At 54.7% G+C, this 61,032-nt stretch overlaps 5 protein-coding genes across 5 annotated transcripts in view; 2 read left to right on the top strand and 3 right to left on the bottom strand.

The window, feature by feature from the left end:
• Positions 1–2,563: 2,563 nt before the first annotated feature.
• KCTD17 (potassium channel tetramerization domain containing 17) lies at positions 2,564–19,345 on the bottom strand. Its single transcript, XM_029078677.2, has 7 exons — positions 19,276–19,345; positions 11,505–11,674; positions 9,856–9,964; positions 6,097–6,188; positions 5,457–5,552; positions 4,468–4,593; positions 2,564–2,726 (listed from the first exon to the last, which is right to left on the bottom strand). The coding sequence occupies exons 1-7, from the start codon at positions 19,343–19,345 to the stop codon at positions 2,598–2,600; spliced, it is 792 nt and encodes a 263-aa protein (XP_028934510.2). The 3' UTR covers positions 2,564–2,597.
• Positions 19,346–25,212: 5,867 nt separating this feature from the next.
• Positions 25,213–27,661, bottom strand: MPST (mercaptopyruvate sulfurtransferase). Its single transcript, XM_001516983.4, has 2 exons — positions 26,827–27,661; positions 25,213–25,773 (listed from the first exon to the last, which is right to left on the bottom strand). The coding sequence occupies exons 1-2, from the start codon at positions 27,557–27,559 to the stop codon at positions 25,475–25,477; spliced, it is 1,032 nt and encodes a 343-aa protein (XP_001517033.2). The 5' UTR covers positions 27,560–27,661; the 3' UTR covers positions 25,213–25,474.
• Positions 27,662–27,677: 16 nt separating this feature from the next.
• TST (thiosulfate sulfurtransferase) lies at positions 27,678–39,784 on the top strand. Its single transcript, XM_029079071.2, has 3 exons — positions 27,678–27,789; positions 31,425–32,105; positions 39,391–39,784. The coding sequence occupies exons 2-3, from the start codon at positions 31,511–31,513 to the stop codon at positions 39,687–39,689; spliced, it is 894 nt and encodes a 297-aa protein (XP_028934904.1). The 5' UTR covers positions 27,678–27,789; positions 31,425–31,510; the 3' UTR covers positions 39,690–39,784.
• Positions 39,785–40,848: 1,064 nt separating this feature from the next.
• TEX33 (testis expressed 33) lies at positions 40,849–50,695 on the top strand. The gene is made up of 6 exons (XM_001519771.6): positions 40,849–41,072; positions 46,586–46,661; positions 47,339–47,829; positions 48,693–48,837; positions 50,253–50,363; positions 50,529–50,695. Exons 1-6 carry the CDS (start codon positions 41,052–41,054, stop codon positions 50,621–50,623), a joined length of 939 nt encoding a protein of 312 aa, XP_001519821.4. The 5' UTR covers positions 40,849–41,051; the 3' UTR covers positions 50,624–50,695.
• Positions 50,696–55,413: 4,718 nt separating this feature from the next.
• CSF2RB (colony stimulating factor 2 receptor subunit beta) overlaps positions 55,414–61,032 on the bottom strand; it is a 15,498-nt gene continuing 9,879 nt past the window's right edge. The window contains exons 10-14 of the mRNA XM_029078495.1: positions 60,336–60,507; positions 60,009–60,099; positions 59,572–59,641; positions 58,724–58,827; positions 55,414–57,515 (exon numbers count right to left, since the gene is read on the bottom strand). Of these exons, the coding sequence (XP_028934328.1) occupies positions 56,417–57,515; positions 58,724–58,827; positions 59,572–59,641; positions 60,009–60,099; positions 60,336–60,507 (1,536 nt within the window). The 3' untranslated portion in view covers positions 55,414–56,416. The remainder of the gene's footprint in view (positions 57,516–58,723; positions 58,828–59,571; positions 59,642–60,008; positions 60,100–60,335; positions 60,508–61,032) is intronic.

The following is a 61,032-nucleotide window of genomic DNA, read 5'->3' as shown; positions in this document are numbered from 1 at the left end:
AGCAAAGGAGGAGGGAAGCAAGGTGGGGGCTGAGCTGTGAGGTTCAGACAGGGTTTATTACATGGCAATCTTTTAGACCAGCTATAACACGCACCCCCGGCCACCGCCAAGACCCCTCCCTGCTCCATCAATTCCGCTCTGAAATATGGCAGAAGCCACTGCCGACCCGCTTCCCTGATCTCGGGGCGTGCCTTCCCCGCATGAGGTCCCCGGGTCAGGCCCCAGCCACACCCCTTGGCAACGAGCACCTCTCTGGGTAAGAGCATGGGCGCAGGGCCAGCCTGGCACAGGAGGGAGCAGAGAAAGCCCCCAGCTCAAAATCAGGGTCGCCCGGGAAGCCCGGCGGGAACAGCTGGAGACAAGGTGGGGGTGGAGGGCTGGAGATTTAACACAACCGGGCCGGGCAGTCCTGGAACCAGCGTGGGGGAGGTGGAAGGAAGGGGGTTGAGGCCGTTCTGCTCTCCGCTCCGCCAGGAGGGGGCACTGGAATCGGAAGGGGCGGATTGAATCCAGGACCAGAACTCTGCCCTAGCCAGGAACGGGGCGGCCCTGAAGAAATTAAAAGGCCAGCGGGGCAGGAAGAGCCCACATCCGGCTCCCCTCTTCCCGCCGTGCCAAGGTACAATACCAAATTAAATGTGCCACTGAGGCAGGTGTGCCTCAGCTGTGCCCTGCCTCTGCCCTGTGAGGGGTTGCCCCGGGCCACAGTACAAAAATAAAGATTTTAAAATGAAAAAGAACAAAAACAAAAAAAAGTCCCTGGAGTTGGTCATCAGTCTCACATTCTGGAGCCTCTGGCTTGTAACAGCTAGAAAAGAAAAGAGGGAAGGAGGCCGGGGTGGGGGAGGAGGAGAGGGAGACAAAAGGGTGGCAGGGCGAGGTTGGGGAGAGACAGTGGGGACAGGACCGAGCAGGGGGCCAGGGCAAGGGAGGGCAAGGAAAAATGGAGGGGGGGGGGGGGGGAGGAAGAAAGGGGAGAGAGGGAAGGAGAGAGAGAAGGGAAGGAGAGGGAGAGCAGCAGAGAGAAGGAGAGAGCAGAGAAGAGAGAAAGGAAGGAGAGAGAGAAGGGCAGAAGGAGAGAGCAGAGAGAGAGGGGAAGGAGAGAGAAAGAGAGAAGAAGGAGAGAGAGAGAGAGAGAGGAGAGCAGGTGAGTCATATACACTGTGTGGGAAAAGATTATATTCGGGTCACCCAGCTAAAGCCCGAGGCTTCTGAGCCAAGATAACCGGAGGGAGGGGTCTGACCACCTTCCCCAGTCTGGACTCCAAACACAGCCTCCCCGAAGGGAAGGCACCTCTGCCCCACCCCGCCCCCAGTGCCAGACTCCAGCTCCCTGAGACAGCAGCAACTCCAGGGGAAGGGTCCTGGGGGACCCGGTCCCGGGGGCTGCCCCGGGGATGGGTCTTGGTTGCCTCCCAGGACCCCATCCTCTGGATGGCCACTCTGGGGAACGGGCTCGTCGGCCAATGCGGTCATCGTCTGAGGGGAGAGGGCGGGAGGGTGGCCCCGGGGAAAGATGTCTGACTGGCATCCAGCTCTCCTCTGGCTAAAACAGGAAACCCGATGCCAAGAAGCAGATGAACCAATAGCTTCTGGGAGGAAAGGAATTTGTGTGGGACAAACCGGGTGGCAGCAAGTGCCATCTCCCTTTTCCTCTCCCACTGCCCGCACCCTTCTCCACTCTCCGCCCCCTCAGGGCTTCTCTCTGGCTCTCCTCCCTTCTGAGCCCCCTGCCCCCTTCCCAGCTCCGGCCAGCCGGCGTCCCTGGGGCTCAGGCCTCGGACCGGGGCCGCGGCCGAGACGCCCGAAGAGATCAGACGAAGCTTAGCTTGAGCGAGAGGAACCGTCACGATCTCCTGCCCGCCCCGCCGCCCCCCTTCCCCGCCCCCGGCTACAAACCCAGATTGGCAGTTCCAGGAGAGAGGGGGGGAGAAGAGGAAGCGAGGCCCTTAAACAGAGAGCTCAGCCTCAGGGTCTAAGAGAGTGGGAGCAGACGCCCTGCAAGAAGGAAAAGTGAGGTTGCACAAGGAGTGAGGGGGCGGGGGGAATCCCCAGGCATGAAGCAGCCAGGCATCCCCAGGGAGAAGAAGCCAGACACCCCTCATCTCCCCAATAAGACGGAAAGAAACGGGAGGATGAGCGAAGGGGACGGTTGGCAGGACTCCGGGAGGGCAGGGACAGAAAAAGCGTGGAGAGAGATGGGCGAGGAGGCAGGATTCTAGGGCAGGGGTAGGTGGGAAGAGAAGAAGCAAGGGCAGGAGGAGAGGCGGGGGAAGCGAGGAGCAGATGGAATCTGGGAGGACGAGGAGGAGGAGGCGGGTGAGGATGAGATGGGACCGTTGGAAGGGGGAGGAAGACTGGGTGGGAGGGAGAAAGAATTAGCGGAATCCCGAGATGAGTTTGCTGCAAAGAAAAAGTAAGAGAAGGCATCGTTATGAGGAGGAATGCAGAAGCAGGAGCTGAGATAGATAACAAGGGTTGCCCCCGGCCCACCCCCCCGCAGGCCCCAGGCAAATCTCGAACCCTAGCTCGGACGGGCTCTCACCAGAAGGCAACGGGCAGCTTTTACGCTCGGACTTTTATTATTATCATTTTCCTCAGGGATTTTCTGCACCTTTCTCTTCCGCCTCCACCTGCACTTGCTCCACCTCCACCACCTCCTCCTCCTCCTCCTCCTCCTCCTCCTCCTCCTGCTGCTCTTCCTCCTCCAGCTCCTCCTCCGCACTCTGTGTCCCAGCCGACCGAACCCAGGGAAGAAAGAGGGGAGACACTTTGCAAGTTCTGACTCAGGTCCCCACCAAGCATCCCCGGGGGCTCATGCACGTGACCTCATGCTTAGTGCTCTGCAGACGGTAAGCGCTCAGTAATTTCTTTTTGGTACGTGTTATGCGCTTACTATGCGCCAGGCACTAGACTAAGCGCTGGAGTGGATACGAAAACTAATCAGGTCGTACACAGTCCGTGTCCCCCTTGGGGCTCACAGTCTTGACTGCCATTTTATAGATGAGGTAACTGGGGCCCAGAGAAGTGAAATGACTTGCCCAAGGGCACAAAGCAGACAAAGTGGCGGAGCTGGAATTAGAACTCGGGTCCTCCTGACTTCCAGGCCCGTGCTCCACCCACTAAGCCACGCTGCTTCTCTAAATACCACTGATCGATTATCGACTGGTCATGGTGGGCGGATCAGACTCGATCTTCCCCGGCACGGTTTGGGGCGATCTGTAAGGCGAAGGGGTTTGGCCAATCTCATGGGAGCCGGGAAGCGCCTCCCGGCCCCCTGACAGTCTTGGAAGTCGGGAGAAGACGGGGGAAACTCTAGGGAAGGAAGCGCCAACCTCTTCACTAAACAGTGCCCTCTCTTAGAGAGAAAGCCCAAGTGGAGAGCGTAACAACACATCACATCAGCCAGCCCCTCGTGGACTAGTATTCCCACCCGGCCTCTCCCCGTGGCCCGGCCGGGCTGGGAGAAGAGATGGGAGGGCCGGAAGGGGGGACGGTGGCCTTTTGTGGCTAACACCCGAGAAGCGGCAGGCCCGATCTAGTGATCCCTGGCTTCTTCCAGCCTGCCCCCAGGAGAGGCCAGCCTCGGATCCAGAAAGCGGTAAGCTCACCCTGTACCATTTCCAACGCGACACCAGCCATTTGGGACATTCGGGGAGACAGTAGGCAAAGCAAAGCAGGCAAAGCGGGGAGACTGAGGGCTCTTAGAGGTCTGCACTGCCCAACAAACCAAGCCAAGAACAATTACCAGCATTTCCCTTCATCAGTCCATCACAACTGCTCAGCCAGCCCGATTCTGCCATCTCAGCCAGGGACCCTTCAGGGTCGGAATCCCCTGCCCCTGGGGTCTAGTAGCTCCCGGCCGGAGGTCGGGAAGGGCTCCAGGCATTGCCCGAGACGCACCTGAGGGCCCAGCGCAGGCAGCAAGCGGAACCGGCAGCAAGCGGAACCCTGAATCCAGCGGAAAGCGAGCCGGACGGGGGCAGCCCCCGAGACTGGGCCGACCGTCCTCACCCGCCTCAGTCTCCCCCCTCCGGGGAAGAGCCACCCACCCGGCCCCCGGGGAAGGGAGCGGACTCCTCGGGGAGCAGGCCACCGGCTCCCTCGCCAACAGCTCTTCCTGCCACACGGGGAGATTCTCCCCACATCTAGACTCGGGCCCGGCCCCGACGCTGCTTGAGCCTGAGTGAGCGGACCGGCTCGCGGCGTGGGATGGGATGACCGCGGGCGTGGGACGGGCATGGAGGTGCGTGGAAGTGCGTGGGGGCCCGGGGTGGGAGGCAGCGTGGAAAGAGACGGCAGAGATGAGAGAGGTGAGACGGTGGGTGGGGGAGGGAGAGAGAGAAGAGACATCCCCTGGGGATGGAGAGAAGCCAGGAAGAGCGGGGGCTGGGACTGGGAGGAGGGGATGGGGAAGGGGGTGGGGAGGACAGCCGGGAGGGTGGTAGCCCGGGTGGAGGGTCTCACCTGAGCCTTGCGGCTGGGCTCTGACCCCAGACCGTTGGGGGAGTTGCACAGCTCCTTCGAGACCACGCACAGGAATTCGGCCTGGTCCTCGTTTCCGTAGTTGTAAGAAGACCCGATGTTCACCAGCTGGGAAGGGGAGAGCCAGGAGGGAGCTCGGCTGCTCCTTGTTCCTAGACATCCCTTTCCCACCCAGAAGTCGGGGGCCGGGCCACCCGGTTCTCTGCTCTGCCACAGGAGTCCAGGGGATCTGGGGCCTGAGTGAGGTGTCCCCGGGGAGTGGAAATATGGATCCTGCCCCACCCGTCCCACCGTACCCATCCCACCCTGCATCCCTTTCGCTGCCACCCACCTCTCTGGATCTGACTCTTCACGTTCCGGGGGAATGTACTCCACTTTCCACCTCCCGGTTCCTTTCATCCAACACCAACAGGCCTTCTGGGTCTCCCCCGTTCTCTCTAGAGTTTAACCTCACCTTCGAGACTGTAAGCTCGTTGTAGGCAGGGGATATGTCTACCCACTCTATTGTATTCTTCCAAGGGCTTAGACCAGTGCTCTGCACACAGTAAGCGCTCAATAAATACCACTGATTGATTCCACTCAAACTGCGAGAGTGCTCCTTCTACAACGGGGCTGGTATGATCGGGCCGACTGACTTTATGATCCTTCCAAACCAATTCCCTGACGCCTCTCTCCCAAGAACACCAGAGGCCTGGTCTCAAAGGCTGTGTGTTTCAGAGGTGCCTCTCCGATCTCACAACCCCCGAGGCGGTGTGCTGGGCAGACGTGGATCCTTTCATTGACGGAAGGGAAGGGAAAGACACAAGAGGCCGAGGAGGGTAAGAATGGGCCAGGCTCAGGCAGGCGAAGAACCAGGAAGTCCAGACCCTCCAGTCCCTCCGGCCCCAGCCTTCAGCGGCGTCGATCCAGATAGGTGACTCCCGTCACTCACCCCTCAGAACCCAACCCCGTCTCCTGCCCCTTCTCCGCACCTGCTCGAAGCGCCAGCCGTCGGACATGGTGGACACCATCTGGGTGAGCTCTTCCTCTTGACACTGCAACACCCGGTACACGTGCTTCGGAGGCACCTGAGGGAAAAGGTGAGAGTCCTGATCTATGGGGGTGCCAGGGAGAGACCCCCTCCAATTTCTGGAAACGGGCAAGCAGTTGCTGCCTCGAGTTTGAGGGACACAGATCCGCAGCGCCCACATCTTGGCTGTGTGGGAAAGAGGGCGTCCACGGGCCCTGGGGGGCAAGAAAGACTCTTTCCGTGTCCCCCACCCCCACCCCACATCTTGGCCCCAGCTAGGCCCCTGTGTGCTTCTTCTAAACTCCCCCCGATCCCTGCCTCCACTGGGAATGCCAATATGACAGCCCTCTCCCAAGTGGCTAGTCCGGTACACCCCACCACATGGACGTTCAATAAATGCTACCGCTATCGCCACGTGGCTTCCGGTGGTTCCCCGGCTTGAGATCGTCTCTCCCTTTCCTAAAGGAATTCAGCATTCTTGGTGGGGAGATTGATCGATCGGGATGATCCCGGACCCTATTCCCTTCTCCCTGATCCCACTCGCCCCCCCCCCCCCCCGACGCTCCCCAAAAACGCATCCCCACCCCCCGCACGGCTCTGACCTGGGCCACGGTGTAGTCTTTCTCCTCCAGCCTGTCCTTGATGATCCTGATCAAAGGGCCGATGTTGTAGAACTCAGCTTCCTCCAGGACCCCTGGAATACAGGCAGCGGGAGTGGAGGAGCTGCCAATCAAACCCTTCCCCTCGGGAAGCCGCAGGTGAGCCCGTCTCCCCCATCGAAGTGCCCCCCGCCGATCCCCAGAGCTGGATCCACCCCACGCCACGCTGCCTGACCTCTTCCACCCTCCCGCTCGCCAGCCCCGGGTGGTTGGTGCTGAGGACTCCCTCTAACACTGTGAATCAGAATGGTGCTCACAGAACACTCCCCTCCCTGAGGCTCCATTCCATTAGACGGCGAACCCGAGGCTGGGCATCCTGTCCCGGTGGGGAAGTACCCTGGGCTGTCAAATGCTCGACTTCATCTCTCCTCTCCCTCGGCCCAGAAGCAAGGGGTAGCCAGCACCCCCTCCCCCCGCCACGGCCAGGATAATCGATCCATCCCCAGGCGAGTGAACCTGGGAGCGGGAGGAGGGAAGAAGGGGTGGCAGAGCCTCGAGGCTACCCCGAGCAGGGAAAGCAATATTTGGATCGACTTAGCTACTTTATTTACATTTTTCTCCTCCAGGACTAGCTCCGTCCCCAAGACTCTGCAGCGGGGAGCCTGCTAATAGGCCACGGAGGAGGGCCGGGAGGGAGGAATGTGACAGAGAGCTGCGGGGGAACAACAGATCTAGTTATTACCCTGATTCCCACTAGACAGAAGTTCTTCTGGGACAAGCACTAGAGATTCAAAGACCTTGGCCCCAGCCCCATCCTCAAAGACCCTTCTCCTTTCCCCTACCCATAGTTGCCAGAAATGTCTGTCTTTCTCTCTCTGTTACACAGAGACACACACATCAACCCAAAAACCAGCGGCCTAAGGGCCATCCTAGCTGGGACCACTGGCAGGGATGAAGGGATGGGGGTGTTCTGATTTTTTTTTATGGTACTTGTTAAGCGTTTCCTAAAGGCCAAGCGCTGTATTAAGCACTGGGATAGATACAAGCTAATCAGTTCACGTCCCACACAGGGCTCACAGTCTTAATTCCCATTTATAGATGAAGGAACTGAGGCCTGGAGAAGTTGAATAACTTAGCAAGGCCGCACGGCAGACGAGTGGCAGAGCCGGGATTAGAACCCAGGTTCTCTGACACCTCTGTCCGTGCTTTAAACCACTAGGCCATGCTGCTTCTTGTCAATGAGTGGTATTTATTGAGCACTTACCGTGTGCAGAGCATTGTACTAAGCACTTGGGAGTGTAGTACAACAGAGTTGGTAGCCATGTTCCCTGTCCACAGTGAGTTTACAGTGAGGGGGAGACAGGCATTTATAGGACATGATTTTCTTACCCTAAAGGTTGTTGGGCTACAGGAGAGGTAGGCAAGCAGACTACGCCCTTGGTGGGAGGATCTATGGCTCTCTGGGCGGTCAGGTTTGACTCACCCTGAGAGCCACTTCTATTTTCACACCTTGCCCCCCCCCCCCCCCCCCCCCCCCCCCCCCCCCCCCCCCCCCCCCCCCGCCATTCTGTCAGGATCCAGAAGCTGGGAAAGATATCAGGGGTGGGGACAGCGACAACACATCAGAATCTGTTTTCCCAAGTACCCTGGGCCACTGTCTGCCCACCAAAAAAGCAAATCTTTTGCTTAGAGGAGCGGCATGGCCTAGAGGAAGGAGCGGGGGACTGGGACTCGGAGGACCTTTCATTCATTCATTCAATCATGTTTACTGAACACTTACTGGGTGCAGAGCACTGTACTAAGCGCTCAGAAAGTACGATTCAGCAATAAAGAGAGATAATCCCTGCCTACACCGGACTCAGTCTAGAAGGGGGGAGACAGACAGCAAAACAAGTAAACAGGTATCAATATACATAAATGGAATTATAGGTACGTACATACATACACAAGTGCTGTAGGGAAAAGGGAGCGAGTCGGGGCGATGCAGAGGGAAGGGGGAGCTGAGGAAAAGGGGGGCTTGGTCTGGGAAGACCTCTCGGAGGAGGTGTAGGGCTTTGAAGGGGGGAAGTGTGATTTGTGGATTTGAGGAGGGAGGGCATTCCAGGCCAGAGGTAGGACGTGGCCAGGGGTCGACGGCGGGACAGGCAAGAACGAAGCACAGTGAGAAGGTTAGCACAAGGTTAGGACCTGGGTTCTAATCTCTGTTCTGCCACTTACCCTTCTGTGCGATCTTGGGCAAGTTCCTTAACTTCTTTCTGCCTCAGTTACCTCTACTGTAAAATGGGGATTCAATACCTGATCTCTCTCCTATCTCCGTGAATCCTGTTTGGGATGCAGACCATGTCCCAATTAACGAATGCCACGATTATTAGTAGGATTTTTACATCTATACCATTCATTTCTTCATTCAGTCACATTTATTGAGCGCTTACTGTGTGCAAAGCACTGAAGTAAGCGCTTAGGAGAGTAGCAAAGCAGCATGGTCACTGGAAAGAGCCTGGGCTTGGGAGTCAGAGGTCATGGGTTCTAATCCCCGCTCCGCCTCTTGTCAGTTGTGTGACCTTGGGCAAGTCACTTAACTTCTCTATGCCTCAGTTACCTGATCTGTAAAATGGGGGTGAAGACTGTGAGCCCTACTTGGGACAACCTGATTACTTTGTATCTACCCCAGCATTTAGAACAGTGCTTGGCACATAGTAAGTGCTTAACAAATACCAACATTATTATTATTATAACATAACAGACAGACACATTCCAGCCCACAACGAGCTCACAGTCTAGAGGGGGAGACAGATATTAATATGAATAAATAGATGCATAAATAAATAAATTACAGCTACATCCATATGTGCCATGGGGATGGGAGGGAGGATGAATGAAGGAGCAAGTGAGAGGGGCGCAGAAGGGAATGGGAGAAGAGGAGAAGAAGGTTTAGTCAGGGAAGGCTTCTTGGAGGAGATGGGCCTTCAGAACGGTTTTGAAGGGGGAGAGACTAATTGTCGGTCTGATAGGAGGAGGGAGGGCGTTCCAGGCCAGAGGGAGGATGTGGGCGAGAGGTCGGCGGCGAGATAGAGGAGATCGACGTACAGCGAGAAGGTGAGCATTAGAGGAACCAAGTGTGCGGGCTTGGGTTCCGATTGCTTTCATCCCTGAGATGTAAGATCGGGTAGGCAGTACATTGGAGTGGGAGTGTGGGGGCCTTAGCCTGTCCTTACAGGCAGCTGCTTCTGGGGTGTAGCCCTGACCAACCACCCCCATGTATGTGCCACTAAAAATGGGCAAGGCAGAAAGACCACCCTACTCTGCTCTTCCCCCTTCCCCTCTCAATACTGTGCTCATTTGTATATATTATTTATCAGCCTATTTATTTTGTTAATAAGGTATATATCTCCTCGATTCTATTCATTTTGATGATGCTGTCTTGTTTTTGTTTTGTTCTGTTTTGCTTTGTTGTCTGTCTCCCCCCGTTTAGACTGTGAGCCCGTCACTGGGCAGGGATTTTCTCTATCTGCTGCCCAACTGTACATTCCAAGTGCTTAGTACAGTGCTCTGCACATAGTAAGCGCTCAGTAAATATTATTGAATGAATGAATGGATGGGCTGACAGGTCCTGATGGTTGTCTTGAACCCCTGAGGGTCCCTTCTGGGCCCTCCCCGGAGCCAGCCGAGATGGGGGGGATCGAGGTAGTCACCGATCGCGTTTACTGAGCGCAGAGCATCGTACTAAGCGCTTAAGCACTAAACACCGTACTCAGGACTCACCTTCTTCGGCCATGTCTTTATCCAACACCAGCTTGCCATGACGGAGGAAGTTCAGGATGGGCCCAAAGTAGGCGGGATCCCGGTCGATAAGGTAAGCTCCAGTCTCATCCTAGAAGCCGGAGGATGGGGGGTTGTGAGGAACACTCAGTCGCCCCCATCTCCCCCCACCACCGCTCCGGCAGGGATAACTCCCCTCCCACAGCCCGGGATCCCATAATAATAATCATCATCATAATAATGATGGTACGTGTTAGGCGCTTACTATGTGCCAGGCACTGTAGTAAGCGCTGGGTTGGATACGAGCAAATAAAGTTGGACACGGTCCCCGTCCCACGTGGGGCTCACAGTCTCAATCCCCATTTTGCAGATGAGGTAACAGAGGCCCAGAGAATAATAATAATAATAATAATGTTACTTGTTAAGCATTTACTATGTGCCAGGGACTGTACTAAGCACTAGCGTAGATACAAGGTAATTGAGTTGGACACAGACCCTGTTCCATGTGGGGTTCACAGTCTCAATCCCCATTTTGCAGATGAGGTACCTGAGGCACGGAGAATAATAACGACAGTACTTGTTAAGGTCTACGTGCCAGGCACTGCACTAAGCACTGTGTTGGATATAAGCAAAGCGAGTTGGACACAGTCCCTATCCTGTGTGGGGCTCACAGTCTCAATCCCCATTTTGCAGATGAGGTCACTGAGGCGCAGAGAAGTGAAATGACTTGCCCAAGGTCACACAGCAGACAAGGGGCAGAGTGGGGATGAGAAGCCCTGACCTTTTGACTCCGAGGCCTGGGCTCTAACCACTTGTTCTCATTCCATAGGGAAGCAGTGCGGCTCGGTGGAAAGAGCCGGGGCTTGGGAGTCAGAGGTCATGGGTTCTAATCCCGGCTCCGCCACATCTCAACTGTGTGTGACTTTGGGGAAGTCACTTCACTTCTTGTGCCTCGGTGACCTCATCTGTAAAACGGGGATCGAGTCCCACGTGAGACAACCTTATATCTACCCCAGGGCTTAGAACAATGCTTGGCACATAGCGAGCGCTAAACAAATATCATCATCATAAGCAGGGTGGTTTGGTGGCAGGAGCCCGGGTCGGGAGTCAGAGGTCGTGGGTTCTAATCCCACCTCCGCACTTGTCTGCTGTGTGACCTTGGGCAAGCCACTTCTCTGGGCCTCATTTCCCTCATCTGCAAAATGGGGATGAAGACTGGGAGCCCCAGGTGGGTCAGCCTGATGCCCCTGCACCTCCCCCAACGCCTAGGCCAGTGCTCGGCACCTAGCAAGGGCTTCTTCAACACCCTCATCATTATTATTATCATAGGGAGCGCTTAACAGATGCCAGCATTAGTATTAGGGAAGGGGAGGCTGCCAAGACCCCCAGCTCTACGGCGGATCCCGGAAAAGGTGTCATTTTAAAGCGCTCAGCCCAGTGCCCCGCACCTAGTAGGCGCTCAAGAAAGAGGAGCGAATGAATGAATGAAGGATGGCTCCGGGCCTGTGCGCGGCCCGGGGTTGCCATGGCGACGGGGAGCTCTTCCTCCATCCCGCCCCCCTCCCCGTTTTTTTTTTTTTTTCCCGCGGTGCCGGGCGGGGGGAGGCGTCTCCCCCAGCCCCCCGGGGTGCGCCCCCCGCCCCCCGCCTCACCCGGTCGGACTGCAGCTCCTCGCCCTGGCAGAGGCGGCTGAGAAAAGACTTCTGCTCCCGACAGAGGGTCTGCCGGGTGGTCAGGAAGACGGTGCCGCCCACGTTCAGCCGCACCCACTTGCCCCAGCTGCCCGGAGGCCCCCTGCCCGCACCCCCCGCCGCCGCCGCCGCTGCCGCCGCCGCCGCCGCCGCCGCCGCCGCCGCCTCGCCCGCACGCTCCTCGCCCGCCTCCATCCTCCCCCGCCCCGACCACCCGAACTCCCGACCACCCGAAGCCCCGACCACCCGAACACCCGATCACCCGAAGCCCCGAACTCCCGAGCACCCGAAGCCCCGAGCACCCGAGCACCCGAACTCCCGAGCACCCGAACTCCCGATCACCCAAAGCCCCGAACTCCCGAACGCCCGAAATCCCGAAGCCCCGAACACCCGAACTCTCGAAGTCCCTACCACCCGATTCATTCACTCATTCACTCATTCATCCATTCATTCACTCGTTCGTTCGTTCGTTCGTTCATTCATTCATCCATCCATCCATTCATTCACTCGTTCGTTCGTTCATTCATTCATTCATCCATCCATTCATTCACTCGTTCGGTTATTCATCCATCCATCCATTCATTCATTCATCCATCCATCCATTCATTCACTCGTTCGGTCATTCGTTCATTCATTCATTCATCCATCCATTCATTCACTCGTTCGGTCGTTCATTCATTCATTCATTCAGTAGTATTTATCGAGCGCTTACTATGTGCAGAGCACTGGACTAAGCGCTTGGAATGAACAATTCGGCAACATTCATTCATTCAATAGTATTTATCGAGCGCTTACTATGTGCAGAGCACTGGACTAAGCGCTTGGAATGAACAAGTCGGCAACAGATAGAGACAATCCCTGCCCATTGACGGGTTTAAAGTTTAATCGGGGGAGGCAGACGGACAAAAACAAAACAATTTAATCACGATGAATAGAATCAAGGCGATGGCACCTCATTAACAAAATAAATAGGGTACTAAGATATATACAGATGAACACAGTGGGAGGGAGAGGGGGAGGAGCAGAGGGAAAGGGGGGGAAAAGGGGGCTTAGCCGAGGGGAGGGAAAGGAGGGGGCAGAGAGGCAGCAGAGGGAGCAGAGGGAAAAGGGGGAGCTCAGTCTGGGAAGGCCTCCTGGAGGAGGTGAGCTCTCAGTACGGCTCATTCATTCATTCAATAGTATTTATTGAGCGCTTATTATGTGCAGAGCACTGGACTAAGCGCTTGGAATGGACAATTCGGCAACAGATAGGGACAATCTCTGTCCATTCATTCATTCATTCATTCAATGTGGCTCAGTGGAAAGAGCCTGACCTTGGGATGTCAAGGATGTCAAGGATGCCTGACATTGGATGTCCCCAATGTCTACCCCAGCGCTTAGAACAGTGCTCGGCACATAGTAAGCGCTTAACAAATACCAACATTATTATTATTATTATTATTAAGCGCTTACTATGTGCCGAGCACTGTTCTAAGCGCTGGGGTAGACATAGGGGAATCAGGTTGTCCCACGTGGGGCTCACAGTCTTAATCCCCATTTTACAGATGAGGGAACGGAGGCACGGAGAAGTTAAGTGACTTGCCCACAGTCACACAGCCGACAAGTGGCAGAGCTGGGATTCGAACTCATGAGCCCTGTCTCCAAAGCCCGTGCTCTTTCCACTGAGCCACGCTGCTTCTCCTGCTTAACAAATACCAACATTATTATTATTATTATTATTGGGAGTCAGAGGTCATGGGTTCGAATCCCGGCCCCGCCACTTGTCAGCTGTGTGACCGTGGGCAAGTCCCTTCACTTCTCTGGACCTCAGTTCCCTCATCTGTAAAATGGGGATTAACTGTGAGCCTCTGGTGGGACAACTTGATTACCCTGTATCTACCTCAGTGCTTAGATCAATGCTCCGCACATAGTAAGCGCTTAACAAATACCAGCATTATTATTTATTGAGCGCTTACTATGTGCCGAGCACTGGACTAAGCGCTTGGAATGGACCATTCGGCCACAAATAGAGACCATCCCCGCACAATGACGGGCTGACGATCTAAACAGTCTAAACCCGAACTCCCGAAGGCCCGAAGGCCCGAACACCCGAACACCCGAACACCCGAAGGGCTGCCGCAGGTACGGCCTCGGAGCATTCTGGGAGTTGTAGTTTTCTCCTGCTCACCCGCGCCCCCGGCCTCCACCATTTGCTAAGCGCTTACTATGTGCAGAGCACTGTTCTAAGCGCTGGGGCAGATACAGGGTCATCAGGTTGTCCCACGTGAGGCTCACAGTCTTCATCCCCCTTTTACAGATGAGGGACCTGAGGCCCAGGGAATAATGATAATAATAATGGTGGTATTTGTTAAGCTCTTACTATGTGCCGAGCACTGTGCTAAGCGCTGGGGGAGAGACACTAATAATGTTGGTATTTGTTAAGCCCTTACTATGTGCAGAGCACTGTTCTAAGCGCTGGGGGAGATACAGGGTAATCAGGTTGTCCCACGTGAGGCTCACAGTCTTCATCCCCATTTACAGATGAGGGACCTGAGGCCCAGAGAAGTGAAGTGACTTGCCCACAGTCACACAGCTGACAAGTGGCAGAGCTGGGATTCGAACCCGTGACCTCTGACTCCCAAGCCCGGGCTCTTTCCACTGAGCCACGCTGTCAGGTTGTCCCACGTGGGGCTCACAGTCTTCACCCCCATTTTACAGATGAGGGACCTGAGGCCCAGAGAAGTGAAGTGACTTGCCCAAGGTGATATAGCAGACAAGTGGTGGAGCCGGGATTAGAATTCAGGTCTTGTGTCTTCGAGGACTGTATTATATCCAGTAGGCCAGTCTGCTTCTAGAATGGTATTTTTTAGTGTTGTTATGAAATTCATTAAGCGATTTCTTTGTGTCAAGCCCTGTTCTGAGTGCTGGGGTAGATGCAAGCTAATCAGGTTGGATATAGTCTCTATCTCGCATAAATAGTCTAAATAGGAGCGAGAGCCGGTACTGAATCCCCATTTTACAGTTAAGGAAACTGAGACACAGAGAAATTAAGGGATTTGCCCAAGGTTACACGGATGACAAGCTGGGATTAGAACCCAGGTTCTCTGACTCTCAAGCCTATGCTCTTTCCACAAGATCATGCTAATAATAATAATGTTGGTATTTGTTAAGCGCTTACTATGTGGCAAAGCACCGTTCTAAGCACTGGGATAGATGCAAGGTGATCAGGTTGTCCCTCATGGGGCTCACAGTCTTCATCCCCCTTTTACAGATGAGATAACTGAGGCACAGAAAAGTTAAGTGACTTGCCCTAAGTCACACAGCTGACAAGTGGCGGATCTGGAATTAGAACCCATGACTTCCGACTCCCAAGCCCAGGCTCTTTCCGCTGAGCCATGCTGCTTCTCATGCTCCTCACCTCGGGCCTGGAGAGGTGGAGCCCTTCAATCAATCAATCATTTTACTGAACAGTTACTGTGTGCAAAACACTGTACTAAGCGCTTCGGAGAGTAGAATATAACAGAGTTGGTAGACACAGAGCTGAAGCTCATCCTGGGCCCTCCTGGAGTGGGGTCTGGGAGACAGAGGAGAAAGGGGCTGAGGGTCTGCTTCATAGCTCCAGAAAAATAAGTCCCCCAAATTGCCCCTCCTGACTATTCATTCATTCAGTCAATCGTCTTTATTGAGCACTTACTGTGTGCAAAGCACTCCACTAAGCACTTGGGAGAGTACAGCATAACAACAAACAGACACATTCCCGCCCACAACGAGCTCAGGGTGCAGAGGGGAAACAGACACAGGGAAGCAGCGTGGCTCAGTGGAAAGAACCCAGGCTTGGGAGTCGGCGGTCACGGGTTCGAATCCCAGCTCTGCCATTTGTCAGCTGTGTGACTGTGGGCAAGTCAGTTAACTTCTCTGGGCCTCAGTTACCTCCTCTGTAAAATGGAGATTAAGACTGTGAGCCTCACATGGGACAACCTGATTACCAGTGCTTAGGACAGTGCTCTGCACATAGTAAGCGCTTAACAAATACCAACATTATTATTATTAATATGAATAAATAAGTAAATAAATAAATTACAGATATATACATGTGTGCTGTGGGGATGGGAGGGAGGATGAATGAAAGAGCAAGTAAGAACGGTCCTGCTTTTTACCAGCCCAGACGGGTTTGTTTCACCTGGACTACTCTCCCTGGGACTATAATGCAGTAATATAATATAAAATAGAATTTAAAAAGGGTGTGGGCTCTTCCGCCCTTCCACGCCGGTTGCCGGCAATGACGGGGGCGGTCGGCGAAGGGCGAGCTGGAAACAGAAGCAGCTCAGCCCTCGATGGTCTTCCGCAAATTGCCCCTCGATTTTCCACGGAACAGGTCTGTGCCTTCTTCCTGGAGGGACTCTCCAGGTCGAACCCAGAACCTTCCCTTAAAGCCTTTAGGGATGATAGGATGTTTCACGTGGTCTTGCTCCGTGCTTCAGGAATGGGCCTACTAATTCTACTGAGATGTCCTAAGTGCTCAGTATAGTTCATTTATTCATGCAATCATATTTATTGAGCGCTTACTGTGTGCAGAGCACTGTACTTAGTGCTTGGAATGTACAATTTGACAACAGATAGAGACAATCCCTGCCCACCAACCGTGTGGCCTTGAACAAGTCACTTCACTGGGCCTCAATTAACCTCCTCTGTAAAATGGGGATTGAGTCTATGAATCCCTTTGGGACAGGGACTGTGTCCAACCTGATTTGCTTGTATTCATTCATTCAATAGTATTTATTGAGCGCTTACTATGTGCAGAGCACTGTACTAAGTGCTTGGGATGAACAAGTCGGCAACAGATAGAGACAGTCCCTGCCGTCTGACGGGCTTACAATAATAATAATAATAATGTTGGTATTTGTTAAGCGCTTACTATGTGCCGAGCACTGTTCTAAGCGCTGGGGTAGACACAGGGGAATCAGGTTGTCCCACGTGGGGCTCACAGTCTTAATCCCCATTTTACAGATGAGGGAACTGAGGCACCAAGAAGTTAAGTGACTTGCCCAAAGTCACACAGCTGGCAAGTGGCAGAGCCGGGGTTTGAACCCATGACCTCTGACTCCAAAGCCCATGCTCTTTCCAGTGAGCCACGCTGCTTCTCACAGTCTAATCGGGGGAGACGGACAGACGAGAACAATGGCACTAAACAGCGTCAAGGGGAAGAACATCTCGTAAAAACAATGGCAACTAAATAGAATCAAGGCGATGTACAATTCATTAACAAAATAAATAGGGTAACGAAAATATATACAGTCGAGCGGACGGGTACAGTGCTGTGGGGATGGGAAGGGAGAGGTGGAGGAGCAGAGGGAAAAGGGGAAAATGAGGCTTTAGCTGCGGAGACGTAAAGGGGGGATGGCAGAGGGAGTAGAGGGGGAAGAGGAGCTCAGTCTGGGAACGCCTCTTGGAGGAGGTGATTTTTAAGTAAGGTTTTGAAGAGGGAAAGAGAATCAGTTTGGCGGAGGTGAGGAGGGAGGGCGTTCCGGGACCGCGGGAGGACGCGACCCGGGGGTCGACGGCGGGATGGGCGAGACCGAGGGACGGCGAGGAGGTGGGCGGCAGAGGAGCGGAGCGTGCGGGGTGGGCGGTAGAAAGAGAGAAGGGAGGAGAGGTAGGAAGGGGCAAGGTGATGGAGAGCCTTGAAGCCTAGAGTGAGGAGTTTTTGTTTGGAGCGGAGGTCGATAGGCAACCACTGGAGTTGTTTAAGAAGGGGAGTGACATGCCCAGATCGTTTCTGCAGGAAGATGAGCCGGGCAGCGGAGTGAAGAATAGACCGGAGCGGGGCGAGAGAGGAGGAAGGGAGGTCAGCGAGAAGGCTGACACAGTAGTCTAGCCGGGATATAACGAGAGCCCGTAATAGTAAGGTAGCCGTTTGGGTGGAGAGGAAAGGGCGGATCTTGGCGATATCGTAGAGGTGAAACCGGCAGGTCTTGGTAACGGATAGGATGTGTGGGGTGAACGAGAGGGACGAGTCAAGGATGACACCGAGATCGCGGGCCTGCGGGACGGGAAGGACGGTCGTGCCATCCACGGTGATGGAGAAGTCTGGGAGCGGACCGGGTTTGGGAGGGAAGATGAGGAGCTCAGTCTCGCTCATGTTGAGTTTTAGGTGGCGGGCCGACATCCAGGTGGAGACGTCCCGGAGGCGGGAGGAGATGGGAGCCTGAAGGGAGGGGGAGAGGACAGGGGCGGAGATGTAGATCTGTGTGTCATCTGCGTAGAGATGGTAGTCAAAGCCGTGAGAGCGGATGAGTTCACCGAGGGAGTGAGTGTAAATGGAGAACGGAAGAGGGCCGAGAACTGACCCTTGAGGAACTCCAACAGTTAAAGGATGGGAGGGGGAGGAGGCTCCGGCGTAGGAGACCGAGAATGATCGGCCAGAGAGGTGAGAGGAGAACCAGGAGAGGACAGAGTCCGTGAAGCCAAGGTGAGATAAGGTATGGAGGAGGAGGGGATGGTCGACAGTGTCAAAGGCAGCAGAGAGGTCAAGGAGGATCAGAATGGAGTAGGAGCCATTGGATTTGGCAAGAAGGAGGTCACGGGTGACCTTAGAGAGAGCAGTCTCGGTAGAGCGGAGGGGACGGAAGCCAGATCGGAGGGGGTCTAGGAGAGAATGGGAGTTAAGGAATTCTAGGCATCGATTGTAGACGACTCGTTCTAGGATTTTGGAAAGGAAGGGTAGTAGGGAGATAGGACGATAACTGGAGGGGGAAGTGGGGTCAAGAGCGGGTTTTTTTAGGATGGGGGAGACCCCAGCACTTAGTACAGGCTTGGGAGTCAGAGGTCGTGGGTTCTAATCCCGGCTCTGCCACTTATCAGCTGAGTGACTTTGGGCAAGTCACTTAACTTCTCTGTGCCTCAGTTACCTCATCTGTAAAATGGGGATTAAGACTGTGAGCCCCACGAGGGACAACCTAATTACCTTGGATCTACCCAGTGCTTAGAACAGTGCTTGGCACCTAATAAGCGCTTAACAAATACCAAATTATTATTATAATGATAATGGTATTTGTTTAGCGCTTACTAGGTGCCAAGCACTGGGGAAGATACAAGGTCATCAGGTTGTCTCACATGGAGCTCACCGTCTTCATCCCCATTTTGCAGATGAGGTAACTGAGGCACAGAGCAGCGTGGCTCAGTGGAAAGAGCCTGGGCTTCGGAGTCAGAGGTCATGGGTTCGACTCCTGGCTCTGCCACTTGTCAGCTGTGTGACTGTGGGAGAGTCACTTCACTTCTCTGTGCCTCAGTTACCTCATCTGTAAAATGGGGATCCACTGTGAGCCTCACGTGGGACAACCTGATTCCCCTGTATCTCCCCCAGCGCTTAGAACAGTGCTCGGCACGTAGTAAGCGCTTAACAAATACCAACATTATTATTAAGTGACTGACCAAAGTCACACAGCTGACAAGTGGCAGAGCCAGGATTACAACCCACGACCTCTGACTCCCAAGCCCGGGCTCTACAGTGCTTGGCACATAGTAAGCACTTAAATACCACAGTTATTATTATTATTCCCTCATCTTTGCCCTGATCACCTTTCCGCTCCCACCTTCCCCACCTCCCTGCATCGTTGTGGAAAACTGGGGTCGGTGAGCTTCACGACGATCTGTTTGAGTGCCTTGCTTTAACTGCACAGCCCCAGTGCTGTGAGGCACGGAGGGAAGAGAAGGAAAGATGTTTATTTGTTTAATTGCATCTGTCCTGTCTCGCCCATTAGCTCGTAAAGCTTCATTCTCTTCTTGGCAACACCACCCAGAATCCGTTTGTGCGCCAGGCCCATCGGCTCTTCTTAAATGTCTGCTGATTGATTGACTGGCTAAACCTGCTCAGGGCAAAGCCATGCTCGTTTGGAGGACAAAATACCCTCAAACCACCTTTCTTATTGGCGCCCACGGGTGCGTCCTCAGTCAGAGGATTTGCCAATTGGTTCCTTTTGTTGTCATTTTCGTGGACTTGCAGGATGCAGTTTGCTTGAAGCTATTCTCTAACTGGGGAGACAGACCCAGAAATCTTCACCAACAGTGGAATCGGAATGAATAAAATCGAACGTTCGAATGTTCCAAGGGCCGAGGACGGGCATGAAGACAATGACGTAAGTCAGAGGTGCTAACTTTTCATTTTGAGCTCCCGGGCGGGAAGTGGTGGGTTGGGGGTGTGGGAGGAGGGGGAGATTTTAAAGAGGATTGGAGGGTTCAAGCTTCAGTGAGTGGACGGGCCAGAAAGCCACCATTTTAGATCGTTTCAGCCCTAAGTGGAAACTCGGGCCTGCCCCGACTTAGCCCTCATTTCCCCAACTCATCTTCCCTCCTGTGTCACCTGTGTCCTTGGATCTGTACGCTCATGCACTTGAAATTCACCCTCCTTCAGCCCCACAGCACTTCTCTACATATGCATAAATGTAAAATGGGGATTAAATCCTACTCCCTCTTACTTACTCTGTGAGCCCTTTGTGGGGCAGGGACAGAGTCCAACCTAATTAACTTGTATCTACCCCAGCGCTTAATACAGCTTCCGGCACATAGGAGGCGCTTAACAAATACCCTTTTTTTTTAAAAAAAAAAAGCACTTCATGAACACCATAACGGTTATCAGTAGAGAAAGCCAACGCTTCTGATGTTTTCTTTCCCTCTCCAGTTGAGTCCTCCCTTTCTGTGGAAAGCGCCCTGGCCCTGGGAGTTAGGACCTGGGGTCTTATCCCTGCTCTGCCCCTTGTCTACTGTGTGACCTTGGGCAAGTCACTTCACTGTGCCTCGGTTTCCTCATCTGTAAAGTGGAGAGTCTTCAATGGTAAAATGTTCTCTTTCCTATATAGACGGTGTGTCCCACCTGATTATCTCGTATCTACCTCAGAGTTCAATATAGAGTTTGGAACACAGGTCGATCAATTAATCGTCTTGAGAGCTTACTATGTGCAGAGCACTGTACTAACCGCTTGAGAGAGTACACTATAACAGAGCTAGTAAACCTATTCCCTTGCCCACAACGAGCTTAATAAATACCACAGTTATTAGCTCCCACCTGCTACAGTGAAAGGAAGGGGAGGGCGCCGTTGAATGACGATTAGACTGTGAGCCCGTCATTGGGCAGGGCTTCTCTCTATCTGTTGCCAAATTGTACATTCCAAGCACTTAGTACAGTGCTCTGCACATAGTAAGCGCTCAATACTATTGAATGAATGAATGAACACCTTTTCCCCTTCCCAGGTGGTTATTGGTCAAGACAGATTAAACCAAATTTCAAGATCCCTAAACTCACCAGGGTCTTAACCGCACGACCGCAACCAGCATTATTTGTTCCCAACCCAGGAAGGGATCGGCATCCAAGCCCCATTTCTGAGCAGACTCTCGAGGAGCCAATAATCTGCTGGGGGCCGTTACCTTCTCTGACTGGGGAGAGAGGGAGAGGAAAACTGGGTTGGCGGGGCACGACGTACTCCAGTTCCCCTCCGGGCCGGGGCGGTGGGGAAATGGGCGGACCACGGTGGAGGCCTGAGAAGAGGACTCAATCCATTCTCCTGTGCTTTGTGAAGTTCATTCATTCAATCGTATTTATTGAGCGCTTACTGTGTGCAGAGCACCGGACTAATAATAATGTTGGTATTTGTTAAGCGCTTACTATGTGCAGAGCACTGTTCTAAGCGCCGGGGTAGATACAGGGTAATCAGGTTGTCCCACGTGAGGCTCACAGTCTTCATCCCCATTTTACAGATGAGGGAACACTTGGAGACTAAGCACTTGGAGAGTACAGTTCGGCAACAGATAGAGACAATCCCTACCCAACAACGGGCTCACAGTCTAGAAGGGGGAGACAACAAAACAAAACAAGTAGACAGGCATCAATACCATCAAAATAGATAAGTAGAATTATAGATATATACACATCATTAATAAAATAGAGTAATAAGTACAAATATACACAAATGCTGTGGGGCGGGGAAGGGGGTAGAGCAGAAGGAGGGAGCAGGGGCGATGGGGAGGGGAGGAGCAGAGGAAAAGTGGGGGCTGAGTCTGGGAAGGCCTCCTGGAGGAGGTGAACTCTCAGTAGGGCTTTGAAGAGGGGAAGAGATTGGCACGAGCCCCACTTCCGACAGCCAGGCAGAATCAGGCTCTTGGCGGCCTGCCCAGGGCTCTTCCAGAAATCACCCAGCCTTTCTCCAAACCGGAGCAGGAACGGGCTCTGGGCCTGTGGGGCAGAAATTCCTCATCTCTCTTCCACAGAGCCTTCCTCCTACGATCCAACAAGCATCAATGCCCGCCTTGTGCTCCTTGGGGGCAGAATCCTCATTCGCTGGCAAAAAAGAATCCCAGATCTCTTGCTCCTTTTGGGAGCTTCCGGTTCCCTTTTGCCGCAAAGCCCGAAGAGGTGGGCAAGCTGTGGGTTCCTTCTCAGGACTTGGAGATTGCAGAAAGCAGTTGGCTTTTAGCTCTGCAGGGAGGGGGCTCGGCCTGGCGACTTGGGGAGGCTGTTTGGCCTTGTGGAAAGAGTCAACTGGGTGACTTGGGGGAGAGTCCCGTTCTGACATTGGTCTACTCTGTGACCTTGGGCGAGTCATTTCACCCTTTTAGGCCTCAGTTTCCTCGTTAGTAAAGTTAGGATGAGATAGTGTGCCCCGGGTTGGGCCGGGAGTGAACCCAATCTCAATTTGGATTCCAAATTTTATATCTGCTTCAGCGCATAGCACGTACTAAGCACTTAAAACAATGCCATAATTATTGTTGCCTTCTGAATACTGATTCTCGATTGGTCTTGGAGGACAAGTGATTGATAGCTGTCAGCCAGGACCTTTGGAACCTCCCAACCACCCATTGGCAGCCTGTTTGGGCCCTGGCAACTGCCAGAAGCCTCTCCAGGGTGACAGTGATAAGGAGGTACAAGGCTCTGGGAGCTGAAAAAGTCTAAAAACTGACTGTCAATCAGATGGGCTCTGGGCCAGCTTTAGGTTTCTGTGGCTACAAAGGTGTTAACCTGTCTGCCTGAGGACAAAGGTTGATTTGACACCTCCGATTTAATGCTATAGGGTCAGGTTACATGAAGAATTTTCCACTAGAGAAATCCCTTCAAAAAAACAACTCCATGGCCCCCTTCAAGCTTTCTTTTCTCCAGCCTGAATAATCCTCCTTCCTTTACCTCCCGAGCCCTGGTTTCCTACTTTTTTGTCATATTCCCTGTTCTCAAAGCCCTCTCCACATTGTCCTAAGGGGGAAGAACGGAGAGCACAGCTGTTGTGGGCAGGAATTGTCACTGTTTATTGTTGTATTGTTCTTTCCCAAGCATTTAATGTAGTGCTCTGCACACAGTAAGCGCTTAATAAATACAATTGAATGAATGAATGAATGAATGGAAAGAATAGTTGGCTTCCAACCTCTGCCTAAGGAACTTTCACACCCTTGACTGAATATTCAGTGTTGCAAGGCCATTTTCTCCTGTGAGCAACGCAGAAGAGGGCAATAGGGGTTCTCCTCCTCTCCCGTCTTTGACGGCCACCTGATTCAGCAGCAGAGCCTTGTAGGAAGGGGGCTCCTCCTCTCGGCTCCTCTTTCACACATGGTGGAATCTGTGGATTTCTGTTCAATCTGTAGCCCTGGCCATCGGGGCACGATTGCGTCGAGGCAGGGGGGCGGTGTCTTTAATGGGGTCATGGCAGGGAGAGGGCCCAGGACCAACAAGCAGAGGCCTAGAATGCGTCCCTAGCCCTCCGGCCACCTCCTTCGAGCCCTGGGAAGAGTTGCTTCTCCTCCCGGGACCTCAGTTTCCCCAACTGTGGCCCGAGGCACATACCAGGTGCTCCACCCTGACTGGCCAGGCCCGGGCTCTGCTGAGGCTGAAACAGACTCCCCTGTGGACTGCAAGAGTTGCAAATGATATGGAGTCAATCACACAGTCTCTCCAGCCTCCAGCTGGGGAGGTCACTGGGTGGGAGAAGGTCCAGGGCAAGGCCTTCCAGGATTAGGGACCTGTTGCTGGGGGTGGTTTGGAGAGATTTAATGACACCTGTATCTGAGGGGCTGACATGGGGTGAGGAGGATGCTGTAAACTCCCTCTCTATTCTGTAAGCTCACTGTGGGAAGGTGTATGGACTTTTGTTACACTGGACTCTCCCAAGGCTTAGTACAGTGCTCTGCACGTGGTAGTGCTTCATAAATATGATTGATTGATGTATTGACTCATTTGCCCTCCCTAAGGCCCAGGCAGCGCAGCGGGAGGGAGGTAAACCCAGAGAGCAGAACCACCATTAGTCTCACCGCCCTCAAAAATCCCCCCTGAGCGCAGTCAAGTCTGCATGGTCCAGTCCAAGGTGGACTTATCTCTCCCCTCCTCAAAAATCTCCAGCGGCTGCCTATCAACCTCCGTTATCAAGCAAAAACTCCTCACTACTGGCTTCAAAGCTCTCCACCACCTTGCTCCCTCCTACCTCACATCCCTTCTCTCCTACATCCCAGCCCGCACACTCCGCTCCTCTCAGTGCTAACCTTCTCACTGTGCCTCAATCTTGCCTATCCCGCCGTAGAACCCTGGTCCACGTCCCGCCTCCCTCCTCAAATCCGCCAATCACACTTTCCCCCTTCAAAGCCCTACTGAAGGCTCACCTCCTCCAAGAGGCCTTCCCAGACTAAACTCCCCCTTTTCCTCAGCTCCCCCCATCACCCCAACTTGTTCCCTTTACTCCCCTCCCCACAGCACTTTCGTATATATGTACATATCTATAATTCTATTTATATTAATGCCTGTTTACTTGTTTTGATGTGTAAATATCTACAATTCTATTTATTTATACTGATTTCCGTTGGCTCGTTTTGATATGTCTCCTCCCTTCTAGACTGTAAACCTGTTGTGGGCAGGGATTGTCTCTCTCTATTGCTGAATTGTATTTTCCAAGTGCTTAGTACAGTACTCTGCCCCCAGTAAATGCTCAATAAATACGACTGAATGAATGGGCTGTGCCCTCCCCATTTCCCGGGTTCACTCCTGGTCCCAAGGAGTCCAGATGACAGCACAGGTGCTGGGATCCCCGGAAAGGCTTGGGGGTCACTTTATACATTCAATCGTATTTATTGAGCGCTTACTGTGTGCAAAGCATTGTACTAAACACTTAAGGGGTCTGGTTTCGAAAGGGCACCCAGCATCCCACCAGCCCCCCACTTTCCCTTAGGCCCAGGGAAGGATAGGTTACCTCCCTTCCCACCAACACCCCAACGCATACACACATACACACGGAGTGTGAGAGTCACGCGCAGAACATTTATTGTCCCTGCAGCGTGAAGTATGAAGCATGGCTGGAACAAGCTGTGGTCCATCAAAACCCACCCCGAAAAGCCACCCAAGCTGTTTTGCTGCCCTGCTTCCCCTCCCCCTGCCTCATATGAAGCAGCCTGGCTCCCTCCCCTCCTGCCCCTACACCACTGACCCTGCACTGCCAGGCTCCACGCCGTCTTCTAGATCATCTTCTAGAGAAGCAGCATGGCCTAGTGGATAGAGCACGGACCTGGGAGTCAGAAGGACGTGGGTTCTAATCCCGGCTCTGCCACTTGTCTGCTGTGGGACCTTGTGGAAGTGGCTTCACTTCTCTGGGCCTCGGTGACCTCATCTGCAAAACGGGGATGACGACGGTGAGCCCCACATGGGACAACCTGATTACTTTGTATCTACCCCAGTGCTTAGAACAGTGCTTGGCACAGAGTTAGCACTTTACAAATACCATCATCATCAAGTACCATAATTACTGATATCCCTGTGATCTTCTCCCCTCGGAGGTCGCTTTATCCTGAGGACGGAAGGTACGAAGTGGTCCCAGGGAGAGGGGGAGAATGCCGCAGTCAGAAGCCAAAAGACTGGAATCCAAAGCTTTGGCCTTGCAGAAGAAGAGAATCAGAAAACCCAGCTCTAGCCCCAGCCCAGCTGACCCCCACCCTCAGAGGGTCTTGCCCCTGCCCTCCGAGACGACGTCTTCGGGCTGGGCTCGCATGAACCACTCCACCCAGGAGCCGTCGTAGATGGCCACGTCCGGCTTCCCGCACAGGTAGGCGGCCAGGGCCACGTGGCAGGCGGTCACCCCCGAGCCGCAGGTGGCCACCAGGGGCTGGGAGAGGTCCACCTTCTTCTCCCGGAACAGGCCGCGGAGCTCCTCGGGGCTCTTCTCCAGGCCCTGCTCCGTGAGGAAGTCCGTGAAGGGCATGTTCAGGGTGCCGGGGATGTGGCCCGGTTCGATCCCTGGAGAGGGGCAGGAGGGAAGGGAGACGGCCGGAGGGGGCGAGGGGGACAAGGAAAAGGAGAGATTGAGTTCGATTCCCTCTACACTCTAAATTCTTTGTGGGCAGGGAACCTGTCTACCAACTCCTTTACTGTCCTCTCCCAAGTGCTTACTCCAGTGCTCTGCAAACTATAAGTGCTCAATAAATATTGATTCCCATGTCTCCTGGGTTGCCCCAGCTCATCTTCCTAATAATCATAATGGTATTTAAGTGCTTACTATGTGCCAGGCACTATACTAAGTGCTGGGGTGGATACAAGCAAATCGGGTTGGATAAAGTCCCTCTCCCAGTCTCAATCCCCATTTTACAGATGAGGGAACTGAGCCCAAGAGAAGTGGTTGCCCCAGGTCACACAGCAGACAAGTGGAAGAGCTGGAATTTGAACCCATGACCTTCTGACTCCGAGGCCCGGGCTCTAGCCACTATGCCGTTCTGCTAGGTGGGGCCCCATCCAATGGGCCCAAATTGGCAAGATCAAAAACCTTATCTCCAAGCCCCCTGGCCCGGCCCAGGAGGGCCCCAAAGGCTGATTCACCCAGCGGTGTCACCCCAGATGAGAAGGCGTGATCTAGGCCTCTCCTAAAGGGCTGCAATCAATCGATAGATCATATTTATCGAGCGCTTACTGTGTCCGGAGCACTGTGTTAAGCACTTTTGAGAGTCCAATATAAAAGAGTCGGTAGACACGTTCCCCGTCCACAGTGTAGAGAGAGCGCGGGCCTCAGAGTCAGAAGGACCTGGGTTCTAATCCTGGCTCTGCCACAGGTCTGCTTTGTGACCTTAGACAAGTCACTTAACTTCTCGGGGCCTCAGTTCCATCATCTGTAAAATGGGGATTAAGACTGAGTCCCATGTGGGGCAGAGACCGTGTCCAACCTGATTAGCTTATCTCTACCCCAGCGCTTAGTACAGTGCCTGGCGGATAGTAAGCGCTTAACAAGCACCATCAAAAAAAAAATAAAATGGTACGGACAGCGGGGGTGCCCAGTACTAGCCTCGGGCTGCGGATTACCTTCTCGGGGCTCTGCCTCGGTCCCCCTGAACCGCCCCGAGGCACGGGCATCCACCACCTGGAACCGGCGAGATTCCACGTTCTCCTTGATGTCCTCGTGGCTCTTCACGAACGCGGGGTCCAGGGTGGCGCGGAACTCGGCGGGCACCGGGCGGCCCTTGCCCGAGCCCAGGGGGCGCCCCTCTCTCTGCCAGTTCCGCAGCCCGCCGTCCAACAGGGAGACGGCCCGGTGCCCGAAGGCCCGGAACATCCACCAGACCCTCGGGGCGGAGAAGAGGCCCTGCTCGCTGGCGTCGTACACCACCACGTGAGTGTCTCCGCCCACGCCCAGCTTGCCCGCGTACTCGGCGAAGGACTCGGCGGTGGGCAGCATGTGGTCGTAAGGAGAGGTGCGGTCGCTGCACAGGTCGATGTCGAAGAAGGCCGCGCCGGGGATGTGCCGGTCCTCGAACTCCTTCTGGGGGTCTCGCTTCAGTTTCGGCAGGTACCAGGAGGCGTCCAGGAGCTGCACCCGCTGCCCGGTCCCGGGAGACTTCAAGGCCTCCGCCACCCACTTAGCCGACACCAGGGCCCGGAAGAGGGGCTGGGAGGCCATGGCGCCTGGGTCCCGGCCGGGCTGACTGACAGCAGGGCTGCTGGGCCCCTCCGGGCTGCGTGAGGAATAGCGTGCGTGCGGGGCACCGGGAAGAGGGGGAAGGGTGGCAGTTGCAGGTGGGAGGAGGGAAGGAATCATAGGCGGGGTTATCGGCCCCGGGAGAACAGAGATTCCAAGGGCAGAGGTGGGGGAGGAATGGGAGTGAGAGAGAGAGAGAGAGAGAGAGGTCAGAGTCCACCAAAAATACCACACGGCAAACAACAGTCCTCAGTGGACCAAGTGAACCGAACTCGGGAAAAACAAGCTCTTCTCCGGCTGGGCCTTGGGTACATATACAAGGTTCAGAGATCCTGGACCCACTGAGAGAGGTAAGTGGCTTCTCCCATCAGCTGTGTGGGAGGGGAGGGAAGAGAAAGCCATAGAAACCATGAGGGCCAAGGGGGCAACTCCCCAGGGTTCAGGAGCTCCTGGAGTAGGGAACGGGGGAGTTATTCCCAAGTGGGGTTCCCATTCCCTCTCCTCCCAGACCGGAAGAGCAACTGGTTTGAGCCGCAGAGGCCGAGGCAGCGAGGACCCCTGCCCTCGATCGGGCCTTCCGTGTACGGGTGTCTTTAAAAGAGCGATAGCACAAGGTTGAAAGCCTCTTCCCTTCTTGGATTTAAGAGGGCTGGGTCGGCAAGACAGGGGGGCGGGACGAGAGCCCGCAAATCTGTGAGGAGGGGGTGCCCCGGGGCCGGTGCCTTCTGCCTGGCAGTGGCCCTGGTGCCCCTGTGCCAATAAGACCATCATCACTGCAAACCGTTGACTGTCGGGGCGCCCCGTGCCCCCCGACCCAGCGAGGGAGAGGTGCTGGAGGCCTGTCCCGAAAGGCAGAGGCAGAGTTTGGCTCTTTAGAATAATAACGATGATAATGATGATATCTGTTAAGCTCTTACTATGTGCCCGTCTCTTGCCCTGTCCGGGAGTCACTGACGTGGCCCTGGGGATCGCAGACCGAACTGGACCACCCCGGAGTGGACGCCGGCCTCCGCCCGCAATGATAATAATAATGATGACGTTGGCATTTTATTAAGCGCTTCCTATGTACCAAGTACTATGTGGGGCTAGGTGGGGCTCACGGTCTTCATCCCCATTTTCCAGGTGAGGTCACTGAGGCCCAGAGAATAATAATAACGATGGCATTTGTTGAGCGCCCACTCTGTGCAAAGCACTGTTCTAAACGCCGGGGGGGATACAAGGTGATCGGGTTGTCCCACGTGGGGCTCACACTCTCATTTGACAGATGAGGTAACCGAGGCCCAGAGAAGAGAAGCGACTTGCCCAAGGTCACACAGCTGACCAGTGGCAGCATGGGGATTAGAACCCACGACCTCCGACTCCCAAACCCGGGCTCTTTCCGCTGAGCCACTCCATCCCCCTCCCCTGGACCAACCCCGTGGGGTGGCGGGTCTGGGGACATGGAGGCCTCGTAGGGACAGCTGGGGTCACCCTCCCTGGACCTGCGGGCTCGGCCGTGCCCTCAAACGTCTTTACGGCTGCAGAGCACTGTGCTAGGCGCTCGGGGGAGGGGGGGGAAGTACTACAACAGACACATTCCTGTTCGCCCCGAGCTCTCTGCTGACCTCAAAGGTGTCCCCTGTGCATGCATCCACCCCCGACCCCTCTCCATGAACCTATTGAAGCAGCGTGGCTCGGTGGAAAGAGCCCGGGCTTGAGAGTCAGAGGTCATGGGTTCGACTCCCGGCTCGGCCACTTGTCAGCTGGGGGACTGTGAGCAAGTCACTTCCCTTCTCTGTGCCTCAGTTACCCCATCTGTAAAATTAACTGTGAGCCTCACGTGCGACAACCTGATTCCCCTGTAGCTACCCCAGCGCTCGGAACAGTGCTCTGCACGTAGTAAGCGCTGAACAGATACCAACGTTATTATTATTAAAATGGCGATGAAGGCTGTGAGCCCCATGGGGGACACCACCATCACCTTGTATCCCCCCAGCGCTTAGAACAGTGCTCGGCACATAGTAAGCGCTTAACGAATACCAACATTGTTATTATTACCCCCACCCCTCTGCAGGCACCCCTGACCCCTGTGCAAGAACCTTGCCCGATCCCTCTGCATGCACCCCCCCAGACCTCTCTGCATGCACCCCCACCCCTCTGCATCTACCCCCCGACCCCTGTGCACGCACCCCCCGACCCCTGTGCATGCACCCCACCCCTGTGCATGCTCCCCTCCCCCTCCAGGACCTCGTGCCAACCGGCCCTCCCCCCGCACCGAGCCCCTGGGCCTCTGCACCCCATCGCCTCGCCCGCCATACCGCTCCGGAGCTCCCGAGGCCTCGCCGGGCCCCTCGTCCCGCCCCTTGGCACCCACCCCCCGCCAGCTGCCCCTTGGCACCGGGCTCCCCTCCGCTCCCCGTCCCCTCCCCCCCCGCAGCCACGTGGTGGAAACCCAGCCCGGCCCGTCCACCGCCCCGCAAGCAGGGGCGTCCACCCCGCCCCGGATCTTTCGCGGAGCCGCCTGACGGCCTCCTCCAACTCTCCCCGACTGATAAAAAATATTAGCCAAAATGATCAAGAGGGAGGGAGCGATTGGTCCCGGGGCCTCCCCCCTATCTCGAGGTTTTGGGGTGTCCCTGGTCCGCGTCCCCCCCCGCGGATGCAGTGGGCCGCGCCGGGGGCGGGCTCACTGCTTAGCGGCCGCCCCCGTTGCGACCTCGGGGCAATAAGGAGCTGGTAAAGCTGCACAAGGGGGGGGTGGAGGGGAGTAGGGTCACCCGGTCCCCTCTACACCCAGGGACCCCCCCTCTTCCTCCCCCAGGACCCCTGCTGCCTCTGGGGAGGGCTGGGGGTTTGCAGCATTAAATCAAGAGGGGTCACAGGGGATGAGGCCTCTTGGAGCTGGGCTCAACGGCTCCTCTCCAGCAAGCAGGAGCCCTCCCCAAACCTGCAGCGTTTGCATTCATCCCACAGTGTTTATCGAGCGCTTACTATGTGCAGAGCACTGCACTAAGGGCTTGGAATGCATTCTCCTCCTCCACGCAGCCCTCCCTGAATGAACCTCCTCTATTAGGTGGCACCCGGTCCGCCCCTTCCCCAGGCTTCCCCAGGGCATCGAATGAGTCCAACCGAGGCCCCTGTCCCAGCTGGCCCTGGGCACCCCGGATCGGTTGCCAAAGAGGGAGGGGTGGGGGAGGAACCCCATCCCTCTGCCCCCCAAGTTAGCTGGAAAGCAGATCCTGAGTTTGGGGGAGAGGGGCTGGGAGTTCAGGTTCTGCCCTCCAGCTGGCCCTGGGCACCCCGAATTCATTGCCAAAAAAGGAGGGGTTTGGGGCGGGGGGGAAACCCCATCCCTCTGCTCCCCAACTTAGCTGGAAAGCAGACCCTGAGTTTGGGGGAGAGGGATTGAGAGTTCAGGTCCTGCCCTCCAGCTGGCCCTGGGCACCCCGGATTGGTTGCCAAGGAGGGAGGGGTTTGTGGAGAGGTGGGGGAGAAACCCCATCCCTCTGCTCCCCAAGTTAGCTGGAAAGCAGACCCTGAGGTGGGGGAGAAACCCCATCCCTCTGCTCCCCAGGTTAGCCCGAAAGCAGACCCTGAGGCTGGGGGAGAGGGATTGGGAGTTCAGGTTCTGCCCTCCAGCTGGCCCTGGGCACCCTGGATTGGTTGCCAAAAGGGAGGGGTTTGGGGAGAGGAGGAGTGGGGGGAAAACCCCTTCCCTCTGCTCCTCAAGTCAGCAGGTCTGTTGGAAAGCAGACCCCGGGGCTGGAGGAGAAAGGGCTGGGAGTCCCAGGGTTCGGGTCCTGCCCCGCAGCTGGCCCCGGGCACCCCGGATTGGTTGCCAAAGAGGGAGGGGTTTAGGGAGAGGAGCCAGGGGCGGAGAGGAGGGGAGGGAAAACCCCTTCCCTCTGCTCCCCAAGCCAGCTGGTCTGTTGGAAAGCAGACCCTGGGGCTGGGGGAGAAAGAGCTGGGAGTCCCAGCGTTCAGGTCCTCCTGTCCTCCTCCACAGCGATTCTCCACCTCGCCCTCCTCCCCCTCCCAACTCAAGAGTGCCCACTCTGCGCATCTGCCTCCGCATCCTTCGCCGCCGGGGCCATGGTGCAGCAGGTGCTCTACCGGGCTCTGGTGTCCACCAAGTGGCTGGCCGAATCCGTCCGGGCCAACAAGATCGGGCCCGGCCTACGGGTGCTGGACGCGTCCTGGTACCCGCCCGGAGAGCGCAGCGCCCAGCGGGAGTACCAGGCGCGCCACGTGCCCGGCGCCTCCTTCTTCGACATCGAGGAGTGCAAGGACAAGTCCTCGCCCTACGAGCTCATGCTGCCCAGCGAGGCCCACTTCGCCGACTACGTGGGCCACCTGGGCATCGACAACGACACCCACGTGGTGGTGTACGACAGGGACGAGCTGGGCAGCTTCTACGCTCCAAGGGCCTGGTGGATGTTTCGGGTGTTCGGGCACCGCACCGTGTCCGTGCTGAACGGAGGCTTCCGGAACTGGGTGAAGGAGGGGCACCCGGTGACGGCGGAGCCCTCCCGCCCGCAGCCCGCCGTCTTCAAGGCCACCCTGGACCGATCCCTGCTGAAGACCTACGAGCAGATCATGGAAAACCTGGAGTCCAAGAGGTTCCAGGTGGTGGATTCTAGGGCCCGGGGCAGGTACCTGGGGACCGAGCCCGAGCCCGGAGATGAAGGTAGGGACTCCGGGGTCCCTTTGGTGGGAGGGGAAGGGGCTGGGGGGCCGGGGGTCGTCTGCCTTTCGTGCTCCACTGGTGCGACTGCCCGACACGTGCTTGGCATGTAGTAAGCGCTTAAATACCATCATTATCTCTCCAGCTGCAAATCTGTGTTCACAGGCTCAGTCAGCCAACCGTATTTATTGAGCACTTTCTGTGAGCAGAGCACTGCGCTAAGCCTTTGGGAGAGTACAAAACAACAATCTAATAATCATGACGCTTGTTAAACGCTTACTACGTGCCAGCCACCGTACTGAGCGCTGGGGTGGATACAAGCAAACCGGGTTGGACACGGTCCTTGTCCCAAGTGGGACTCACGGTCTCAATCCCCGTTTTACAGAAGAGGTAACTGAGGCCCAGAGAAGTGAAGCGACTTGCCCAAGCAGACAAGTGGGGAGGTGGGGTTAGAACCCGTAACCTGGTGACTCCCGGGGCCATGCTCTATCCACCACGCCATGCTGTTTCCCACTGTAACAGATACATTGCGTGCCCACAACCAGCTTGCAGTGTAGAGGGGGAGGCAGTCATTATTATAAATAAATGAATTACAGATACTGACATAGGTGCCGTGTGTAGCCGCATTTACGTACCTGGCCGCAGCGTGCTTACACCCCCACACCCCCACCGTGGCTTCAGTGTACGCGCCTCAGGCAGAGCCCACTTCCATGCCAGCGGGCACTCCCTCTCCCCTCCCCACCCCTGTCCCCATCATACCGACCCCTCTCTGGCAGCATTTAGTCATGCACATGCCTAAATTGGCACCTCCCCTTGCAGCCTGCATTGGCAGCTCCCCCAAGGCCTGTTACTCCAGTTAAACTTTCCCCTTGTAACCAGAGAGATTTATTTTTTGCTGAAGAGCAAATCCACTGCCGGGAAGGAACTTGTTTGCCTCCATTTTTGACCTTTCCCCAGGCACATACATCAGAAAGACTCTCAAGCATCCTTCTTCCTCTGTCGGGACACTCTTTCCCCCCTGCCTCCCTCTTCTCCTCTCTCCATTTCCCTTCTCCCTCCACCCCACCTAGCAGGCAGCCGGTTGTCTTACAGCAGACTCCCGCTTCCGAACAAAGAAGCAGTGTGAAGCGACGGTACCGTCAGAGGCGGGGAACTGGGCCGGGTGGATCTTTGGTGTGAGCCGTCAGGACGGTGCTTATCGTTTTTTATTTCATTTATTCAGAAACGTCAGCTTTAGCCAGGAGACAAGGTCCAGGAAACCATATTGTCCAAGTTGACTGTCAGTTATCTAGACTCCGAAGACCAAGAGCTGAGCCCCCAGGCGTCCCCGTCCCACTTTGCCCTTGGGTCTGGACGGGGCGTGCAAAGGACACGCTTCCCTTTTGGAAAGGCAGCGGGTCTTTCTTCGGGTCACGGTCACCGCCCGGAGCAGGCAATCAATCAGTGGTATTTATTGAGAGCTCACTACCTGCAGAACACTGTACTGAGCACTTGGGAGAGTCCAATGCGACAGAATTAACAGACCCGTTCCCTGCCTAAAACGAGTTTACAGGCTAGAGGGGGAGACAGACATTAACATGCCTCAATAAATGCAGTTGCCAGAGGACCAAAATGCCCCTGTGATTAAACAAGTACGGCAAATCGACGGTGCCACGTGTGTTGCGGTTCAGGCCCAAGATCCCCCCGGCTTGGGGTTCTATCTCTCATTGTGGGTAGGGAACGTATCTGTTTATTGTTGTATTCTACTTTCCCAAGCGCTTAGCACAGTGCTCTGCAGAGAGTAAGTACTCCATAAATTCGACTGAATGAATGTCTCTGGTGACCACGGGAGGCCTGTGACGGTCACCTTCCTGGGCATCCGTCCTCATGGCTGGAGAAATTTGCTCTCCAGTAAGCGCCGAGTATCACCCGGTGCTATTTATTGAATGCTTACAGTGTGCAGAGCACTGTAATATAATAATCGTAGCAACTGTGGGATTTGTTAAGCGCTTACTGAGCGCTGGGGTAGATACCAGCTGATCGGGTTGGACAAAGACCCTGTTCCCCCATGAGGCTCACGGTCTTCATCCCCATTTTACAGATGAGGAAACTGAGGCACAGAGAAGTGAAGAGACTTGCCTAGGCTTACACAGGAGACAAGTGGCGGGGGCTAGGATTAGAATCCAGGTCCTCTGACTCTCAGGCCCGTGCTTTTTTCCACTAGGCCAGACAGTACTATACCCACTGGAAGTACAGAGCTCAGTACAGTGCTCTGCACAAAGTCAGCTCTCAATAAGTACCGCTGATCGACTGAATAAACATGCCCTCCATCCACCGCCGATGATTTGCCCTTAAAAGTTGGTTGTCCAGAGCAGACAGTGTAGAAGAAATCCGCCTGTGGGCAGGGATCGTGTCCTGCGTACAGTGAGCCCTCAGTAAAACCACTGATTGATGAGCTCGTTTTTCCAAGATGGATTTTGGGAGTAGCTGAAGCCCCAGCCCCAGGACGCTGAGCTGAGGGAGTCCGTCCTCCATAGCCGCCCCCTGCTCCCCGCCCCCCAGGTGTGCCGAGCTCTGCACTGACCATTGCCCAGTGCCGAGATGGCGCCTCCCACTGTGTGTCCTCAGGCCTGGAAGAGCGGGTGGTCCGGGGCCATCAATATTCATTCATTCAGTCGTATTTGTTGAGTGCTTACTATGAGCGGAGCACTGTCCCAAGTGCTTGGGAGAGTACAATATAACTGTACAGGCACGTTCCCTGTCCACATAGAGCTTCCAGAGAGGAGGTGTGGGTGGGGGGCAGGGGACGCAGGGGGCTTTGGGCCAAGGGAAGGATCAGCCCTGTCCCTGGGAAAAATTGAGCCAGCTTCTGTTCTCATAGAGAAGCAGCGTGGCTCAGTGGAAAGAGCATGGGCTTTGGAGTCAGAGGTCATGGGTTCAAATGCCGGCTCTGCCACTTGTCAGCTGTGTGACTTTGGGCAAGTCACTTCACTTCTCGGTGCCTCAGTTACCTCATCTGTAAAATGGGGATTAAGACTGTGAGCCCCACGTGGGACAACCTGATTCCCCTGTGTCTACCCCAGCGCTTAGAACAGTGCTCGGCACATAGTAAGCGCTTAACAAATACCAACATTATTATTCTCACCAGGCTAGTTGCCCTGGGGGGGCGGCAAGCCTAATCTTACCGTCTGTGGGTGTGCCCAGGGTGAAGAACTCTGCTCTCCCCAGCCCTAAACGAACACATGTGGCCCAAGCCATCAAAGAAGCAGCAAACTCATCCCTTCTCTTCTTCCCTCCTAACCGTCACCAAGAAATGCTTATGGGAAAATGTAGATCCAAGCCAGAAGTCCTCTCTATCTCACACTGAAGCCCACAGAGCGCCCTGTTATGGGGACCTTTAGAACCTTAGGGCTGGAGGACGTCTCAGGAGGTCATCTCGGTCATCCTTCACCTAAAAAAGACGTCCACTTCCCTCCCGTTGCAGTATTTAACAGGCCGATGTGACAGGAAGATCTTCCTTAGGTCTAATCCAGATCCCTCTTGCTGCTGCTTAAATCCCTGTCCTACCAGTGGTGTGGGCAGCAGGCCTAAAGCTGAGAAACCATGAAGCCAGAGCTGAGGAGAAAGGTCCTCCCACAGTCAGGCCTTCTGAGGGTCCTGGTCAGAGCAGCTCAGATGAAACCCCTGCCCTATGGACATATCTGTAATTTATTTATTATATGCTTATATATCTGTTCTCTCCCCTCCACCCCCAAGTCTGTAAACTTGTGTATAGGAAATTAGTCTATTTTTGCATTGTACTCTCCCAAGCGCTTAGTACAGTCCTCTGCACGCACTGTGCACTCAATAAATGCAATTGAATGAATGAATGAGTGATAATAATAGTAATAATGTTGGTATTTGTTAAGCGCTTACTATGTGCAGAGCACTGTTCTAAGCGCTGGGGTAGATACAGGGTCATCAGGTTGTCCCACGTGAGGCTCACAGTTAATCTCCATTTTACAGATGAGGTCACTGAGGCACAGAGAAGTTAAGTGATTTGCCCAAGATCCCACAGCTGACAAGTGGCAGAGCCGGGAGTCGAACCCATGACCTCTGACTCCGAAGCCCAGGCTCTCTCCACTGAGCCACGCTGCTTCCTTACGGGCCTGGGAGTCAGAGGGCCTTGGTTCTAATTCTAGCTCCACCACTTGTCCGCTGTGGGATCTTGGGCAAGTCATTTCACTTCTCTGTGCCTCAGTTCCCTCATCTGTAAAAATGGGGATTAAGCCTGTGAGCCCCACATGGGACATGGAGTGGGTCCAACCTGATTAGCTTGTACCTCTTCCAGTACTACGGTGCCTGGTACAGAGTAACAAAAACAAACATGTCATAAAAGAAAAAAAAAGACAAGCATGGCAAAATGCCATGGAGAGGAGTGGTTCTCTTTAAGCAAAAGCTTAATGAAGAATGATGGACAAGGAGGCCAAAGAGAAGACGGGTCCAGATTCTGCAAAAATTAGCTATGATAAGTCAACAAAGATATTAAGGGCTTACTATGTACCAAGTGCCATTCTAAGCGCTGGGGTAGATACGAGTTAACCAGGTTGGATACAGTCCCTGTCCCACATGGGGCTCAAACTCTTAATCCCCATTTTAATAATAATAACTGTGGTATTTGTTAAGAGCTTACTACGTGTCAAGCGCTGCACTGATCGCTGGGGTGGATCCAAGCAAATCGTGTTGGACACGGTCCCTGTCCTACGTGGGGCTCCCGGTCTCGATCCCCGTTATGAGATGCAGAGGAAGTGAAGTGACTCACCCAAGGTCACAAAGCTGACAAGTGGTGGAGCTTCTGACTCCCAGGCCCGTGCTCTGTTCTTTAAGCCACACTGTCCGGGTGCTGACTGGAAGCTCTTCCTTAGGTCTAATCCAGATCCCTCTTGCTGCCGCTTAACGTGCTTAACGTGGCTGGGATTGTGGATCCCGCGTCGGCCTCCTCGGCCACCAGTGAAGACTGGTGAAGTTCCACCTTCAGGGGTGACGTCTTCCGATGCAAGGCACAAGTAGATCTAGGCGTTGAGCGGCGGGTAGTAGGTGGTGAACAGGTTTGAAGGATTGGAGCAGAAGGTGTGGGTGGACAGGGCCGGGTGGACGGTTGATAACGGAGACCTGAAAACGCTAGGTTGGAACAGGGAATGTGGACAGGGAATGTGTCAGGTCTTTTGTTATGTTGTACTCTCCCAAAACACCTCTGTCGCACCTGGAGAGTTTCTAATACTCTACCCGTCTCAACTACGGGAGGGAGAGTCAAGCAGAGGCCTAACAACTCCTACCTTGGGCAGTGGCTAGCGAGTGGACAGCAGTCGGCTACAAGTCAAAACTCACCCGTGCTGGGCAGCAGCGGCATGGGAGAGAGCCGAGGGCGGAGACTCAGATTTACTGCGCGGAAGGAGGCAATGGTAAACCGCTTCCGTGTTTTTACCAGGAAAACTCTGTGGATAATAACAATAACGTTGGTATTTCCCCTACCAGGATGATTGCAGGTGGAGGTGGGGCATTCTGGGAGAGATGTGTCCATAGTGTCGTTATGGGTCGGACACGCCTCGACGGCATAAGACAACTCTCCCTAGCACTTAGTACAGTGCTCCGCACATAGTAAATGCTCAATAAATGCTACTGATCAGTAGGAACCACTGTAGGGTTCCTGAAAAGCGGGGGATAGAATATTAACGACTCTTGAGTAAGATTAATCAATCAAGGTGATGGATTAAAAGTGAAGAATTAATCGTATTTATTGAGCATTTGCTGTGAGCAGAGTGCTGTACTAGGTTCTTGGGAGAGTATAATGTAACAGAGTTGATAGACACATTCCCCGCCCTCAACGAGTTTACGGTCTGGTGGGGGAGACGAGACACTAAAATAAATTATAGATAAATCCCGGAGGGCTGAGGGTGGGGTGAAGGAAGGATACCAGTGCAAGGACGACGCAGAAGGGAGAGGTGATGTGATTTTAATAAGGCTTTGAAGATGGGGAGGTGATCATCTGTCAGCTATTAAGGGGGAGGGAATTCTAATACACGGGCGAGGAGGTTGAAGGTGAGACAGATGAGATGGAGGTACAGTGAGTAGGTTGGCATTTGAGGAGCGAAGTGTGTGGGCTGCGTTGTAGTAGGAGAGGTGAGGCGGGACGGGGCCTGGGGATTGTCCGTTTTAAAGCTGATGGAGAGGAGTATTTGTTGTGGAGGTGGTTGGGCAACCGCTGGAGGTTTGTGAGGAGTGAAGAAACATGGACTGAAGATGAATGATGATTCAGAATGGGGAGAGCCTGGAGGCGGCTGCAGGCGGAGGGCTGGGGGAGGAAGGCGCGGAACTGAGAAATGCGACTCCAGGCATCTTCTCACCTGTTCTGAGATTCCTGTTCTCAGTAGCCTTGGGTCTATCTGCCTCCTTGGTCTATCTGCCTCCCTCCCTCCCAGCAGACAGTCAATCGTTGGTATTTATCGAGCGCTGCTCTAAGCACCTGGGACAGTACAGTATAATAGAGTTGGAAGACATATTCTCTGCCCACAAGGAGCTTACAGTCTAGAGGGGGAGATGGACATTAATCTAAATAAATGAATTACAGATATGAACGTAATTGCTGTGGGGCTAAGGGAAGCGTGAAAAAAGTGTGGCAAATCCAGTGCAAGGGAGACACAGAAGGGGGTGAGTCATATCAGAAAACTGCTCTCCTGCTCTTCAAAACTTTATTGAAGGCCCATCTCCTCCAAGAAGCCTTCCCTGACTAAGCCTTCCTCTCCTCTTCTCCCACTCCCTTCTGCGCTGTTCTTATTTGCTCCTTCGTTCATCCTCCTTCCCACCCCCAGAGATGTATGTATCTGTATATATATGTGTAATTTATTTATATTAATGTCTATCTCCCCCTCTAGACTGTGAGCTTGTTGTGGGCAGGAATGTGTCTGTTTGTTGAGAGGAAATGAGGGCCTAGTTGGAGAAGGAAACCCCCAGAGGCAGGTACATGCTGTAAGCTCGTTGTGGGCAGGGAATGTGTCTGTTTATTCTTATACGATACTCTCCCAAGCGCCTAGGACAGAGCTGTGCACACAGTAAATGCTCAAGAAGTACGACTGAATGAAAGAATGAAAGGCCGGGGGAAAGTCGGCCTCCAGAGTCCAGAAATGTGGTCCCGGCCTCCGTTCTGCCATTCCCTGGAGCCGGGGGTTTCCCCTCTGAGGGCAGCATGCTAGCAGTAGCTCTCCCATCGGGTGATGCTCTCCCTCTTTCCCTCCTACTCCCACCCTCTCCCTTCCTTCCTGCCTCTCTCCAGGGCTGGAACCGGGCCACATCCCCGGCACCCTGAACATGCCCTTCATGGACTTCCTCACGGAGCAGGGCCTGGAGAAGAGCCCGGAGGAGCTCCGCGGCCTGTTCCGGGAGAAGAAGGTGGACCTCTCCCAGCCCCTCATCGCCACCTGCCGCAAGGGGGTGACCGCCTGCCACGTGGCCCTGGCCGCCTATCTGTGCGGGAAGCCGGACGTGGCCATCTACGACGGCTCCTGGTCGGAGTGGTTCCGCCGGGCGCCGCCCAAACTCAGGGTGTCCCAGTGGAAGGGGGACCGGTCCTGAGTTGGAGGCTCGAAAACCCCCAAACGCCCTTCCCCCGTCCCCCGCCTCACCTGTTCTGGCCCCTCCCTCCCCTTCTGACCTCATCCATTCTGCCCCCTCCCCTTCTGACCTCTCCCATTCTGCCCCCTCCCCTTCTGACCTCGTCCATTCTGAACCTCCCCACCCCACCCCCCACCTCTCCCATTCTGGACCTCACCCATTCTGACCTCACCCTTCTGACTTCACCCATTCTTGCCCCTCCTGATCTCACCCATTCTTGCCTCTCCCCTCCTGACCTCTCCCATTCTGCACCCTCCCCTTCTGACCTCACCCATTCTCCACCTCCTCTATTCCCACCTCACCCATTCTGCCCCCCCCCCCCCAAGCCTCGCCGGTTCTGGCCCCCCCGCCCCCCCCACCCCGCCTTCCTCCATGCTGGCACCCCTCCCTCCTCCCAGCCTCCCCCTGGCTGACCCCTCCACCCCCATGGCTCCGGGCCAAGTCAGCAAGCCGAGACATTTTATATTTTTCTCACTGGTTTTTGTACACGGCGAGCAGAGGGTTCCTGGTGTGGCTATGTGAATGCCCCCCTTCCTTATATCCCCTCCCCACTCCCCTAAAATAAAGCCCCCCTTTCAGACAAGCCTGTCAGAGTCACCTTCACCCCTGGAGTCCTTGCCGTCCTTGACCTGTGTGAGGGGGGTTGGGCCGGGGGCAGGGGGTTGTCTCTGAGGAGCCCTGGAAAGGGCCTCCAGGTGTCTGTTATCCTACCCTCTCCCCCTCCCCAGCCTCCCTGGCTCTGATGTTTTTTCCTCCCTGCTTCCCCCAGGCATCAAAAACCCTGGGGCCACATGTTCCGTGTCGGAGTGGAGGGAGACCTGTTCTACCGAATGGTTATAAGGGAGGGGCCTGAACCCAGCTCTCTGGGTGGAGGGGGTGGGCGGCAGGCTCTGCCGAGGACTCGGTCTCTTCCCTCCCAGAGCCGAAGGGATGGAGCAGATGGCACATCTCCCAGCCCTACTGATGTGCCACTCACTGCCTTATCGGTGAGCATCTGGCCTCTCTACCCTTCCCTGGCCAGACTTACCGCTTCACCCTAGGGGACCCTCCCCTCCTCAGGTTACCCCCACTTCATAACCACTGCCTAGGAGAGTCCCACCAGAGCCCGGATTTTACCAGCCTCTGTGCCCCCGGGGGGCGAGGCGATTCCGTCACAGAGGGTACCCGGAGCCCTGTGTGTTGTCATCACCGTAGTAACAGCCAAGCCTCAGTCTGCCGACGAGCTGGGGGCGACATCCAGAGCCCTCGCCTCTGTCTGCTCTCTAGGGGGCTAGCCAAGACCCGGGGGCTCCGAAGACTCAGTTTGTCAGCTCGCCTGCAGCTATGAAAGAACCTGTTGCAAAGGTGAGATAGGAATTTGGGGACAGTGGGGCATTTCCTGGGCGGGGGTGCTCATCGAGCTCTTCCTGTTTTGGGATGGGGCCTTCCAGGTCTGCACCCAGATTCACCCTCCTCCCCGCTCCTCACACTTCAAGCAATCGATCATATTTATTGAGCGCTTTCTATGCGCAGAGCACTGTACTGAGAGTTTGGGATCTTGCCAAAGCGTCTTACCCCTGGCCCCGGAAATACAGCGGGAAAAATGTTTTCAGGTTTTCCGGTTCCCAGGCAGCCAGAAGTCAGCTGCAGGTGCCTGGGTCCACCTCTGCCGTCACTGTCTGCGACCCAGCCCAGGCCTCGCCTTCAGATCAGGTGTCCGGGTTATCACATTTGGAGCTCTGAGCTGGATTTCCACTGGGGAAAGTCTGGGCTCTAGGTTAAGGAGACTAGTTGGTAACCAAGAGCTGAGGTTGAGAGATCACTCAATCAATGAATTGGATTTACTGAGTTCTTACTGTGGGCACTGTATTAAGCACATGGGAGAGTACAATATAATAGAGTGGGTAGACATTCTCCACCCACAAAGAAGCGTGAGAAGCAGCATGGCCTAGTGGATAGCTGGAGCACGGGCCTGGGAGACCGAGAATCTGGGTTCTAATGCCGGCTCTGCCTCAGGTCTGCTGTGTGACCTTGGGCAAGTCCTTTCACTTCCCTACGCCTCAGTTACCTCAATCTGGAAAATGAGGATTAAGATTGTGAGCCCCATGTGGGACAAGGACTATGTCCAATGTGATTTGCTTATACCTCCCCCAGCACTTACTACTGTGCCTGACACATAGTATACACTTAACAAATATCATAAAAAAAATTAAGAATAAGCTTACACTCTCTGGGGCTTTAAAACCTTCAGCCAGGATTTCAAAAGCCTGAATAAAGTGTCGAGGGTGGACGTGTAGTCTGAAAGCGAATTTAGTCATTTAGCCGTGAGAAGCACAAGCATCCTGAACCTTGAGGTGTCCAGGAAAGTGGTGCCTTCTTAAATGATGATAATAATAATGTTGGTATTTGTTAAGCGCTTACTATGTGCCAAGCACTGTTCTGAGCGCTGAGATAGATACAGGGTAATCAGGTTGTCCCACATGAGGCTCACAGTTAATCCCCATTTTACAGATTAACTGAGGCACAGAGAAGTTGTGACTTGCCCACAGTCACACAGCTGACAAGTGGCAGAGCAGGGATTCGAACCCATGACCTCTGACTCCAAAGCCCAGGCTCTTTCCACTGAGCCACACTGCTTCCCCTGATCACTCAATCAATTAATCCATGGTATTTCATTCATTCAATTGTATTTGAGTGCTTACTCTGTGCAAAGCACTGTACTAAGCGCTTGGAAAGTACAATTCAGCAACAAGTCTAGAAGTGGGGAGACAGACAACAAAATAAATAAACAGGCATTAATATAAATAAATAGAATTATAGGTATGTACATATATACACAAGTGCTGTGGGGGGCCCGTGTAGAGCAAAAGGAGAGAGTCGGAGTGATGAGGGGGAGCTGAGGAAAAGGGACACTTACTGTGTGCTAAGCACTTGGAGAACTACAACACAACAGAGTTAAGAGACATGATCCTTGGAAACAAAGAGCAAACATCCAACAAAGAGGAGCAAACATTAAACTAGGGCTAGGGGAAATAAAATTTAGTCAAGCCCCAGGTGCTCTGGGGCTTAAGGGGTACCCAGTTAAATGCAGAGTAGATGGAGAGGGGAGGGAGGATTAAAGGAAATAAAGAACTTAATCTGGGAAGGCCTCTTAGCGGAGATGCCATTTTAGGAGGAGGGGAGAGTGATGGGCAGTCAGATATGAAGAGGGAGGTCTGGAATAATAATAATAATAATGTTGGTATTTGTTAAGCGCTTACTATGTGCCGAGCACTGTTCTAAGCGCTGGGGTAGACATAGGGGAATCAGGTTGTCCCACGTGGGGCTCACAGTCTTAATCCCCATTTTACAGATGAGGGAACTGAGGCACAGAGAAGTTAAGTGACTTGCCCACAGTCACACAGCCAACAAGTGGCAGAGCTGGGATTTGAACTCATGAGCCCTGACTCCAAAGCCCGTGCTCTTTCCACTGAGCCACGCTGATAGTCCATGTGGGAGTCTGGTTCCTCGGGGGACAAATGGGAAAGAATCCGCAGGAATACAGTGCCCCAAAATGGTGGCCAAAAGTGTGTTGGCCTTTGTCTCCACTCTCCCTGTTGGTCACCAAACCATGTAGCACAGCCCAGAAGGAAGCAACATGACCTAGAGGAAAGAGCATAGGCCTGGGAGTCAGAGGACCTGGGTTCTGATTCCGGGCTCTGCCACTTGCCTGCTGGGTGACCTTGGGCGAGTAATAATAATAATGGGGGTATTTGTTTAAGTGCTTACTATGTGTTAAGTGCTTAGGACGCGCCCAGCTCTGCCACTTGGCAGCTGTGTGACTGTGGGCAAGTCACTTAACTTCTCTGTGCCTCAGTTACCTCATCTGTAAAATGGGGATTAAGACTGTGAGCCCCATGTGGGACAACCTGATTCCCCTGTGTCTACCCCAGCGCTTAGAACAGTGCTGTGCACATAGTAAGCGCTTAACAAATACCAACATTATTATTATTATACAAGCTCATCAAGTTGGACACAGTCCCTGTCCCACATGTGGCTCACGGTCTTATTCCCCAATTTATAGCCGAACGAACTGAGGCCCAGGGAAGTGAAGTGACCTGCCCGAGGCCACACGGCAAAGTAGCGGAGCCAAGATTAGAACCCAGGTCCTTCTGACTCCCAGGCCCAGGCTCTATCTGCTAGGCCAAGGTGCTCACCCCCACAACCCGGTCCTCACAAGTCACTTAACTTTTTTGTGCCTCAGTTTCCTCATCCATAAAATAAACCAATGGTATCACTTTGTGCAGAGTACTGTACTAAGTTCTCGAAAGAGTACACCACAATAGCGTTCGTAGACATGATCCCTGCCCACAATGGACCTGTTTTCCTCCCTTCCACTTAAACTGGTGTCCCCAAGCTCTGATCTGATTATCTTGTATCTACCCCAGTGCTTAGTACAGTGTTTGGCACCTAGGAAGTGCTAAACAAATGAGAAGCAGTGTGTTCTAGTGGATAGAGCACCAGCCTGAGTGTTAGAGGACTTGGGTTCTAATCCCCACTCAACTACTACTTTTCTGCTCTGTGACTTGGAGCAAGTCGCTGAGCTTCTCTGTACTTCAATTACCTCATAATAGTGATTGTTGGGTTTATCAAGTGCTTACTATGTGCCAAGAACTGTACTAAAGACTAGGGTAAATACAAGATAATGAGGTCCCACATGGGACTCACAGTCTAAATAGGAGGGAGCAGAGGTATTGAATCCCCATTTTGCAGATGAGGGAACTGAGGCTCAGGGAAGTTAAGTGATTTGCCCAAAGTCACCCAGCAAACAAGTGGTGGAGCTGGGATTGGAACCCAGCTCCTCTACCTCTTTGCTTTTTCCACCAGGCCACACTTTATCTGTAAAATGGGGATTAAGACTGAGCCCCATGAGGGACATGGACTGTGTCCAATGTGTTTATCTTGTATCTATCCCAGCATTTAGTACAGTGGCTGGCACAGCATAAACGCTTAACAAATACCGTTTAAAAAAGTCACAGTGATGATGATTATGATTATTACAAACACCTCAGTTGGCATTCCAAGGGGAAGAAGGCGAAAGCGGGTGGGAGTGCACATCTGGTTACTGCTTCAGGCAGGAGCAGCGTGGCCTAGTGGATACAGTACAGGCCTTGGTGTCCGAAGGACCTGGGTTCTAATCCCCATTCCATCACTCATCTGCGGTGTGACCTTGGACAAGTCCCTTCACTTCGCTGTGCCTCAGTTCCCTCATCTGCAAAATAGAGATTAAGACTGGGAGCCCCATGTGGGGCACAGACTGCATCCAACCTATCTACCCCAGGGCTTAGAACAGTGCATTATAATAATAATAATTATGTCGGTATTTGTTAAGCACTTACTATGTGCAGAGCACTGTTCTAAGCACTGGGGTAGATACGGGGTAGTCAGGTTGTCCCATGTGAGGCTCACAGTCTTAATCCCCATTTTACAGATGAGGTAACTGAGACACAGAGGAATTAAGTGACTTGCCCACAGTCACACAGCTGACGAGTGGCAGAGCCGGGATTCGAACCCACGACCTCTGACTCCCAAGCCCGGGCTCTTTCCACTGAGCCACGCTGCTTCTCATTATGCAAAATATGCACTTATCAAATGCCATTATTGTTATTGTTATAGGGAGGAGGATGTGGGGGAAGCCATTGGAGGTTGATCAGTCTTTATGTACATATCTTTGAATTATTTATTATAAATTACTCCTTTATTTTAACATCTGTCTCCCCCATAGACTGTAAGCCCATTGTGTGCCGAGAATGTGTCTGCTAACTCTGTTGTATGATAGTCTCCCAAAAGCTTAGTACGGTGCTCTGCACACAGTAAGCGCTCAACAAACACCAGTGATTGATTGATCGATCGGGGTGACTGGGGCAGGGAGGGAAATCCCCCAACATCCTCTGGAGCCAGGATTGGCCTAACACAAAGAGGACTTGGAAGCCTCGCTGCTCAGCCTGGCAGCGAGAAGTGACGCCCTGGCCCCCTCGCCCCCCACCTTGAGGATGGGCATTTTGCGCTCCGACACCCGATCCTCAGCTGCGGGGAATCTGCTCCTACCCAGGCCTTTCCCCAGCAGCTGCTGTAACCGGAGGAGGCTGAAGGACTCCCTTCTCCCGCCCCCAACCCAGGCCCGACCTTGAGTTTAGTGACTCCGGTTCCCCGAACTGGACCGGTCCCCTTTTGTGTTGCCCATCCAGCTCCCGCCCTCCCTTGGGGAGGTCGTCGGGAGGATCGGTCTTCTCCAAATCGCCCCAGTTCAAGGAGACAGAGGACCTCCCACGCATCATTGTGTTTCCACCCCTCGGGACGGTCAAGGGTCAAGGGCTCAGGGGAGAGAGAATGGGCATCTTCTCCCCATTTTACAGATGAGGAAACTGAGGGTCAGAGAGGTTAAGGCTCTCGCCTAAGGTCACACACAGTAGGTTACAGGGGTGGCGGCAGGAGGGGTCACGAGGGCAGCCCTGGTGGGGAAGAAGATGAGGTCGGGGTGGGTGAGGGCGAAGGGCAGGAGCCGTTGAAAGTTCCATAATTACTGAGCTGACCGGCAGCCCAGAACTTTGTGCCTGACGGGCAGCGGCACCGGGCCGGTGAGCTGCCTGGCGTGACTCTGCCGCTTGCCTGTTGGGTGATCTTGGGCAAGTCATTTAACAGCTCCATGCCTCCGTTTCCCCATCTGTCAAATGGACCTTCAATACTGTTCTCCCTCCCCTTCAGTCTGAGCCCCCTGTGGGATGGGGACTGTTTCTTTTCAGATTGCATAGGATCTACCCTAATCCTTGGCACATACCAAGCACGTGACCAATGCCACTATTTTATTATCATTACGTGACCTTGATTTCCTTTTGCAGGAGTTGGCTGGGACTTCACAAACCTGTACTGCCCACCCCAAGAGAGGAGGCTCCAGGAGGCTCCACCCTAGCCCAGGTACGGACCCCGGGGGCAAGGGAGGAGATGGGGCGGGCAGACCGTGGTTATTCTCAAAACCTCAACTGCTATGCCCTCCACTGCTGACTGTGTGTCCAGGTTAATTAGGGTCCCAGAGGATTGAGGGTCCCGGTGGTGGGAGCCAGTTGCCAGGATAGGGGTGTAGTCAGAGTGGGAGATGTGGATGATGGGGAGGGAGGCTGCCGGCGGGGGTGGCAGGGCTGGCTGAGCCATTCGGCTGCCCTGAAGCGAGGTAGAGTCGGCCGCCTCCGGCCCCGCAGTGTAGCACAGCGGTGCCACACGCTCTAATTGGGGGAAAAGCGTGTCGTTGCCTTCGACCCTGCCACGCTGTGCTCTGAGTGATTGCTTACAATTTCAAGCCGGCCCTGGTCACGCGTGTGGGTGCATGTGAGAGAGACAAACACCTCCCTGGAAGTGAGGACAGGCGGGTGAGAGGGCAGGTGGAAACCTTCTTGTCCCTCTGGAGGGGTCACCAGGGTCAGGGCAGCCATGGAGCTGATGATGGGCCGGGCGGAGGGGTGAGCCCGGACCCTTGGACCGAGGCTAGGGAGGGGACCAGCTACCTGCCTCTCTCTTCCCTTTCCGCCACTCACCCTCTGCCTCTTGGGGGTGGGTGTCCCCTCTCTGTGGGGCTCTTCCCCCCTCTCCCTCCTCAGGAAATGCCAACCAGGCTTGGACCTCCCCGGGCAGCAGGAGAAGCTCTCGCGCGACCTGGAAATCCCCCGCGAGTCCCCCGGTCCACACGGCCCGCCCGGTAGCCACCCCATCCCCGCTTCCCTCGTCCCGGCGCTCCATACGCAGAGCCTCCCAGACGTCCAGCAGTTGGCCCAGGAGGTCCTCGCAGCCCGAGGGCCTTCCGGCCTCCTCCAAGACCAGCCCTCCACGGAAGGAGACCACCCCCAGGGGATCCCGGACCAAGTGGTCGCCCCAGCCACACGCCAAGCCGGACCAGGTAGATTTGAGCAAAAAGCAGAAGGAGGCAACCCCCAGCTCCAGACCCGGCACCCCCAAGTCTGAGGGAGAGGAAGGCCGAGAGCAGAAGGCCAGAGGGCGGGCCGTGGGCAGGAAGAGGAGCAGCCTGCTCCCCCGCAGTGTCACGCAGCAGGCTGGTAACAGTGCGATGGAACAGCTTAACTACAAAGAGCAGGTGTGCAAGACAAGGCTGGTGTGGGGCCTGCTGGGGTCAGAGGTGGGCGGCGAAGGAGGAATTGGGGGTCCCCAGGTCCCACTGACAGAGTCCCCCAGGCTGCAGAAAGCCTAGCTACCTTTCTCTTCATCTCTCCCTTCAGCGGTACAACTAAGGCTTCCAGAACTTCCAGGTCCAGCCACAGCCCAAGGAGAACAGCTGGTTCATTCAGTCATATCGATCGAGTGCTTGCTGTGTGCAGAACTCTGTACTAAGCACTTGGAAGAATACAATATAGCAATAAACAGACACATTCCCCGCCCACATATCTACGGCGGATGCAGCCGCAGCTGCTCTGCCGCTACCCAGCTGCTTCTTCCGGGGCTGTTTGCCCCTGCCCCTTCCCCTGCCCTTGCCCCTGGTCCTGCCAATGCCCACATCATCCTGGAATTTGTTCCTGGGCAGAGGTGGGGTCTCAGGAGTAGGTGGTCCCAGAGGGAGCAACTTCTTTTGTCTCCTGCCCCAGTGGTCGGGGGAGCTTGTGGAAATCCATTCCCCAACCCCCCAGGAGAAAGAAGCTGGAGGAATCTTTTTGTTTGGTTGGGGACAGTCGTGCGAGGGGAGTCCTGGAACCTTAAAGGAATTGTCCCTCTGTCCCCTGCAGCCAGGGCCGAGATCCAGCCCCCTTGCGAGTGCCCGCTTCGGGTCCCTCCCCTTCCCCCTTGCGACCCAGTCACTTCTCCCTCTCCGGCTCCAGGACTCAGAGGGGCGGCGGGGAAAGGCCGATTGGGGAGTGGCTGAGAGTTGGATGAGGGGCTGGGGGTGTCATCCCCTGACAGTGAACTTGCCCCCCGCCTCCGTCCCCACCCCCATCCTGCCCCCAGGCCTGGCAAGTCCTAAACCAAGTGAGCGAGGGGCAGAGGAGGATGGGCAACATCCTGCCTAATGTCACGCTGAACCAGTCCGATACCTCGAAGTGTGGCGCTTACCATGACCTGAGCTACAGCATTAGATCCGACCTGTTCCCAGGTAAGTGGGAGGCACGGAGGGGAGAGGGGAGTGAGAGGCGTGAACAGCGGGAATTCACCTCCACAGTAGGTCTGCGGGCCGTTGTGGTGGGTGCCACGTTCCCTGGCCCCCAGGGGGGCTTCGGGGGCCCCACTCTGGAGAGGATGTAAGCCTGCCTTGACCAACCTCCCTGGCACCCAGTGGGCCAGTCAGTCATATTTATTGAGCGCTTACCATGTGCGGAGCACTCTACTAAACTCTTGGGAGAGTCCAATTTAACAATAAACAGACACATTCCCAGCCCACTGTGAGCTCCCAGCAGCACATTGGGATAAATGCTCCAGGTTAGGCAGCTTCTCTGAAGGGAGGTCAATGTCCAGCGTGCCCCCTCCAGATTCCACTCGAGGGCTTGGATCTCCCCCGGTAGACTGTAAGTTCGTTAAGGGCGGGGAACATGTCTGCTAATTCTACTGTACTGTACTCTTCCAAGCACTTAGTACAGTGCTCCGCACACAGTAAGTGCTCAATAAATATGACTAATTGGTTCCCCTGGCTCCCCAGGGCTGGGTGGGGCCCAGGCTGGAGGGCTGTGAGGGTTTCCCCCAGACCCTCTCCCCACGGTGGCCCAATCCATCCTCCTACTCCCCAGGAGAAAGAAGTGGGAGAAATCTTTGTTTGGTTGCTTTAATGGTATTTGTTAAGGGTTTTCTATTAATCAAGCACTGTTCTAAGCACTGGGATAGATTTAAATCAATCAGGCCAGACATAGTCCCTGTCCCACATGGGGTTCACAGCCTAAGTAGGAGGGAGATCAGGTATTGAATCCCTGTTTTACAGTTGAGAAAACTGAGACACAGAAGTGAAATGACTTGCCTAAGGTCCCAGAGCAGACAAGTGGCGGAACGGGGATTAGAACCCAGGTCCTTTGACTTCCAGGCCCGTGCTCTTTCCACTAGGCCGCTTGTCTGCTCGATGACCTTGGCAAGTCCTACTTCACTTCTCTGTGCCTCAGTTACCTCATCTGAAAAATGGGGATTAAGACTGCAAGCCCCACGTGGGAGAGGGAAACGTGTCCCACCCGATTTGACTGTATCTAGCCCAGTGCTTAATACAGTGCCTGGAACCAATAAGCGCTTAGCGAATACCACAGTTAGTTACTGTGTCCGAACCGATTATCTTGTATCTACCCCAGTGCTACTGTGTCCGACCTGATTAGCTTGTATCTACTCCAGTGCTTAGAGCAGTGCTTAGCATGTAGTAAGCACGTAACAAATACCACCACTCTTTTTTATTATTATTATTATTAATAAATGCCACCACTCTTTGGTGTCAATCAATCGGTGGTATTTACCGAGCGCTCACTGGGCACAGAGTACTGTTTTAAGCACTTGGACGAGCACAACCCGACAGAAACGATGCCATTCCATGTCCGACAGGTCCCCCGATGGAGCTGAGGAGCCTGATGATGGACTCCTACACCCCGGATGTGTTTGAACGAGCAGTGAGGGACCTTAGCAACTGGCACGGGAGGAAGACCGACGACCTGGGTAAGGATGGGGGTGAAGGCGGGTGCGGGCACAGTGGGCCGAGCCCAGGGAGCGCCAAGCCCGGATCCCGTTGTGGAGGGAGGGGGCGCGGAAGAGGAGTTGGGGGAGGGACGCCTTCCAAGCCCGAGGGAAGCACCGGGTCTGACCTCTAGCTTGTCTTCACAGGACGCTGGCATCGGAAAAATGCCCTAGACCGTAACCTGCAGAAAGCTCTGGAGCAGAGATTTGGGGACAGGCGCAAAGTCAGCAAATCTGCCTAATCTTAGTCCCCGAGAAAGGGACCTGCCCTTAGGGCAGGCTGCAGTAATAAAAAGGGAGACACCCCAACGTCACCGCCTTCCCCGCCACCTCCAATCCGTCCCGATGGGATGGGCCGGGGAGAGTGCCGAGGGCGCCAGAGAGGAAGCCAGGTGGTCCTCGGGGACTCAGGGTGGGGCTGTGGAGCTCGGAGCTGGGGTCTTTCGTCCAGTGGGGGGCTCGGGGCCGGATTCCCCCCACCCGCTCGGACCCGGTAGAGAGAGCAGCTCTCTGCCTAGGGGGCTTTCCCACCTCCTTCCCTGCCAGACTGACCCTTGAGGAAGCAAGTGGAGCTCTCTCCATTTCCCAGAGAGAAAAACTGAGACTGCAGTGGGCGTTCGACCCACGGAGGGCATCAGGGGTGGCGGGGATCAGCTGGGGCTGGGGCCTCCAGTTCTGGCACCCCCCGGGACTCTGGTTTTCTCCTTCCCTGCCTGAGGTGTGAGGCCTGGCACTCAGATCAGTACAGGTCAAGAGAGGCAGCCTCTGGGAGAGGCAGAGCTCTGGGAATTGGGGTGGGGAGAAGAGAGAGAGTATTTGTGTGTGTGTGCGCGCATGTACGTGCCTTCACTGACCAGATCCGGTCTGAGGGAGCGGTGTGAGAGAAAGGGATAATTCATTCAGTCATATTTACTGAGTGCTTACTGTCTGCAGAGCACTGTACTAAGGGCTTGGGAGAATAGAATACAACAATAAGCAGTCACATTCCCTACCCACAACAGGCTTACTGTCTAGAGTGGGGGAAATAGAGATCAATACAAATAAATAAAATGACAGATATGTACATAACGCTTTGGGGGCTGGGGGCGGGGGCAGAACAAAGGGAGCAAGTCAGGGTGACGCAGAAGGGAGTGGGAGTTGAGGAAAAGTGGGGCTTAGTCTGGGAAGGCCTCTTGGAGGAAATGGGACTTGGATAAGGCTTGGAAGCGGGGAGGGGGAGAGTGTCGGAATAGAGGAGGGAGGGTGCTCCAGACCGGAGGCAGGACGTGGGCCAGGGGCTGACGGTGAGACAGGGGAGATCGAGGCCCAGTGAGAAGGTTGGCACTGGAGGAGCAAAGTGTGTAGCCTGGGTTGTAGAAGGAGAGAAGGTTGCGTGTGTGTGTGTGTGTGTGTGTGTGCGCGTGCACTCACTAATTAAGTCTGGGGATGGAGTGATTATGTGTGTATATATATATGTGTGTGTGCACACGTGCACGCACATGCACTCACTGCCTAGATCTGAGTGGACTGCCCAATTTTATCACCTGATTGTCAGATTCTCTTGTCTGCCTTTCTTAGCAACCCACACCCCTTCAGAGTTAGTCAATCCGTCACTGGTATTTACTGAGCACCTACTGTGTGGACCTCTGTAGCAAGTGATCGGGAGAGTCCAGTAGGTTTAGTAGACACAATCCCAGCCCTCTCCAGGACCAACTGAAGCACAGCCACTTGCAGAAAGGGGAATGAGGGATCTTGGGACAGGAGGAGGAGGAGGGCTGGAGGGGTGGAGGGGGGGGAGTTGGAGGCGTTGGGCCTCAAGGCTTGGGGAGGAAGTAGCCCCCCAGGCCGGTCTCCCTCCCTGACCCTCCCTTTCCCTTCCCTCTCCACTGTTCTGCTCTTCCCTGCTCTTGCCTCCTCTGCCTCCTGCAACCCCTTCCTTTCCTGAACTCTGGCTTCTCATTCCAAGGCCACTGGACGGAGTGTCAGATGAAGGGTTCCCGCCTGGCAGGGGCCCTGCAGCGGACCCGGGAGAGCCGGCCCCGGAGGGCCCCCGGCCTCCGCCCGGACACCCCCACCGGCCCGGAGGACCCCTGGAGGCCGCGGAGTCGGGATACTTTAGGGGTCGCGGGATCCGGCCCGGGCTCCCCGGCCGTGGCGGCCCCCCTTGCCGGAAAGGATGATGACTTCTGGGAATTTTATGACAAACACTTCCTGCCCTCATCGCCCTCCCTCTAAGGAGCAGCCCACTGGACTGTGGCTGTGTCTGTGGCTGAGTCTGGAGCTGGGGCTGGGGCTGGGGTGGGGGCTGAGCCTGGGGTGGGGGCTGGGGCTGGACATGGCCCTGCCATCATTTTACCATGGATGAAGTATTTTCATCCTAGATCGGGTGAGAGAGCCCCAGGTTCGTGATCCCCGAGGAGTAGGAGGGCCTCGGGTCATCCTGCTTTACTGGACCTGTTTTTGCCTCGCTTCGGTACTTTGGTAACACGAGGAAGCAGCACGGACCCACAGCGGCCTGCACCCCAGGGAAAAAAGTTTGGGGGGCCCGGAGAGAGGTCCTTCCCATCTCCCAACAGCCCATCAGGAAAAATAATTGTGCTGTTTAAGTACTCACGATGGGCCAAGCACTGGGCCGAACTGTGGGGCAGATACCGTACAATCGGACACAGTCTCTGGCTGGGCCACGGGCTAAGGGAGAACGGGTATTGTAACTGAGGCACATGGAAGTGAAGTGGCTTGCCCAACGTCACGCAGGGGGCAAGTGGCAGAGCTGGGATTAGAACCTCTCAGGATGTTAATGAACTCTTTCCATTAGGCAACACACTGCTTCTCCGCTCCAGCCATGGAAATTCAAGGGGTCCCAAGTGGAGTCACTGACGTGGGCTAGGAGATGAGGGAAAATACTAAAGAGTGCTGAAAAGTGGCGTAGAGAGCAGAGATTAAGCAGTCCCTCAAGCCTCTTTCCATCTCTGGCTTCCCTGTGCCAAAGACCCAAAATGGCATCTTACATCCAATCACCAGGAGCCTGGCAGGTGGGCCTCCACCTCAACCCTTCCCCCCGACCTTCCATATCTGGATCTGGCTTGTAGAATGGCTTCCATTTCCTCTTCATCACACTCCCTTCTTGCTTACCACCCCCAAACCCCAAGTCCAAAGCCATCCCTACCCTCTCCTCCAATTCACAAGGCGGAGAGGGACCTCAGGGGGCCTTTCTCCTTGTATCCCAACAGTCAGGCAGGATTTCACCAAAGGGATCTTGGGAAGGCTGGAGTGGAGAAGCAGTATGTTGGGATGTTGCTGGATAGGAAGATTGAGGGATATCAGGAAGGCGGGGGGTCGGGGGGCGCGCGCAACTGGTTTCTTCTTCCATGCCTGAGGTCTTAGGGGCCAGGAATCTATGTGGGGTGGAAGGTCCAGAAAGAAACTCCACAGCTTCCCTTAGTGCTTGGAGCAGACATCCCTGATGGGAAAATTCACTCCTGCCTGTTTGGCTGAAAAATCCAATGTAAAATGCTCAGTCCCAAGCCCACTGTGTGCACATAAATTCTGTCCTCCATTCCGTGTCATGTTTTTCAGAGTGCCTGGCGCCAATTTCACTTTTGCCACCTTGTCTCAATGATCCTTGCAAAGTTTCTGCTCAAAACTTTATTGATCGCATAGCACTCTGGTTTAACTGATAGGTGCCTTCAGCTGGCACGCGGCGTTACATGAGACTTTGTTTTACTGAACCCTTAGAAGAGAAGCAGCGTGGTCTAGTGGAAAGAGCACGGAAGATCTCGGTTCTAATTCTGGCTTTGCCCTTTATCTGCTGTGTGACCTTGGGCAAGTTACTTCCCTTCTCTGTGCCTCAGTTCCTCATCTGCAAAATGGAGATTGAATACCTTCCCTCCTACTTAGACTGAAAGCCCCATGTGGGACCTGATTATTTTGTGTCTATCCCAGTGATTGGCATGTAATAAGCGGTTAACAAATACCGAAATTATTATTATTATTGTTTCCTCTGCCCTCATCCACTTCAGTTTCCCAATCTCAGCTCACCATACAGCAATTGTTGGGGTATCTTCTGTGTTTCATCTAGCGTAGCTGGGCTAAAGAGGAAGAGTATTAATAGGATTTATTAAGCGCTTACTCTTTGCACAACACTGTAGTAAGCACCGGGAGAAAATATATAGGTGGGAATTAAACACAGTCTCGGGGCTCATGCAGGCTGAGATGAACGAAGCGTCTAATATGGGAGACTGATTTTGTTCCAGGATCTTGTTTGTGATGCTGCCTTGCCATTTGGTGTTGAATGCAACTCATAAGTAGCTCCTTGATAGTGGTATTTGTTAAGTGCTTACTCTGTGCCAAGCACTGTACTCAGTGCTGGGGAACATACAAGATAATGAGGTCAGACACAGTCCCTGGCCTGCAGAGAGCTCACAATCTAAACAACAGAGAGAACAGAAATTTAATCCCCGTTTTACAGATGAGGAAATGAAGCCCAGAGCAGCAAAGCTCAGTGACTTACCCAAGGACACACAGCAGACAAAGTGATGGAGCCAGAATTAGAACCCAGGTCCACTGACTCCCAGGCACGTACTCTTTCCACTAAGGCTACTCTCCTCGAGCGGTCAGTTGTGGCATCTATGGGGAGTCCAAGTCCCCCAGTTGCGGAAAAGCTTGGACAGATTGAACAACTCTGCTGTGGAATGTACTACCCTACTGCCCCCTCACTCTATCTCCCTAAAGATTTGCTGGCCCATTATAGATCTGAAGTTCTAAATCAATTAACAGTCTGTGTCGTCTGGCCGATTCGGTGAAGTGGTTGACGATTTTTGTCATGTCTCCTTGGCTGTGAGAATCTACGCTGACACCATTTGGGCACAAGAACTCACAAATTAGGACTTTGGATGGTGCTCCATGTCTGCAATTGGAAGAGTTTCTCAGAGTAATAATAATAATAATTGTTTTTTTTTAAGCTCTCACAATGTGCCAGGTGCTGTACTAAGCTCTGGGGTGGATACAAGCAAATCAGTTGGACACAGTTCCTGTCCCAAAAGGGGCTCACAGTCTTCATCCCCATTTTACAGATGAGGGAACTGAGGCATGGAGAAGTAAAGTGACTTGCTCAAGGCCACACAGAAGAATCCAAGTCTATCCTAACACCTGTATCCCAGTTTCTCCTTGCACCCTCCAGCATGGCTGAACAAAACAAATTGAACAGGACCAGGCCCATAACCCAGGCCTTCTCTACCCCGCTGGCGATGGGTAGTGGATGAGACAGGGCACCCCCAGTTCTGAACCAACCAGCCACACCGTCCCCAAGTAGTCTCAGAATCTTAGTGAACTTTTCAGGACATCCAAACTTCCTAAGCATTTTCCAGAGTCCAGGTTTTCCGACGGTGTCGAGTGCTTTTGTGAGGTCTGTATAAAACACACAAAGATCCCGGGGCTGTTCCCTGCAATTTTTGCATAGCTGGCGTGCTGCGAAGATCATGTCCGTTTGACCGCGCTAGGATCGGAAGCCGTGTCGCGTTTCCGGTAGCTCTGGGTCGGCGATATCCTTAGAGAGTCGGTCCAGGAGGACCCTTCCTCGGGCTTTGCCAGCCACAGAGTGGAATGTGATGTCCCGACGAGTTTTGCCGCCTGATCTTTAACCCTTCCTCTCGAAGATGGCGATGAGGGTGGCCCCCCCGAGACCCCGGGCGGTCTCTGGGGCGGTCCGGATGACGAGGAAGCGTCCGTGTAGGTGTTGAAGCAGGTGTCTCCTCCAGGTTGTAGAGCATGTCAGATCCAGGTGCTGGGCCATTTCTCCCAGCTCCGACCGCCCTGGGCACTTCACTCCCCGGGGGACGTCTTCGCCAGTGGGTGATCTGCAGACCCGGCCCCAAACCGCTCTCTTCTCGTCTCGTGTCTGTTTCTGTCCACGGTGCCAAACCAGGCCCCGGGATGCTGGGAGGCTGCTGCCCATAGAGATTGTTTGGAGGGCAGGAGAGGGAAAGGGAGAGGAGGAGGGGGCTTCCTTGGTGAGATGGGAGGAAGGTGGGGGATCCAGGCATTTTAGAGATGAAACCCTAGCAGGCTTCGCTGACCCTGTTTATGGCCCAGGGTGGCAGCATCAGGTAATCGTCCTGCTTGAAGGCCTTAAACAGCTGGATGGCGGGCGGCTGGGTCGGGGTCTGGGCCGGAGGCCGCTTGTCCCCCCCGCCCTCCGGCTCCAGGTTGGTGTCCGGCGGCTGCCGACCCCCGGCCTTGTCCAGGAGGGGCTCCTGGGTGGAGCCAGGCCCTGGGAAGAAGCAGTAGTCTCCCACCTGCTGGAGGAGGACGAGCCCCAGGCCGTCGGGGTTAAACATGACGTTGTGCTGGGGGTCTCCCGGACTCCTCCCCGGGGGGCGATCGACCGACACGAGGGGGCCCTGGCTCAGACCCGGAGGGTGCTCCACGTAGTCCTCCGGGGCCGACGGCTGGGAGACCGGGGGGACCGCGGACTCAGACAGCGGGCTCTGGCCTGGGCTGCCGAGCGAGCCGGGCAGAGGGACCACAAGAGCGGCGGGTTGCAGACCCCCGAGCTTGGCCGCCGGTGCCAGAATCAGATCCTTGGCCGTGACGTACTTGTTCCCCTCTGCCCAGGAGCGGGACCCTCTGGGGACAGCTGGTGGCGTCACCCGGATCTCCTCGCTGCCGGGGGGCTCGCCCGGCCTGGCAGATAGAGGCCGTGGGGGCCTAGCCTGAGCCGGGAGCGGAGCCTGCTGACGGTGCAGCGTGGCCACTGGGCTCGGGCTAGCGGCCCGTTCCTCCGGGAAGCCGGCCTCTTCCGCCATGGCTCCAGTGCCAGGATGGGACTGGCCATCCTGGGGCAGACATAAGTAGTCCAGGGACCCCAGATCCAGCTTGGTGCTGAGCTGGCCCGGGCGGGGCTCCGGCCCTTGGAGAACGGTGGGCAGGGAGCCCTTGTGGGGCTCGTGGAGGTAGGGTCCGTTGAAGTCAAAGCCGACTGAGGGTGCCGCGGAGGGACCGGTGGGCTCCAAGCCAGCCTGTGGGGCGGCCTGGCAGAGAGGGAGGGCAGTGGTCTCGCTGGGTTCTTGGCTAGGGAACGGTTGGTTCAGATCTTCGGGGACCACTGCAGTGAGGGACGACACCTCGCTCTTCTCCTCTGAGCCCCCGGGAGTCCCCCTGAGAGGAAAACGAGGGAAGTGAGACAGGAGGGCTTGCCTGAGAGTTGTTCTGGAGGTGAAAGTCAAGCTTCGTGCCCTCAGTGGAGAGTGGCCCTGGGCAAAACGGGGGCGACCTGCACATCCAGACCCCAAGTTGGGGTCAACCAGAGGAGCCCAGGTAGAGGGAGTCCTTGAGGGGGGGAGGAGGAAAAGTAACAGAGACCCATTCGGGCTCCCCATTGATCTAACCAGGTTCGGCCAGACACAGACTTCCCCTTGAGTCCTGAATCCCCAGCCCCAAAATTGGGCCAGGAGAGCAACTGTGAGATTAAGTCAAGCAGCGTGGCTCAGTGGAAAGAGCACGGGCTTGGGAGTCAGAGGTTAATAATAATAATAATAATGTTGGTATTTGTTATGTGCTTACTATGTGCAGAGCACTGTTCTAAGCGCTGGGGTAGATACTGGGTAATCACATTGCCCCACGTGAGGCTCACAGTCTTAAACCCCATTTTACAGATGAGGGAACTGAGGCACAGAGAAGTGAAGTGACTTGCCCACAGTCACAGCTGTGGTGGCAGAGGCGGAATTCGAACCCATGACCGCTGACTCCCAAGCCCGGGCTCTTGCCACTGAGCCACGCTGCTTCTCTATGGGTTCTAATCCCGGCTCTGCCACTTGTCAGCTGTGTGACTTTGGGCAAGTCACTTCACTTCTCTGTGCTTCAGTTCCCTCATCTGTAAAATGGGGATGAAGACTGTGAGCCCCACTGGGACGATCCGATTAGCTTGTATCTATCCCAGCGCCGAGAACAGCGTTTGGCACATAGTAAGCGCTTAACAAATACCATCATCATCATCATCTTATATCCCCCCCAGCGCTTAAAACAGTGCTTTGCACATAGTAAGCACTTAACAAATGCCATCATTGTTATCATTATTATCATGGGTGGGGCATTCCAGGGACACTGCAATCAGGGACAAAAAGGACAACTACTCCAAGGAGTTAGTAAAACCCATTGGCAACCCAGAACAGGGGAGGAGACGTGGTAGGGAGGGGAGAGCTGCTGGGGAGGGGAGTTTCCCCAAATTCAATGTTCCATTGGTCCGATTTGGCTCTGCGGAGCTGGGGCAGAAGGGAAGATTCAGAAAGTGGCCCTGCAGATGCAGGAAAGCAGAAGGCCCCAAACCCCCCATCCCTGCTCCCCTTGGGACCCTGCCCATCACTCACCCTTCCAGTTCTGAGATGCAGCCATTCGGCTCCCCCTTCCCCAAAGGACTCTCCTTGCTGAAGGCAGACAGGTTATTGGCCATCAGTGCCCCCCAGCCTCCGCTCTGAGGGAAGAAAGACACCATTCCAGAAGGTTCTGGGAAGGGAACGTGGGTAGCAGGGCAATTCTGTTCTGTTGTCCTCTCCCACGTGCTCAGCACAGTGCTCTGCACACAGTAAGTGCTCAATAAATTGTGCCCTAGTGGATAGAGCCCAAGTCTGAGAGTCAGAGGAGTTCAGTTCTAAGTCTGGCTCCACCACTTGTCTGCTGTGTGACCTTGGGCAAGTCACTTAAGTTCTCTGGGCCTCAGTTACCTCAGCTGTAAAATGGAGATAAGGAGTGTGAGCCCCATGGGGGACAAGGACTTTGTCCAACCTGATGAACTCGTATCTACCCCGGTGCTTAGAACAGTTCTTGGCACCTAGTAAGTGCTTAACAAGTACCATTAATATTATTATTGCAGAACTACCATCCTCCCTGCCTCGCAAGCCCATAACCCATAACCTCATCTTCCTCATTCAATCCATGTATTCAATGTCACCAAGTTCTGCTGTTTCAGTCTTCACAACGTAGCTGAAATCCGCCCCTTTCGCCTCCATCCAATCTGCTACCATGTTAATCCAAGCATTTATCCTCTCCCGCCTTTATTAGCATCAGACTCCTTGCTGGCTTCCTGTCTCTCCCTTCTCTGGTTCATACTTAAACTCTGCTGCCCTGGCAGTGGGATCGGGGATGGGCAGGAGGAGAATCCCCCAAGAGGAAGAGCAAAAGTCCCCTGCTGACTCCTGTCTGCCTCTGCCCAACCTACCGCCTTATAGGTCTGGAACAGATGGCTCTTACTGGGGTTCGGGATCTTTTCTTCCCACTTCTTCTTCAACCTGCAAAAAGGAGAAGCCGTTTTTGGTGGGAGAAGCTTCTTACCCCCCCGGTGGCTGGGGAATGGGACCCGGAGAGAAGGAGGGAGGCACCACTCTCACTGCCTGCCCCTGCCCTCACTCCCATATGCTGGAGCCCCGGGCTTGGTGCCAGGACTCCTGGGTTGTAAATGTGGCTCAGAGACGCAGACCCTCCCCGTCGCCATAAAATGAGGACAGTGATTTCTTTTCTGCCCCTGCCACCCACCCTGCCAACCCGCGGGCAGACCAGAGGGAACCCGTCTCCACCTCTCCGTTTCAAGTCGCAGGGGGCTGAGGCCTGAGCCCTGCCCTAGGCCGGGGAGGGACCCCCTCACAGGCACCTGCTTACCTGGTCCCATAAGTGTGGCAGCACCAGACTCCGAAGAAGAGCATGAGGATGAAGATCACCAGCATCAGGTAGAGGAACCAGGGAGGCAGCTCTTTGAAAAAGGAAATGCCGTTGGAGTGAGAGGAGGAGGAGGAAGAGGGTGGAATCTTAGGGGTCAACTCTTCTCTGTGACTCTTGGGGGGACTACCTGGCAGAGAGTGGGGGAGACGAGGATTGGGGTGGGACAGGCATCATTGAGCAAATTTCCGTTAGGAAATTCTGCGGTCTCTCTTGGGGCCCTGGGCCCTGCAGAGCCAGGGAAGACCCGGTGGGGGAGGGAAGACGTACCACTTTCAGTTTTCCATTGGACTTCGGAGCTCCACGAACTCCAGGTCCCTCTGTAGCCAAGCTCGGAGTGGACCTTGGCCCTCACCCTCGCGCTGTAGGTGGACGAAGGCTTCAGCTTATACAGCGGGATAGAAAACTGAAAGAGGCCACTGATCAGCTCTTCATTGGCTGCCTGGAGGAGGGGAGCAGGAGGAAGAACAAATCAGGGGAAGAAATCCGGGATTTCTCCCCACCTCAGGCCTCCCAATCCATCCATCAATTAATTGTGTCTACTGAGCTCTTTTTGTTTTGTGGTGTTCGTTAAGTATTTACTATGTACCAAGCACTGCTCTAAGAACTAAGATTCTAAACAGGCTGGTTATAGTTCCGGTCCCACATGAGCCTCACAATCTAAGTAGGAGGGAGAACTTAATGAAGGAGTTCTTACTCTGCGCAAGGTACTAGGAGGAGCTCTTATTGTGTACGAAACAATGAACTAAGTTAAGCACTTGGGAAGGGACAATAGGGTTGGGAAGGGACAATCCCTACCTTCGAGGTGCTTACAATCTTGTGGGTGGGGGAGATAGATGTTAAAATAAATTACAGGTAGGGGAAGCAACCGAGTATAAGGATCTGGATGAAATGCACTGTGGGTGGAGGTGGGGAGGGGGCAAGAGGGGGTCCGGTGGGAAGCTAACTGCTCCGCGGGTGAGAATTC

This window comes from Ornithorhynchus anatinus, chromosome 14 (genome assembly GCF_004115215.2).
Source record: "Ornithorhynchus anatinus isolate Pmale09 chromosome 14, mOrnAna1.pri.v4, whole genome shotgun sequence".
NCBI classification, from domain to species: Eukaryota; Metazoa; Chordata; class Mammalia; order Monotremata; family Ornithorhynchidae; genus Ornithorhynchus; species Ornithorhynchus anatinus.
This window is presented reverse-complemented; position numbering and strand designations above follow the sequence as displayed.

Excerpts from the sequence above, each read along its gene's own strand:
- TST (XM_029079071.2), top strand. The coding sequence starts at position 31,511 with ATGGTGCAGCAGGTGCTCTACCGGGCTCTGGTGTCCACCAAGTGGCTG. Across the intron at positions 32,106-39,390 it reads GCCCGAGCCCGGAGATGAAG|GGCTGGAACCGGGCCACATC; the intron begins GTAGGGACTCCG and ends GCCTCTCTCCAG.
- TEX33 (XM_001519771.6), top strand. The coding sequence starts at position 41,052 with ATGAAAGAACCTGTTGCAAAG. Across the intron at positions 41,073-46,585 it reads TGAAAGAACCTGTTGCAAAG|GAGTTGGCTGGGACTTCACA; the intron begins GTGAGATAGGAA and ends TTCCTTTTGCAG. Across the intron at positions 50,364-50,528 it reads GAGGAAGACCGACGACCTGG|GACGCTGGCATCGGAAAAAT; the intron begins GTAAGGATGGGG and ends TTGTCTTCACAG.
- MPST (XM_001516983.4), bottom strand. The coding sequence starts at position 27,559 with ATGATTCCTTCCCTCCTCCCACCTGCAACTGCCACCCTTCCCCCTCTT. Across the intron at positions 25,774-26,826 it reads CGAGGCAGAGCCCCGAGAAG|GGATCGAACCGGGCCACATC; the intron begins GTAATCCGCAGC and ends GCCCCTCTCCAG.
- KCTD17 (XM_029078677.2), bottom strand. The coding sequence starts at position 19,345 with ATGGGCCTGGCGCACAAACGGATTCTGGGTGGTGTTGCCAAGAAGAGA. Across the intron at positions 9,965-11,504 it reads AGGAGCTGCAGTCCGACCGG|GATGAGACTGGAGCTTACCT; the intron begins GTGAGGCGGGGG and ends TCCGGCTTCTAG. Across the intron at positions 6,189-9,855 it reads TAAAGACATGGCCGAAGAAG|GGGTCCTGGAGGAAGCTGAG; the intron begins GTGAGTCCTGAG and ends CCTGTATTCCAG.